The sequence below is a fragment of the Saccostrea cucullata genome, unplaced genomic scaffold (genome assembly GCF_032062105.1).
Source record: "Saccostrea cucullata isolate Sc308-1 unplaced genomic scaffold, CSIRO_AGI_Scuc_v1 ctg326, whole genome shotgun sequence".
Lineage (NCBI taxonomy): Eukaryota > Metazoa > Mollusca > Bivalvia > Ostreida > Ostreidae > Saccostrea > Saccostrea cuccullata.
The window spans coordinates 129,409-190,342 of record NW_026930161.1 but is presented as its reverse complement, the minus strand read 5'-3'; the positions used below and the strand labels follow the sequence as shown (position 1 = coordinate 190,342).

Here is a 60,934-nt window from a genome sequence, read left to right as displayed (position 1 = left end):
ACACCAAATCTGATTAGGCAAACCGTATATTCTAAAACGATTGTTAACTTTGTCGGTAGGAATTTCTAGAGTGAAGAAATTGAATAATTAAAGGTGCCTTTGGAATCTCACAGACTAAAACAGTTCTTTATTTTATTTAATATACTATCTAGAATGTCAAGAAAACCAGTCTTGTAGTCACAATTTGCATCATGTATCCCTATGTAGCCTTTTGCTTTTGAAACCACTGTAGACCTATGATTGACAAGTACGTCGTATTTTTGTTGTCTTTCAAAAGACCCCCCAAAAATTGTTTCATCTTGAGATTTGTATATTAATATTTTGCAACAATAATGTTACAACATTTGTCATATTTGCGTTACAGAATTTTCCATATTTTTACAAATATGTTTTAGCTTTGGATCCTGGAAGATGAGAATTCGAATTGATTTTTGCTTTATTATTCTGTACGGGATTTATTTCAGTGTGCCTTTATAATTTTCTTAAGGATATCCGCTCCTTAGCCAGGAAGGACAACTCTTTGAATTGTTATTTAATTTAAAAAGTATCAACAAGAAGCACGACATTGAAAATTTTCCGAGCAACACTATAGAAAATGCATAGTTGTTGTTTCTATTCGAGTTTCCTGAGTTACAGAATTTTCCATATTTTTACAAATATGTTTTAGCTTTGGATCCTGGAAGATGAGAATTCGAATTGATTTTTGCTTTATTATTCTGTACGGGATTTAGGGATAAGCTTCAGTTATAGTGCCTTTATAATTTTCTTAAGGATATCCGCTCCTTAGCCAGGAAGGACAACTCTTTAAATTGTTATTTAATTTAAAAAGTATCAACAAGAAGCACGACATTGAAAATTTTCCGAGCAACACTATAGAAAATGCATAGTTGATGTTTCTATTCGAGTTTCCTGAGTATATATTAGAGATCTGACAATTTTCCCACTATCATGATTAACTATAATGATTAATTTTGAAGAAATACTGTGGGCAAAAAGCATTACTTCGTGAATTCAGAGATATTTTTGTGAGCATCTACAATCACTTAACTGCTGATTTTATTAAGATGAGGACTGGACTACCTTAGGTCACTTTTACATTATTTAAATTTTATTCCCATTAAGGGTGATTTCTCCGGTCCATTTTTGTTTTCAAAAGCAACGATTTTGAAATGTGTAAATTTTTTTTAGTTTGACTTTCTTGAAAATTCTACAACTAATTGGACAATCACATAAATTATACTCCAGACGCGTGATCAATGCAGGTATATTAAAAACCTGAATGAAACAAAAACGCGAAACAAAGCCTTTTGATGTTTTATATAAAAATAAGTAAACAATTAAAAAACAAATTTTCTCTACAACTAAGGTGCCTTTAAGGCTAACAAAATACAAAAGTATACATCTTAACAATACAAAAGCTAGTTTTGTTTATTAAACAGAAGGACAGGGTAAAACATTTTAGTATTTAGCAGGAAAAGTCTACTGAACTGTGATGATACATATATGTACATGTATTTGAATACTGACCATTTATAAAGGATAAAACTTGCAAAAGAAATATAAAATCATTTAACATATTCACAATAAATAATGTATTTAGTGTTCTATGATAACAACAGGTCATGTCCTTTTCTTTGATTTTCTAAATTTTCTCTGTGATAGTCTCTTTCTATTATGGCGCCTCTTTCTACGTTTTAACTTTTTATCTTTGTTTTTCCTTGCTTTTTTCCTATTTCGTCTCTTCTTTCGTTGTCTTTCTCTCCTTCTCTTCTTCTTTTCGAGTTTTCTGTCCTTCCGCCGACGGCTGCGGATGTCGAATTCTCCGTCGGGATATTTATTTACACCACTGTGTTGCGTGGCGACCATTCCACATGTCCCCCTGTGTTGCACTCGTATGCGTTTACCTAAGGTACATGAGGACACTCTCATATGACACCGGGACTGATACGTGTTCCCATCACTTCCACACACTTGTTTGTTACTTCTTCTACATATGAACAAATTTGGGCAAGTACATAATGGGAGTCCTTGCATATTCTCCATACAGACTTTTAATTTTGGACATTTTACTTGCTCACATGCACCGCCTGTAATATAAAGGAACAGTTAATAGACACATTTGACAGACTGATTAACAAGATCATTTATGTTCTTTTTAAATATCTAAATTGATTTCTAATAACTGTGTGTTTTAAAACAATGGTGCCTTGTCCAGGATTAAAAGTCTTAGGAGTATTATAGGTAACGTTCGATTATAACGGTACGGTATCTATTTCTTTATATAACACAGGTTCCTACTGTGTGATAAGTCATGCAGATGTCAATCGAATTACGATAATCATTCTAATTATCAACATAGCAAATATACGACCTTGAGATAAGATTCATAACTGCACGGAAATGTTGCAAATTGAATCTTAAACAACGCTGCTTAAGGTGCAAATAACATTTGTTGGTTCACATCCGAGATAAATTGGTTTGGGACAAAAACAGATTCTTGTAATCGGTAAATAATTTAATCTGCTAAAAACTGATGGAGAAATTCTCTTCAAATAGTCGACATGTTGTAGCATTGTTTCTGGTTTATCCACAGTGAGACACGAATGTCTGGTTACTCAACAAAAACACCTCGGCTACACTCAGTGGCTATATTGCCAAGTAAAACACGTTAGGTCGGCATAGATCAGCTGTACATCTTCTCCTAATCTAATTTATTTCTTTTTCATCGGGTTGTTGTCTACTCTGATAACTGAACTTTTAACATCGGGAGGAAAAAGCGAATTATTGCACGGCGTGTCTGGTTTCAGTATAGACATATTTACACATGCACATATGGATAAAAGTACATGTTCATATATACGAGTAGTTTATCATTTCATTTAGAGTCAAGTTTCTATACTGAGCACTATAAATAGATTTTAATCATAAACGTGGTATTTTTTCTAAGACCACATAGGTATGACTGGATAAATTACCTCTTCGTGGGAGTTGGGAGTGTAAAATATGCAACATTTGGCAAACAAATATACATTTCTTTAAAGGGCGAATTTTTTGGTGATTTTTCCCGCTAAAATGACAAAGTTCTTGGTCAGGTGAAACAATACGAGTATATATTTTTTCGCCAGGGGATGAACTAATTTCAAAATCTGCAATTTGTTTTAAATATGTTTCAGGTACAAATTTATTACTATACGATCCATTCCCTTGACGGGTATATATTATAAGATGAGTGGTACTGTTACATATAAGTAAATCAAGCTTATCGTGGTTATTAGTAACGTATCACCTATCGTCTAAGCTAAGTAGACTTAAAAAATTCTAGATCAAGATTCGTCTGACTTTGTAGGTTATTCAAACACGCCGACCAGGTGATTATTACAGTTTACTGCTCTTATCAAACGTTACGTAAGAATTTTTTTAATTTTACAACATGGATATGCTAAGAGACCCATACGTGAGACTAATAAACCCTTTCCCATATTTTTCCCATTCAAACTGGTTTAGTTTTAAGGTCGGATTCGCGGTGTTCTCCGTGTTTGGTAGCTTCGAGGCAGGCCTTGCCCCAGGTAAACGCACTAAAAACCTCGTCATCTGGCAATAAAACACTAGTTTTCTGCCAAAATACGCTCAGAAACAGACGGTATTCAATTTATTTGTCTCGTCGTGTCAACAAGGCTTTAAAAATGTAATACTAAATAATAGGTATACACACGAACAACATGCAAATAAACTATCAATTCCATACATGTACCTTGTTTTACTGATGATACTTTAGGATGTTTCCAAGTATCCGAGGAACATTTGGAACAGCATCCGCACTCATCCTTGACTATATCCCCGCCACAGTAACTCAGCTTGTTGCATTTAGAAACATCACATTCTTTTGGACATTGGAAATATGTATTAACGGGAAAGTCCACCGAGTGCACTGTAGTCACTGATACAAACGTCCATAGTAAGAATACGGGTAGAGAATTCTCCATAGTGAAATTTTAATTTGATAACGATTTACAATCTACATTGGAACTTTGAAACTTTTCGTTGGAGAAGAAACTATAACAATTATTATACGGTTCTACATGTTGTGAAACTTCATACTTCTTTCTTGTCAAAAATATGATGAATCCACACCGCCGTCGCACACGTCGGTTTTATAGGTAGACTGCCGATTGGCTGAAAGAAAAGTCTTTCTTCCATTGGTTCAACGGCAGTGCGCAATGTCATTCAGATTTTTTTCCGATTTTCATTCATTAATTAAAATTCATTGCGGTTGAGTTTTTTTTATCACCTCTTCTTCATTAAGCCTTCGATAATTATCGCCTTCTGAGTTTCAAGTCCTTTCAAATTAACACCGAGAGATCGGTAGGTGGTAATACCTTTCAAATCTCGAGCGACAATCTTGCCTTCTAACTATGTTTAAATTTGGTTCAAGTCGTTTAACCCAAGTTAGTTTAAACAGCAGTGGAAAACACGTTAGACAAGAATAAATATTAGTTTATGCAGAAAAATGAGATGGAGGTTTGCGCACCTTGCCAGTGAATGGACGCGCTGTATAGTGTGAGGATTATAGGACAAAACACTGGAATGTCTGATCCACAGGATAAACACACACTGTCTGAAGTGGGGTCACAACTTAATTGTATCTGATATGTTTAAATATACCCAGTTTTCTTAGGTTTTTCCGAGTCATTTTTGTTCAACCCATAAACATAAATTAATTTAGAAAAAAAAAATATATTGTCCAAATCCCTTCATTAATGTTCTAACATCAACAAAATATTGTAGAGTGTGACCACGCCGTCATCTCTATGGGTCATGATTTGTGTGTAAATAAATGATGGGCATTTTGAAATTAAAAAAAAGTACAAATAACAAATTAAATTAGATAAACTTTATGACTGTCGTGCGACAGAAGATGAATTTCTATGTCTGTCTGTTTGACTCTATATAGTGCCTTGTAAACTTTTCAGTTGTTTTCCTTTTCCGAAACCACTCGAAAAAAATCAACCATTACAACCATCATTGGATCTCCAGGAGTCGCGTCCGAGGGGAGATTATGCAAGAAAAACTGAAATTTGTAAAAGCTTCCCAAACAATTGTGAATTCTACATATTGTTCAAATCACCCCGCCCGAGGGAGGGTTTAGCAACAGTGAGACATTACAAGGGGAAATGCGGGATAAAATATACTGTATTTAAAAAAAAAATTCAAGGTCATTCTCCGGTAGTACTGGCTTTATATTGTCTAAATCGTGACTTCTGGGAAGGGAGGGGGCATGGTAAATAGGGAAAAAATGTTCATAGTCTCACGAAGAACAGTTATGTAATGAGTAGTGATGTTTCTGCATGCAGCCTCAAGTTTGTTTAAATTATCTAACGTGGGGTCACAACATAGGGTCGAATTAAAACGTTTAGATAACACTTAATAAGGGGGAGGGGGTAGATCAATTAAATTAATTTTTAAAAGAATCTCAGAACCTGGACCAAACAAAATCTTATTTTTATTTATTTATTTTATTTATATATTAGTTTCACATGCACAACGTAGACTCTTTATTAAGTTATGCACCTTATCATTAGAGTGAGAAAAATAAAATAGAAAATCTCCGAAAACTTGTATCTAGAAAAAAATTTCTCCAAAACAATAAGGATTTTTAAGTTATGTTGATACTGAAGCATCCCCATGTTTATTTTCAAATTCGACAATATCCTGGCCCCTTAATTTGGTCTAAGATGGGGCTGCAACAAGGGATCAAGCTTCTTCATGAGAATGAAGAGAAGGGAAGAGATGAAGACTTCGAAATAGGTGACCTGCTCGTCTGGGATTCAACAAAAGTACAGAGTTCGTCATTCCAGGTTTACATTTACGATAGAGAAGGAAAATGAACAATGATACTTGTCAGAGCTAACTAGGCCTACAGACATTTGTAGAGGGTGACGCCCGTTGCTTGTTCATTCTTTTTTCTGATCGAGAGCAGAAAGTCTGCAGTTCTAACAAAGCAGATTCTTAAAATTTAATGTAATTTTAACAGACCAATTACTTGAACAAATTTGGGTGTGACAAAAATAAGAAATACCAGAGTGAAACATGAAATGCACCAAACGCAATAAAACAGGAAAATGTTTATTGGTGCAAAGGGCCAAAGAAGGAATTGCAAATGCAAACAGAGACAGTGGATTGTGCTTAGCAAGAAAGAAAAAAAAACAGACTCTATTGTTCGATGGAACTAAGATTTAGGCTTCTTCAAAATGTACGTGTACAGGGTCACATTTTCAGGTCACATTAAACAATTCTCGCTCAAAATCTGCATTATCTCTCTTAATGACCATTGCAACACCTCTCAGAAATGAATGTGTGCAAATATCAAATATAATGATCCTCGTAAGGAAGAAAAAATTAGAACAAGAATGAAATAGCAAACAAATAAACACGAAATAAAAAATAATAAATAAATCTACTTTTAATTGCAGTGAATTAAAGAATTGGCTTTAGACACTAGACAGGGTGGTTTGTATTTAAATTCACACAAACACCATATTTGAACATTTTTTGTGCGATAATTTTTTGGAAAGTTCAAAAACCCCATTTTTAACATCTGACTAACTATATACACGCTTTGTATCCTTTTTTTCTTTTTTGTTCCTTCCACCTCGGAACCAATAAATACCGAGAATATGTGAATTTTTATGAACTTTTTTTCTTACACTCATGGAACAAGTCCCCACGTAAGGACTCACTATAAGGGGATTCATTATGTTCATTTTATTCCAACCCTGGAATACCATCTTATCATTTCCACACCTTTCTCTCAAATTTACATGTAGATATAGGAAGCAGGTGCGATATATTGTACACACGTGACTATACAATGACATGTAAACATTTATACCAATAGAATACTGACCCCTAGTTAAATATGACTCAATGCATTATTGAACTTTTAAACATCTATCTACCAAGTACATTATTATGTAACATATATGTTCAATCCATTTTGTGCAATGTGGTAGAAAGCATTAAATAAATTATTTCGGTAGAAATAATCGTCTGACAATGTATGAAGATTCCTGCCAACAAAAATTGTTACAAACTTTAGTACATCATGTAAAATTATTTGGCTCCCGATAATCAGACACAATGCAGCCATAATCCTTTCCAAATCGGGGGGGGGGGGGGGGTGGGGGGGGTTATACTTTTTGTCAATCTGTTTGATTTCTAGTTTTTAATTCATGTCCGACACCAAAAATTATATAAAAGTGTTGCATTATGCATGTACTATGCCTAAATAGTAGGCAGGGTTTGACACATGGTGCACGAGCCGGAGGCGAGTGCACTATGTGTCAAACCCTGCCTACTATTTAGGCATAGTACATGCATAATGCAACACTATTGTTATTATTATGCTGACTGTTGTAATTATTTATGCGGCAATCCATTTGAATTTTTCCTAAAAATATCGGTGCTAACACAGCGCACTTGCAAGAACTCATTCAAAATCTTCATGCTAAAATTGGTTGCATGCTTGGTTATTTTGGTTACTAGTATTTTCTCTAAATAAGTCAGGATTTCCTGGTACACCGGGCTTATTGCTCAAAGAGCAATTGCCGGCTTATGTGATCCTGTTCAAGGCAGGATGTTGACCCCATAGTCGCCATTTTAAAGTTACGTGCAAAAATATAGTTCTTACTCTCAACCGCTTTTGAGATAAAACAAACGCTAAATAACGCAACAAAAATAAAACGAAGTTTTATCTTTATAAAATAAACATTAGTAGTAATGACTTTGAAACTTCATAAGTCAAAGAACATAGTTCATTAGCGTAAGGATTTTTGATAATCAGTGTTACCGTAGTTCTCTACACATACGAGGTAAAGCAGGAGAGGGAACCAGACTGGCCTGTTTGTTTACATTCAGCTGCGGTACCAGATTAATTCTGATTCTGACAAAATCGGACCGTAGTATTAGGATTGAAAAACTCACTGTCAGTGTCTTATCATTTATATTGATAGTTTTAAAATAATTTTTTCATCAGAATATAAACGTGATTAATGTAAGAAATCCATTCTACTCTGTAAATGAGCCCGGCTCTCTGTACTTCTGAGTACTTTGATTTTCTGTTTTGTTAGTAAGACTTATTTGTTTGCAGACGTCGATTCTCATTGATAATATTGTCTTTAACATCCTTCAATCAAGCGTCATATAAAAAAGCGTTTTAATGACCCAACGAAATCAGTTCATCTAACGATCTGTATGTAATTAGTTTGAAACTTTGTTGTACATAATATGTTCTACGGTGCAACCGTTGGGGCGAGCGCAGTTAATTACTATCTAAAACATTTAGGCCTAAACAGCTTTGACTTGCACTGCCTATCCTCAGTTCATTAAAAAAGAAGAAGAAAAAAAATAACTTCCCAGGCATCGGGATCGAGATTCCAAACATTTCGGAAGTTTCCGACAAAATCGGAAATACACGAGCTGTTAAGTGACGAAAGTATGACGTCAAATAAAAAGTCCTGTTGAGTTAGAATGCAAACGATAGTTTTGTGACATGGAGATTGCATTAAATCGTTGTTTGTAATTTTTTTCAAGTAAGTTGTTGCTATGTTTTAGCCACCATGTTGCTATGCACCGCAAAGGATTATTGGGATTGAAGAATGTTTTCACGTGGACTCATAAAATTTTTTTGGAACAATGTGCAGATTTCATTCCGAATTTCCTCCGTTCGTACACGTTAGTCTATTGAGCTCGCTACGCGAGCGGCGCTTCGCGCCGCCTCGCTACGCTCGCTAATATGTTTTACGGTGTGACCGTTGGGGCGAGCGCAGTTTATTTACTATCAAAAACCTACACATGTACTGTCTATCATTCAAGAAAAAGAAAGCAAAAAGAATAAAACAAAACTATAAAAAGAAATCATTTCCCAAGCATCGGGATCGAGATTCCAAACTTCTCGGAAGTTTCCGACAAAATCGGAAATACCCGAACCGTTGAAGTGACGAAAGTATGACGTCAGATGAAAAGTTCTGTTGACTTAAGACGCAAACGCTAGTTTTATGGAAAAGAGATTGCATTTAATCGTTCTTTTCAAGTAAGTTGTTGCTATGCACCGCAACATGTTTTCCGAGTTTCACGGAAGCAACCGACATAACTTCGTCAAAATTCGTAAGTTTCCGGTGACGTCATTTGTATCATTTCCGAAGGGCAAGGTGAAGGCCGGTGTTGTGGCATGGGGGTATTTTTTTGAATAAAGTAAGGCTAAATCATTTCGTTAAGATTTCGGTAAGAAACAATGTTCCTTTAATTTTTTTACTATTTTTGATTTATTCGCGCAAAGGACATTGGGTAGTGCAGGAATTCTGGGAATGTTGCACAGAGAAATTTGGCTGACGTATGTACAGATTTCAATCCGAATTTCCTCTGTTCATACACGTTAGTCTATTGAGCTCGCTTCGCGAGCGTCGCTTCGCGACGCTCGCTGCGCTCGCTATTAATCTAAGGTTCCTTAGAATAATAGCGAGCGCAGCGAGCGTCGCGAAGCGACGCTCGCGAAGCGAGCTCAACACAACGTGTAAGAACAGAGGAAATTCGGATTGAAATCTGTACATACGTCAGCCAAATTTCTCTGTGCAACATTCCCAGAATTCCCGCACTACCCAATGTCCTTTGCGCAAATAAATAAATAAATAAAATAATAACGTAAAACATAAAAGGCTAGATCATTTTGTAGAAATCTTTCAAAGAAACAAAAAATAACTCTACAATGTTTTTCAACCAAAATCGCACTAGGTCTATAGTTTCAAACAGACGCTCGGCTGTCTCCGTAACTCCGACGAGCTCTGTGACGTCGTGTGACGTCACAGCTTGTCGAGATATCTCGTGCGGCTTGATATTTGAAGTGGCTGATCAATTTTTAGAGTGTTTTTGATGGTACAACTGCGCTCGCCCCAACGGTCACACCGTAAAACATATTATAACTGTTTTCAAATAAAATTTGTCTATTTTCTCCTTCTTGTGTCAATTGTATAAATTAAGTTTATATATTTTATAAAATTCTACCAATTAGTGATCGTCTCTGTGGCGTAATCGATAAGGCATCGGACTGACATTCTCATAGTTGTGAGTTCGATTTCCGGCGTGTGCACTAAAGAATTTTATTCAGTAAATAAAGCCGTGCACTATTTCGGCATAGTATGCTTACGCTATATAAATCTTAGACCACTATGCGAGAATAGTAGGGTATGGGTTATATAGAGACAAGCTGACAGGAAGCATAATAATTTGTAATAGATTGTGTTAAATGTGGCCAAGTTAACCAGGTGGAAAGAAATGAAAACATGGGATGACAAGTTGTAATTGTTTTCTAATTTCTGTTATTTACAGGTCATCTGATAAAACGTGTTAGCGGAAATTATATAAAAACAAGAGGCCCATGGGCCACATCGCTCACCTGAGCACTAAGGGTAGGAAAAAGTAAAGAATGGCTTTATTGTAAAGTTTAAATCCAAAAGTAGTCCCATGACCAATCATGGATTTGCTATTTTTTAGAAAATGTATTTTAAAGAATTTTCCTATCTATATCTTTAAAAACTTTGGTCGGCCATTTTGGCCCCGCCCTACCCCTGGGGGTCATGATTTGAACAAATTTGAATCTACACTACCTAAGCATGCTTCCATATAAATATGATGAATTATGGCATTGTCATTCTTGAGAAGAAGATTTTTAAAGAATTTTCCTATATATTTCTATGTAAAACTTTGGTCGGCCATTTTGGCCCTGCCCTACCCCTGGGGGTCATGATTTGAACAAACTTGAATTTACACTACCTGAGCATGCTTCCATATAAATATGATGAATTATGGCGTTGTCATTCTTGAGGAGAAGATTTTTAAAGAATTTTCCTATATATTTCTATGTAAAACTTTGGTCGGCCATTTTGGCCCTGCCCTACCCCTGGGGGTCATGATTTGAACAAACTTGAATCTACACTACCTGAGCATGCTTCCATATAAATATGATGAATTATGGTGTTGTCATTCTTGAGGAGAAGATTTTTAAAGAATTTTCCTATATATTTCTATGTAAAACTTTGGTCGGCCATTTTGGCCCTGCCCTACCCCCGGGGGTCATGATTTGAACAAACTTGAATCTACACTACCTGAGCATGCTTCCATATAAATATGATGAATTATGGCGTTGTCATTCTTGAGAAGAAGATTTTTAAAGAATTTTCCTATATATTTCTATGTAAAACTTTGGTCGGCCATTTTGACCCCCGGGGGTCATGATTTGAACAAACTTGAATCTACACTACCTGAGCATGCTTCCATATAAATATGAAGAATTATGGCATTGTCATTCTTGAGAAGAAGATTTTTAAAGAATTTTCCTATATATTTCTATGTAAATCTTTGGTCGTCCATTTTGGCCCCGCCCTACCCCCGGGGGCCATGATTTGAACAAACTTGAATCTACACTACCTGAGGATGTTTCCCCATAAGTTTCATCTTTCCTGGCACAGTGGTTCTTTAGAAGAAGATTTTTAAAATTTGCCACCAAATTTTCATTAATTCCCAATTATCTCCCCTTGAATAAGGGCGTGGCCCTTCATTTTAATAACTTAAAAAAGGATACTTTGTGGCAAGTTTGGTTGAAATTGGCCCAGCGGTTCTTGAGAAGAAGTCGAAAATGTGAAAAGTTTACAGACAGACGGAGACGTACAGCTAGACAGACGGACGCCGGACAAAATGTGATCAGAAAAGCTCACTTGAGCTTTCAGCTCAGGTGAGCTAACAAGAGGCCCATGGGCCTTATCGGTCACCTGAGCATCATGCAACAACTTTCAAATGGTTGAATTTAGTTCATGTTTTATGCTAGATGCTATGGCATTCACAATTTTGAAAGAGGCACCATTGCTAATCATAACTATACACTTCGCAATTGCTTAGTTTGTTTATTTGATACCAATAGGCAGGGTAGGGGAACAAAAACTGCATTTCGACTAATCAGTAATATTCAGCAATAATCAGTAGTGCCCCTACCACACATGAACCCCTGACCCTTGGGCCTAGATCCACACATTACACAATTTTTGAAAAGGCATCCTTGCTTTTCAAAAATATTTGATTAATACCAAGGAGTAGATTTCAAACAATTCATTCATTTTCAGTTTATAAGTACAGCCCCCCTCCTCTATGGTACTCCTGACCCTAGGGCCTTGAAATTCACAATTCTGGAATATTAGGGCCCTTGCTCATCATAACTATATAGGTAGTTCATCTGCTTAATACGAAGGAGCAGAGAAGAAGATTTTCAAAGAATTCATGTATTTTCACTATATAATCAATAGAGCCCTGCCCTAACACCACAACCCCTGACCCTGGGGCCATAAATTTCACAATTTTGGTAGAGGTACTCTTGCTCATCATAGCTATGTACTTAGTTAGTCTATTTATACCCAGGAGCAGAGAAGAAGATTTTCAAAGAATTAATGCAGTTTCACTATATAATCAATAGAGCCCCGCCCTAACACCACAACCCCTGACCCCAGGGCCATAAAATTCACAATTTTGGTAGAGGCACTCTTGCTCATCATAACTATGTACTTAGTTATACTTATTTAGCCCCACCCTAGTCCTAGAACCCCTGACCCCAGGGCCATAAATTCACAATTATGGTAGAGGACTCAATGCTGATTACAATCATGCAAACAGTTTGAATGCTTGATGTCCAGGAGTAAAGAAGATTTTTAAAGATTGCATTAATTTTAGTTTTTGGCCCCACCCCTCAGGCCCCAGGGGGGCAGGGATCATGAAATTTAATTTTTGTTCCCCTTCAAAATGCTTTGTGCCAAATTTGGTTGAAATTTTCAGTGGTTGCAGAGAAGAAGCCAAAAATGTTCAAATGTTAATGCACAACGACGGACAAAACGGATAGCAATAGGTCACCTGAGTTTACTCAGGTGACCTTAAAAACTGTAAGGAAAATGTACAGTTTGTATATTAAACAAGTCGATGGGTAAAACACTCTACTTGGCCACTATGGGAATGAGAAATTTTATGCTACCACATAAAATAAGGTAAAGGTATCAAAGGTCTTGTAGCTCCTTTTGGAATAGATTTGCGTCAAAAACTTTATCCTATCTACAAATCTAGATCCGAACCACCATCTGAAGTAAGTCTCTACAGACATCTATGGCACGCCAAATTCACAATAAAGTGCCGCGCCACAGCATGATACGCCCGTCAAAAAAATTACAATTTTCTTGAACAGTTTAGGTGCAAGGAAATCACATCAAACTTGCCCGTGATTCTAAGATTTCGATGATTTTTCCATTCCTTAAAATATTTTCCATCCCCTGTGATGTAGGCATCAATTATAATAAATATTACATAACTGATAGATTTCTGTGCTGGTTGTGTTAGACCTTGTCAAATGCCCATCATCAAATTAGTCTTAACAACTTAATTTACCAAATTAATTTTGAAAAAAAAGGCTGGCCATCAATGACATATGTTATAAACTGCCAGCAGTTCTTCTGTCTAATCCCCAAAGGGTACAGATAAGAGACAGCTAGCCTTCCTACATTGAACTCATTAATAAATCTTTAACTGGATGCTTGTCTACTCATTACTACCAAGAGATGAATGGGTCTGCACTATCTACTATAAATTTTGTTTAAAAACATATAAAATACTCAAAGATTTTTTTTTTTGTTGAGATTTAATTTCCAACAGGTTTTAATATGTAATTCATATGGACATGCTGATTCCACCCACCCCATAAAATTAGTTTTTAAATAAATAATATTACATTTTTAGTCTACAATGCAATATCAAATTAGTTTTAATTACTTTTCATCAAATTAAGCTAGTCAACAAGAGCTATAGCCTATTTTTAATCAAACAGGCTTACCCATTTGCCCAATACTCAAGGGACAGATAACACCAATGCTCTGGCAGTTAGCTCCTGGCACTCAAAACCCATTAATTTCTCTCTATCATTTGACATGCAATTTTCTGTTATCAAAATTCTTCTTGACCAGTGCTTGATAATTACACTCAAGGGAAGGTAGGATTTCTCTAACATATATATTTGTTATACAAATGCTGTCAAGTATATGCTTTAATAAAATAAGTATTTTCTTGATTTAACACTTTTATAAGGACAGTGCAATACTCTTACATTATTTGGGATGTGTATATATATAAAAAGACATATTTTTTTTTTAATTTCACTTAAATTAAAGGTCACAGTGACCTTGAAATAGGTCGCGACACACCTCTACCTAAGACGCATAAACTGGCCAAGTTTGATGATTGTAAGTCTTATGGTTTTCAATGTTATGGGCCGGAAAGGATTTTTCCATATTTGGCTATAACTTCTTAATTAAAGGTCAGAGCGACCTACTTTTTGTGCGCGACACACCTTCTCCCCAAGATGCATCAGATGACAAAGTTTGATATTCCTAGGCCGAGTAGTATTAAAGTTATGAGCCGGAAACGAAAAAGCTAACAATTAGACGGACAGACCTGATAACAGACATAGTACACACGAAGCCTATAACATAATACGTCCCGTCTTAAGACGGGCGTATAAAAATAAGCAGAACATAGATTCACAGTCAATAAACTATGTTTATCGGTTGTAAACTATAGTTTACGGATTGTAAACTATAATTAACAACGTTAATCTATATTTTACATCTGTAAACCATAGTTAACGCGATAATCTATGTTTCACAATCGTAAACTATACTTAACACCAAAAATGATCATTTGCGATCGCAAAACATAGATTATCAATAAATACAGTTTCACGATTTGTAAACTATGGTTTACAACTCTTAACTATAGTTAACGATCGTAAATTAAAACGTGTTATGTTCAACAACAAAATCTATTGTTAACATTTTATTACAAACAGATAAACTGTAAGGAAAACTATAGTTAACAACCGTTAAATATATTTTACAGATGAAAACTCTCTCCGAATTGTAAACTATAGCTCACGGTTTGTAAACTATAGTTTACAGTCGATAAACCTAGTTTATCAATTGTGAAACTATGTTTAGCATGCCAAATTCACAAAAATGTGCTAATCATAGTTTCACATTCGATGAACTAGGTTTATTGGTTGTAAACTATAGTTTATGGACTGTAACCTATAATTAACAACGTTAATCTCTATTTTACATCTGTAAACCATAGTTAACGCGATAATCTATGTTTCACAATCGTAAACAGTAACTATACTTAACACCAAAAATGATCATTTGCGATCGCAATACATAGATTATCGATAAGTACAGTTTCACGATTTGTAAACTATGGTTTACAATTCTTAACTATAGTTAATGATCGTAAATTATAGTTTACAGATGTGAATCTATGTTTATTCAACAAAATCTATTGTTAACGTTTTATTACAGACAGATAAACTTAGATTAGCACAAACTATAGTTAACAACCAAATATGTTTTACAGATGAAAACTATACTTAACGAATCGTTAACTATAGTTTACTTTGTAAACTATAGTTTACAATAACATCAATTGTGAGCGGTAGCTCATTTTTTTGAATTTGGCATGCCATAGACATCACCAATGCTCGTTTGGTCCAGGACAAAGGTTAAGTGAATTACTGTAGTTGGCAGACTGCAAACGTATACAACAGATCTTAGGCAATTGGTGATTAAAATACCTGCTCAATTCCATGGCTCAAGTAAACCAGCACTTTAAGAATGTACAGTCAAACCTTGTTAAATACCTGCTTCACATTCCATACCTTAGATAACCAGTACTTTTTTGCAAATGTAATAATATAGGCAGAAAGTCAAACCTCATTACCTCAAACTTGAAACTTCTACATTACTGAGGTCATAAAAAAACAAAAGAAATGTTGGAGGGGCTTCCATCTTAACTAATTCGACACCTCCAAAGTATTTGAGACCTGAGTGTTTGGGAGATCAAAGTTCAATTGTATATCATGCACTAATTTAAAAAAAGTTTCCACAGGAAATCAAAATCTGACATTCAGACACATTTACTGAAATTACTTTCATTTCATTCTGTAAATGAATAAATATTTCATATTATGTATTTTGCTACTCAAAAGAATTGTACCATCTGCCCACTAGTTAGATTTGCTACATTATTTAATTTTCCCCTAGATGTTTGAAGTTTGTAACATTGCATTGGTTATGGAGACTTGGTTGTGTGTTTATTATACAAAGGGAAGCCCCAGAGAAACATCATAAGAAGTTTGTAAATGATGGGATGTATAAATGAGCTCATTTAACAATCTCCAAATCCATAATGGCCTAGAACTAGGATCCCCTTTCACTGGGGCATATCCAGAAGATAGCAAACAAGCTTATTAACTCCTTTGACACTTTTGTGTAGAACATTTTCATCCCTGAACAATGCTAGCTTTTTGAACAGCAAGCATCAGATCACATTGAATGTTATTCATTCTTTATAAAGCTTGATCACAAATGCGTCAGTGATAAATGGAGAACAATTTGGATCATTATCCTAATTTGATCCCCTTTAATGCCCTTTTATTCTTGACTGTCAAAAGAGAAAATTTTTGCAGATAAAGAAATCAACTCTGACATATATGAAAATGGAAACCAAGGAGAAAATGCATAGATAACTCTTAGATAAATAATGGCAATAAGTCATTGACACATGTGGGACGTCATTATTGAAAAATCATAAGTGAAACAACCGCTCAAGGATAAAAATAGGTGTCGTTTAAGACTGTCAGCCCAATATAGCTTAATTATCCATTCAAACTTAATCAGCCAAAGCCCGGGATTTCTCTTTTTCCTATTATTTATAAACACACCTTCATCAATACATCTTGACATCTGATATTGTAAGAGGCATTTTCCTGTAATTTGTTTACAACTTGTTGAAGCAGTAACTCTGACTAATAAAAACAGACTGGGAAAAACTTTTTTTTGTTTCAAACAGACCTGGACTACTTTCACAAAATGCAAATCTCATCTCCAAGTGGGATATAATGAGCTTTTTAGACTTCATGTGGTCTTATAACAGGAAACTTTAGCATCAAATGCTTTTGATAAATTACTGGGACAGTAGTTCACTGTAAAAATTTCAAAAACCACCTGTAATTAACAGCATTCCATCAAAGACTTAGTACCAGGGTATTTCTAACAAATCACATGCTCAAAGAAGTTATGACCACTGGAAAGTGTAAACTATGTAATTTTCTGATTTTATCTTCTATATTTCAAAGAAAAATTCGCTGCAAATTTTCATATCTTCTAGGTTAAGCTTTAATGTTCAGAGGGAAGTATAAAAATGATATATTAATGACAATTCATATGCAGACAGCAATATTTTGAATTGTATATCATGATAAGCATCACTTTTCATTATTGTTCTATATATATAAAAAAAACTTCTCAAAAATTATCAGTTATACTGGTATATTGTTAGGAACTCTACAAATACGACAGAAATTTACAAAATTCAAATTTTATGAAATAAGAATTTGACTTAAATTAAGTGGAATCAACTATTAATTTATTTCCTAATTCTTAACAAATGTATAACCTAGTAAGTACTCTTCATTGCTCTACTAAAACTTTCAGTGAAACGTATCACAATATAGCTGTATATTGTTTAAACTCCAATATCAGAACCAAATTTTATTTATCAAATGACCCTGTAAGATACAAATTTATATTGTGACAACTCCCTAAAAAAGGCTTATACATGTTAAGCATTTATCTGGCATCGATTAAAAACTTCAGCAAAAATAGTTTCTCTTTTATATTAGGCCTAAAGAAAACATGAAAAAAAAAATTCATGAATTTATTTTTTATTTATAATCTGGCATTCATATACCAATCACATCTCATGTTCTCTCTCTCCTTCTGACCTTTGTCTTGGTCAGCACAGTCCATATAGTCATTTCTTTATAGAAAGACATCACAGAGAAATGTATTACACATAATGCATAAAAACATCCCAACACGAAGTGACAATAAGAAGTTCATCCCACTTCCTCTTCCTCCTCTGGGGCAGTTTCCTGAACTTGCTTCCATTTTTTGGCCATGGCCAGCAGTTTGAGGTTTGGTTGAGCTGCCTCCTCGTCCGGGAAAATGTAATCATAGTATTCCTCCCACCCAGCATCCGACTGAAAAAGAAAACACTCATTGTTGGCAATTCTTTGTACAGTGTAAGGTTCAATAACAATCCAAGATAATTATTTCACACATTTTTTGTTTAAAAAAGATATTCATTCCAGAAAATAACAACAACCTGACATCATTGGAAGATTTCAGGAAATATTTAGTACTACTGGTATGTATTCGACATAATACATAACACCCTACTAATAACACAGCAAAGAAAAAATTGTTACCCCTTATTCAACAACATATACAAAATTATAAAATATACCATAGAGCGCTGTGTTTTTCTCTCAACAAAATGTAGGATAAACAAAAAACAAGAGGCCCATGGGCCACATCGCTCACCTGAGCACTGTGGCTAGGAAAAAGTAGAAATTGGTTTATTATTGAAAAGTTTAAATCCAAAAGTAGTCCCATGACCAATCATGGTTTTGCTATTCTTGTTGAAAGATATTTTTAAAGAATTTTCCTATTCTATGTAAAACTTTAATGTCGGCCATTGTGGCCCCGCCCCTACCCCCGGGGGCCTTGATTTGAACAAAATTGAATATACACTACCTGACGATGCTTCCATATAAATATGATCAATTATGGCTTTGCTGTTCTTGAGAAGAAGATTTTTAAAGAATTTTCCTACATATTTCTATGTTAAACTTTGGTCTGCCATTGTGGCCCCGCCCTACCCCCGGGGGTCATGATTTGAACAAACATGAATCTACACTACCTGACGATGCTTCCATATAAATATGATCAATTATGGCTTTGCTATTCTTGAGAAGAAGATTTTTAAAGAATTTTCCTACATATTTCTATGTTAAACTTTGGTCGGCCATTGTGGCCCTGCCCTACCCCCGGGCGTCATGATTTGAACAAACTTGAATCTACACTACCTGACGATGCTTCCATATAAATATGATCAATTATGGCTTTGCTATTCTTGAGAAGAAGATTTTTAAAGAATTTTCCTATATATTTCTATGTAAAACTTTGCTCGGCCATTGTGGCCCCGCCCCTACCCCCGGGGTCATGATTTGAAAAAACATGAATCTACGCTACCCGAGGATGCTTTAATATAAATATGATCAATTATGGCTTTGCTGTTCTTGAGAAGAAGATTTTTAAAGAATTTTCCTATATATTTCTATGTAAAACTTTGCTCGGCCATTTTGGCCCCGCCCTAGCCCTGGGGGTCATGGTTTGAACAAATATGAATCTACACTACCTGAGGATGCTTTAATATAAATATGATCAATTATGGCTTTGCTGTTCTTGAAAAGAAGATTTTTAAAGAATTTTCCTATATATTTCTACGTAAAACTTTGCTCAGCCATTGTGGCCCCGCCCTACCCCTGGGGGTCATGATTTGAACAAACTTGAATCTACACTACCTGAGGATGTTTCCCCATAAGTTTCATCTTTCCTGGCACAGTGGTTCTTTAGAAGAAGATTTTTAAAACATACCATTAAATTTTCATTAATTCCCAATTATCTCCCCTTGAATGAGGGCGTGGCCCTTCATTTGTAGAAACTTGAATCCCCTTCACCCAAGGATACTTTGTGGCAAGTTTGGTTGAAATTGGCCCAGTGGTTCTTGAGAAGAAGTCGAAAATGTGAAAAGTTTACAGACGGACAGACAGCTAGACAGACGGACGGACGACGGACAAAATGTGATCAGAAAAGCTCACCTGAGCCTTTGGCTCAGGTGAGCTAAACAAGAGGCCCATGGGCCTTATAGGTCACCTAAGCATTATGCAACAACTTTCCAGTGACTGAATTTGATTCATGTTTTAAGCCAGATGCTATGGCATTCACAATTTTGAAAGAGGCACCATTGATCATCATAACAATACACTTAGCAGTTGCTTAGTTTGTTTACTTAATACCCATATGCAGGGTAAGGGAACAAAAAATGCATTTCAACTAATCAGTAATATTCAGCAATAATCAGTAGTGCCCCTACCACACATGAACCCCTGACCCTTAGGCCTTGATATTTGATTAATACCAAGGAGCAGATTTCAAACCATTCATTCATTTTCAGTATATAAGTACAGCCCCCCCCCCTTCTAAACTGACCCTGGGGCCTTGAAATTCACAATTCTGGAAGATATGGGCCCTTGTCCAGCATAACTCTATAGGTAGTTCATCTGCTTAATACCCTGGAGCAGAAAAGATGATTTTCAAAGATTTAATGTATTTTCACTATATAATCAATAGAGCCCCGCCCTAACACCAGAACCCCTGACCCTGGGGCCATAAAATTCACAATTTTGGTAGAGGCATTCTTGCTCATTATAACTATGTACTTAGTTAGTTTATTTAATTCCTAGGAGCAGAGAAGAAGATTTTCAAAGAATTCATGTATTTTCACTATATAATCAATACGTCCCACCCTAACACCAGAACCCCTGACCCTGGGGCCATAAAATTCACAATTTTGGTAGAGGCACTCTTGCTCATCATAACTATGCACTTAGTTAGTTTATTTAATACCCAGGAGCAGAGAAGAAGATTTTCAAAGAATTCATGTATTTTCACTATATAATCAATAGAGCCCCACCCTAACACTAGAACCCCTGACCCTGGGGCAATAAAATTCTTAATTTTGGTAGAGGCACTCTTGCTCATTATAACTATGCACTTAGTTAGTTTATTTAATACCCAGGAGCAGAAAAGAAGATTTTCAAAGAATTCATGTATTTTCACTATGTAATCAATAGAGCCCCGCCCTAACACCAGAACCCCTGACCCTGGGGCCATAAAATTCACAATTTTGGTAGAGGCACTCTTGCTCATCATAACTATGCACTTAGTTAGTTTATTTAATACCCAGGAGCAGAGAAGAAGATTTTCAGAGAATTCATGTATTTTCACTATATAATCAATAGAGCCCTGCCCTAACACCAGAACCCCTAACCCTGGGGCCATAAAATTCACAATTTTGGTAGAGGCACTCTTGCTCATCATAACTATGCACTTAGTTAGTTTATTTAATACCCAGGAGCAGAGAAGAAGATTTTCAAAGAATTCATGTATTTTCACTATATAATCAATAGAGCCCCACCCTAACACCAGAACCCCTGACCCTGGGGCCATAAAATTCACAATTTTGGTAGTGGCACTCTTGCTCATCATAACTATGTGCTTAGTTTGTTTATTCAATACCCAGGAGCAGAGAAGAAGATTTTCAAAGAAATAATGCATTTTCACTACCTACTTATTTAGCCCCGCCCTAGCACTAGAACCCCTGACCCCAGGGCCATGAATTTCATAATTTTGGTAGATGACTCACTGCTGATTACAATCATGCAAACAGTTTGACTGCTTGATGTCCAGGAGTAAAGAAGAAGATTTTTAAAAATTGCATTAATTTTAGTGGTTTTGGCCCCACCCCTCAGGCCCCAGGGGGGCAGGGATCATGAAATTCACAATTTTTGTTTCCCTTCACCCATAGATGCTTTGTGCCAAATTTGGTTGAAATTGGTTCAGTGGTTGCAGAGAAGAAGCTGAAAATGTTCAAATGTTAACGCACGACGACGGATGAAAACAGATAGCAATAGGTCACCTGAGTTTACTCAGGTGACCTAAAAATCTATATTCTTGAAATACAGGTCAAAAAGTTAAATCAAAATATTCATGAACAGAATGTAATGGATATGCCGTGAATGTAATTAAGGGCAAAATTTTATTTTAATTGTAATGTCATATTCAATGGATTATATCTCATCTCTAATCAGTTATTCTTTAAATCTATCTGTAGTCATTGTAGAGAGCCTTACCCCATCCTCTGTCTGAATCTTCCTCCTTTTCTTCACTTTCTGTGGCATCAGTTTATCCACCTTACTCTGAGATTCTTCATCACCCTGGTCTCTCTATAACGGGAGATAACCACATTAACAAAAACACATACCTCTACCATGGAGCATTCAATGCATGTTTTTAATAATATATTTTTTTAAATCATTAAGGAAAGTAAAACTTCCAGTTTTGACCCAAAAAGTTGATAATTTTCCCAATCTACTAGTGGAACCCAGACCCTTTATCAAAAGAGACAGTGACAGTACTGTCATTCAAAGAAAATACTATAGTCATGACAAGTTTATGGTACATAATTCTTCCAAACACACCCTATACTGATTCTCATGTTAACTGTGTTAAGTATCACTGACTCTATCCCTCTGTGGGAACCCCTACCTCCATTTCCTGCCAGGACTCCAGTAACATTAACCTCTCCTCCTTCTCGTTATTATTCTTCATAGACTTGTTCCCCTCACTGTAAACTTTCCTGGCATTCTTCACATTGCTACCATCCTCACTCTGGACAGACAGCTCAAAGTGGGCAAAGCTTATCCAAACCTTTTTAATAAAAAACATATCTTCCTTCAATGGCTTGCACTCCAGCAATAATATTAACATATCTATTGCATCCAGGGTGAGGTTGTATAGTATATTTTCACTGCGGTTTAAATTTTGCCAATTGTCAACAGAGTAAAATTATAATTTTCATTAGTGGTGCCAGAAAGCTAAATATTTAATATGAAGTAACGTTAGACCATTAGAAAATGCAGAAAAATCAAGCTTGTTTACAGTGTTTTGTAATGTGAGATGCATATGAATATTCTCCATTACACAACAATGGTATATATATATATATACCTTAACATGCTGGGTGCGTTCCAGTAACCTCCTATACAGTGCTCTAGTTTTGTCATATTCCTCTTGTTCGATCTGGAAGTCAATGTAAGCCTTCCATAGCACCTCTGGCATGTCCAGTTTGGGTTGGTTGATGGCCAGTTCATAAATACTCTCAGCCCTCTCTGTGTCTCCTAATATGGTTTCTAGTTCTGCATACTGTGACAGAAAGACAGGAACAAAGGATTTAGCGTTTTTAGACATCAAACACATAACAACACAGACAGCATTGTTCATCCATTCTTATAGACTGATCTTACCTTCATCCAGGTTGTACAATTTTCTGGTGCAAATTCTAAAAACTTCTCATACAGGATTCTGCATCTCTCAAATTCTCTTAACTGTAACTCCAGCTCAATGTAACCTCTGTATAATTTGTTCTTTGGACATTTACCAACAGCAGTACCCTGCAATAACAGGAAATATTTTACAGGTGTGTATTTTAAAAGTAAAAGTAAAATATATTTAGTTTCATTGATTAATTTACATTTAAAAAAATGGAAGATATACTGCATTCATTCTATTCTAAAATAAAATTGAACAATGCCAATTCAAGGGAAGTAACTCAATACCAATATCCTTCTTGTTCCTTGTAAATTTTTCTGTCGGATTTCAAAGTGGGCAAACAGGAGCCACAGTTTGGCGAATGTGAAGTGTTTATGAGGAATGACATCTAGACAAGCTTTATAGACGTCCCTTGTCCTCTCTATGTCCTCAGCCTCTAGCTCCTCATACAGCGCGTAGTTAATCCACAGGTAAATGTACCGACGCCAGTGTCGCTTCTCCTACAACAGTAAATACACACTGTAAAGTCACACATCACACAGGAAACTGTAAAATATCTTACATCTTACAATTCTTACAAATAAACTGTGCAAACTGTTCTTCTTGATAAGGTCTATTTATCTTATGCAAAACTTTGCACTCTTTCTTTAAATTTTCATAGAATGTGCAAGCAACACTGATAATTGAAATTTACTGTAGTGGTTTCTTTTCCCAAGGATATTTCATAACTTACTCTGAGAGAGAAGTCAGAGCCTTTTACTGTAAGAGGAATATACAATTTTCCTAGTAGTTATCTACCTTAGATGGTGGTATATTTGCTATAGCTCTTTCGTATGTGTCCCTCACTTGTTCTGTGTTAGCATCAGATTCCAGCAATCTTATGTAATCAAACCATGCATCGTAATTCAAAGGATTGGCTTTTACTTCCTGTCAATGAAACAATTTTAAGAAATCTGTACATTTGCTTTGTATAGCAGTGTACTTAAAGATTCTGATTCCTTATTTTTATATTAACTTTGATTCACAGAAAATTTTGGGTGACCATATCCTTTGATCTTCATACCTCTTCATATTGGAACCTCCTTTTGCTCACAATAACATCTTCAATGGCAGCCCGACTTCCAAATTTCTTCTCATGAACTGTGTAGGCTTTGTAAATTTCCTGACACTGGTCTTTAGGCAGGGTGTCCAGAGCATACTTGTAGATTACCCGGGCTCTTTCATGCTGAAAATGAGAGAACATTTAATTTAACATCACAATCTTTGAACAAAAAAAATTAAAGTCAATAAATAGCTGGGGGAACCCTGCATTTCATCAATTGATGATATTCATCTTCAAAATTCAGTCAGGAATATTCTTAACACTGATATTCTGAGACCAAAAGAGAAAACTAAATTAATGTTCGTATTAACCTCTCTTTGTCCCTCCTCAAATCTGGCAAAAGCTGTGATAAGTTTTTCATCCATGTTGTCCTCTCCAAAAAATTCAATAGCTCTCTCATAAATGCTCCTTGCACTGTTGATGTAGCCATGTTTTTCCTCAAAGCGTGCATACTTAATCCAGTTCTTTACCTCCGGATGTATCAGAACAAGTACCCAGTGTTAAGAAAAAATGTCATTTACTATACTGTTACAAATAAAGAAAATCAAAACTTTTACATTGTTCAAAAAATTATTTTTTTCATTATTGATAGGTTAAACGACAATGAACAGAAATGTAATCCATATATTTTTACAAATTTTGACCATAAAATTGAGATGACATGAAAGGATATATCTCTCGTAAATCATTCGAGCTCGGTCTAGTTCTTTGTAACGCAGCTCAAAGTTGATGAAGGAATGCCAAGCTTGTTCCTCCGGCTCCCACTCCATCCAACGCTCAAACACCTGACGAGCTCCTAAATATAAGCATCAAATCAGTCGGTTTTAATCAATAATATCATTTACATATGCGTATTGATAAGATGATATTGTTATTCAACTATCACCAGTTTACCATTTTATACAGCAGTTGAAAACTAAAATTAATAACTTCTAACTAATATTTTGTCCAAGGATAATCATATGATACCAATATTTTTTAGAAGATAGGTCGATTGTTTTGATTATAAGAATTTGTAGTATACTGTACCACTTATCACTTAAAATCACTTATTTTTCATTGGGGTTAATTAGGTTGCTTTTTTGCAAGATAGAGACCCACAAATTCATATGTTCTCTTACAGTACAAACTGTATCATGTTTCTACTTCAACCAAAAAATTGAAACCCTGAAAATCTGTTTATTTTTTCTTCCAACAGGATAAATTGAAAATAACTAGAAAACTGACCAGTCAGCAAGGGCCCCGCTGAGGGGTAGAAATATAAGGGTGCAGCTCACTGAATGAGAGTTTTACTTGATTACATTTTATTTAATATATGAAGATTATAAGTAACAAATGTATTTTTAAAATTTCAAGATAATTCCTGAATGTCCAAAAACCTGTAAATAGTAACCTTGTATTTACATAAAACAGGGAAAACCTCAAGTCTTATTAAAAAAACTAAATTTAATGTTTATTTAAAAAAGATTTAAGCAGGTGTTTTATAAATTCATCTTCAAAATTTAGTCCATGCAAGCCTTCAGTGAATGCAAATATCACCCAGGGTTGACCTCAACTTCAAAACAAACATCAGCTGCAGACAAAGTTGTTCATTAATCTTCATGTGACAGATAAAGATAAGCCTCTAAATTTTCTGCAGCAAGCAAGATAACTAATCCCAGGGGATTAATTGTACTGCTCTCCCATCCTTTTCTTCTATATAAATTTACAATAAGAACTTTTTTTCAGCACTGACAGAATGGGGTTTATATCTGATTACCTGTTATTATTAACAGCAATAAGGCAGCAAAAAAATTAAATTAAATAAATAATTAAAAAAATAAAATGGTAATAATAAAAAAGGATATCTTAATATATATCTTGATTTTAGAATTCAATAAAATTATGTTAAATCGTTGTGTACAGTATTTTAACCAATATAAAGTATGAACATTACTTTAAATCCATATTTCAAAGAATGTACACATCATTCAAAATTGACCTTAACTTCAAAACAAAGTTCATTGCAGACAGAGGCTGGTACAGTAATTAATCTCAATGTGACAGATAAAGATAATGCTTAGGATTTTCTTCATGTGGAAGGTTAATTAATCCCAAAGGACAAATTGCACAGCCTTCCCAGTTTACAATGGTAACATTCTCAGCAGTTATCTCACTTTGCCCATTCATTCTTATGCATAGTTAAGGAATCTACCCCACCACCCCAGCTCCAAACCAGAAGACATAGAGAACCAAACTTAGCATCAAAATATGTATTTCTGCCTACTGAACTACCATACCAAATTTGAACCTGATTGGGCAACCTTAAAAAAAGTTATTAGAAAAAAACAGAAAATTTGTGGACGGAAGAGTGACAGACGGACAGACAGACAGACGGACGGACGGACAGAGTGATTACTATAAGGCACCCGCAAATCCTTGCGGGGCCCTAATTAGGATAAACCTGCAATATTTCCCAACATCTCCTCCATGTAAGTGTACTTATACCAGAACTGATTGGCCCTGGGGAGTATTGTTATAGCTCTGTCCCAGATATTCCTGGCATGGTTTATTTGTCTGGCTCTGGAAAAAATTCACACAACATTGACAACAATGTAAATTCCAATACTAAAATCTGGATTGGATATTTCAAGCAACAAAAAGTAGGGTTTTTGGGAATCATAAACATACCTCATCTCCATTTCTGCATACTTCAACCAAACTGTGATGTTTCGATGGTCCACATCTAGTCCTCTCTCATACACTGAACGGGCTCTTAAAGAAAGATCACCTAACAGTAATATTGATGTATCAGATCACAAATAACTGATATATAGGTATTGTGGAAGTTAAGTCTGACCCAAAATTGTAATATGCACTAATAATAATAAGACTTTTTTTTTTTTAAAGTATAATTTGAATACCTTTGAATTTCTTTCTGAGATTCCTCCCACTGGGCGTATTTGATCCAGTTGGTCATAACACTTCTGTTTTTACGTATATTGTCCTCAAATGTCTGGAAGAGGATAATTTATTTCTAAATAATTTCATGTCTTAAATTAATGAATATCTACAATTCCTAAACAAATAAAAACTTGAGTTTAAATTTCATTGAAAACAACAAAAACAATTAAATACTTTTCTTTTTCTTCTCTGATACTCTCTAAGTTCATCAGGATCTGATATCTTCTGTTTTGGAGGCTAAATAAAAAGGAAAGAAAATGCTCTAATAAATATACAGATGTATATTAAATATTTTATGAAAAGAACATGTTTTCTTATACATGAACCCACTTCTTTAGAATATTAAAGTAAATATGATTTATACATTTTTAAAATTTTTATTTATTTTTTGCTTGTCAATGATTGGAATTTTTAGTAGCATCAAACTAAAAATATTTGGTTATGTCCCCCTCTTCTTTCATAACTATTCCCTCCTTATAAAAGCATCCCCCTTTATATAAAACATAGGTAATCAGAGATTACAGAGCTCACCTCAACGAATGTTGTCTTTAAGTAAGGCAAAGTCACACAATTAACCAACAAAAAGTGTACATTCCAAAAATGAAAATATTTAAGCAATTTTGATCTGATACTTTGAAATAGACCTACATAAAAAATTTAAACTAGTTCTTCTTCATGAAAATGTAATCAAAATCCAGCATCTGAAGCAAATTTGAGAGTTTTCATCTCTTGATGCAACATATGTGCAAGGTTGGTTTATACAATGTTATATAAGCCTTATAGTTTTTTGGTAATAGACCTGCACCCATAACTTTTACCTGGTCTATTAACTGAAAAATGTATGTCGAATTCAGCATCTGAAGCAAGTGCATTAGTGTGCATCCTAAGATGTATCGTCCATGCAAGTTTGGTCAATATAGAGCTTATAGTTACTTGGAAATGAAACCTACACCAAAAACTTTAACCTGTTCACTCAACCAGAAAATGATGGTCAGATTCAGCATCCGAAGCAAGCCTGGTAGTATGCATCCTTAGATGTATCATCCATGCAAGTTTGGTCAACTGCATAGGGCTTATAGTTACTTGGAAATGAATCACTCACGAAAAATTTAACCTATTCACTCAACATTTTCAGAAAATGATGGTCAGATTCAGCATCCGAAGCAAGCCTGGTAGTATGCATCCTTAGATGTATCATCCATGCAAGTTTGGTCAACATAGGCCTTATAGTTACTTGGAAATGAAACCTGCACCAAAAACTTTGACCTGTCCACTCAACCGGAAAATGATGGTCAGATTCAGCATCCGAAGCAAGCCTGGTAGTATGCATCCTTAGATGTATCATCCATGCAAGTTTGGTCAACATAGGGCTTATAGTTACATGGAAATGAAACCTGTGAAACCAAAAACTTTAACCTGTTCACTCAACCAGAAAATGTAGGTCAGATTCAGCATCTGAAGCAAGCCCAGTAGTATGCATCCTTATATGTATCATCCATGCAAGTTTGGTCAATATAGAGCTTATAGTTACTTGGAAATGAAACCTGCACCAAAAACTTTAACCTGTTCACTCAATCGGAAAATGTAGGTCAGATTGCATCCGAAGCAAGCCTGTTAGTATGCATCCTTAGATGTATCATCCATGCAAGTTTGGTCAACATAGGGCTTATAGTTCCTTGGAAATGAGACCTACACCAAAAACTGCACCAAAAAATGTTAACCTGCTCCAAAACATCTGATCATTCCTTCCCTGAAATTGCAGCATCTGACACTTTGACTGGTACAATGAAACTAGAAGCATCTTCCATGCATGTCTAATCAATATAGGACATAGAAGTACTTTAAAAAACTGCTCAAAAAAACTTAACCTTAACATGGGAAGCCGACACCGAGGGTATTACATAAGCTTCCCCAACTTCATTGAGGTGAGCTAAAAAACAAAATTAAGTATTCAATAGATGGTTTTCCATTGACATATTCTGCCTCGAGTTATTCCCCATAGCCGCCATCTTGTAGGGCAAAGCAGTGAATTTTCCTTTTTGAGCAACCAATTTTACAGAAATATATAGGGGAAAATATTTACAATCTCAAGATTATGAATTAATAGAGGCTTTAACAAACCTATTTTCATAAGAAAAATAGTGTAAATTTTACCTCAGTAACCAGTATAGCAGATTGAACTTGGTTGAATAATGAAGGGATCTGGGAATGTAGCCCTACAACATGGTGGCCATGGGGAATAACTCTTGCTTAAATTACCTCAGTGGAAAACCATCTATAGCTAAGGATGCTTTTGGCAATTTCCATTAAAATTTGCCTAACTTGTATGGCAAATAAGGCTAAACTGTAAAAATTAAGCATACAGAAGATGATAATGGTAACAATAGATCATCTCATTGAATGTAACCTAATTTTCTACTCACAGGAGGAACCAACTCTAGCTCCCTCTCCTTAGCCTCTCGTAGGAGCTGCTCAGCTGTTATCTGTACTGGGGCAGGCATTTTGTTCTTGACCTAAAAATAAAAATAAATAATATAAGAATTTCATTTTTGCATGAGATTTTCATTTTCTGTATAACTTTTGCAAGTAATTCAAGATTGTTGCACTGCTTGTAGAACTTTGCAAGCTCTAAAAGCAATGCCTGGGCCAAGAGAAAATTTTGACTTTGCACATTGATCTAAATGAACTTTTTTCTGCAGCTTCTTGTGGTCCTATAATGCTTATTCCAAGTGCATCTTTCAGGTCCATTCTATATATCTACGCACGCCTAAAGTAAACACTTGCTTTAGGGCTGTCACTGTTCCATAATCTTTTGGGTCAGGTCGGTTCCAACTTTTTTAGATTCAATTTCTGATTTCCCGTGACAGCCTTAACTTGCATGGTCAACATATTACAGCTTTCCAATATTTTTTGCAAGGAAAATGAAGTTTATTTGTAGCATTTTCATATAAAATACTCTACTCTAACTCAGCTTTGTATAATAGCGAGTGCAAAGTGCTGCTCGACCATACAAGCTCTTAAAACAATGACTGGGTGAAGAGAAAATTTTGGAAAAAGCACATTGATCCACAAGATGTTTTGCCCAAAATTACCTGTGGTCCTATAATCCATAGCGAAATGGATCTTGTCGAAGACTATGTTTTCGCAGTAAACAAGATGTTTAAAAAAAAAAACTTGCTTTGATTTTAACTGATATATAGCAGTTAAATTGTAGAAAATTGAGTACTAAACATTTTTGATTGAAATGCACACTGTTCAGACTTTGATTTGGTAATGCAACATACATACAATGTCTCATAATATCCAAATAAAAATATATGTAGCAAATTAGAGTTGGGTATTGCGAGTGAAAACCATATTGCGATATATTGCAATATTTTACTTTGAATATTGCAATATATTGCAATATATTGTAGATTTTAATTATCATAAATAAATTCGAGCAGAATGTTTGAAATACTGTCAAATTCAAAGACTATATATTTGAATTTATCTTTAAGTTGTAAAGGGGGAGGAGGGATAATACATTAATTGCACACATAATTATAACACTTTACTTTTAATCAAATACCAGGTAAAATAATAACAAAATGAACCCCCATGGAGAATTTTCAAATTAAAAAAAAAAGTTTATACAGAATATATAAACTTTTGTCTTTTTATTATTATTATAATTTTTTTTTGGGGGGGGGGGGGGAGGGTAATTAAGTAGCATGAAATGCTAAAAAAGATTAAAAAAAAAAATACAATATGGGAAAAAAATTATTGTATTTACAGAATAAAATTAAAGCCAGAAAGAAATTTTGACTTATTTTTTGAGTGTTTTGGTGTTTTAGTCTAACCCGACCTAATTTCACATCAGGAAATGGCCTGTATCTAGTGATTTAATAAATATGCTCCTGGTATGGCATGAAGGTGTTTAAAATGGCCTGAAAGTTATAAAAAAATAATTAGAGCAACACATCTTCAAATGGTCATCCGTGTTTTAACTTGAAGTTCAAGTTAAAACACGGATGACCATTTACTTGTAATATGAACATGTATATTGAACTTGACATTTCATCGCGATGTCATTCATGTAGATTCGATGCTAGATTTTGAGAACCACAATACACTTGGTATACACCCTGTAGAAATGTTTAACATATTATCTTTCTTATTAGTTTTATTTTAAAGTCTTATAATTAATTATAAATCATATTTAAAGTAAGATATTTAAAATTGCAACAGTAAATTAAACGCTCTCTCTCTCTCTTTTCTCTCTATCTTTCTCTTGAACTCTTTCCATCTCTTTCTCTGAAAGCTGACGAAGTATTGTTTTAACGAGATTGAAAAAGCCTGAGGCAGTTACAAGTATTATTTCAGCAGTTTCTACAATGAAGGAGGTTTTTATATATTTTTATATATATCGTGAAATACCGTATATTGATTTTCATATCGCGATATATTATCGTGGTGGAGAATACCGCAATATACCGGTATACCGGTAATATTGCACACCCCTATAGCAAATGGCACATGCGGTTTGACAAGCACAATCTAAATTATACCGAGCGCTGCTCTCTAAGTGAGCTCAATGAGACTTATGTGTAAGAACAGGAAATTCGGAATTAAATCTATACATATGTCAAGCAAATGTTTGTGTGAAACCTTCCTAGAATTCCTTTGCTACTCAATACCCTTAAGGCCTTTGCGCAAATAAATAAATAAATAATAACGTAAACCATAAAAGGCTTTAAGTTTGTAGAAAACTTTGTAAGAAACAAAAAATTTAAGTCTTTCAATGTTTCTGTCAAAAATTGCAAAAGGTAAAAATTTTTCTCTAGAACCGGCTTTTTTACCGTAAAATTTGATAATTGATTTGACAAAAATGCCGCTTGAATTAAATTTTTTTTTATAATGTCCACAGAGATTCTGTTCATAAACCTCAGCCCCTAGCCTGTTACAAATGACCTCTAATGCTTTACTTTGAAATATAGGGAAAACACTGGGTCTATAGTTTCAACTAGACGCTTGGCTGTTTCCGTAAACCCTAACGAGCTCTCGTGTGATGTCATGATCTAGATGTCTCGTGCGACTTGAGGTTAGAAGTGGCGGTCTGTCCGTTAAAGCATATATCGCTTCTTGTTGGAAAGCATTTAATTTTTGTATTCCAAATGTTGTTTCAATGGAGGTAGCCATATTGTGTATGATTTTCTACCGAAACATACATAAAAGCTATCATTTCATTGGCTGTTTGCTTCCACCAGAATTATCGTTCTTTCTGAAGAATTTACAGATGGCGCTATGTATGACCAGCGTTTTACAGTGCGTATCGGTCAAGGGTTTATGGGGAGCGGTGCGGACCGAAAACCCTTGGCTAGCGAAGATGCTTGTCCACACATTAACACACGGTTATGACAAAAGATAAACTGTTTTAAAGATATAGAATAAAACAATGGTTTTTCTTTTCTGTCAGTTGGGAATATTACCATTTTACCGATGGGCAATTGGACATGCATTCGAAAAAAATTGTAATAATATTTGGGAGTTTATACTTTTTGATTTTACTAAGTGTATTCAAACGCAATCAAATGAAAATCACTGAAAATCAAACGCATTTAATACATTGAACAATATTTATTTCATTATCATATGAGTCGTCAGGAATGATATCAGCACAAAAAATGTGAATACCTTTGCCACTTTGGGCATTTTGGGTCTCTTTCCCTCTTCGTCAACCTCCATCTTACAGCTTTTCTTTGAAATTCACTTAGTTTTCGTACACACTCCGAATTTTCACCGGAAGTTAATGTTATCCGGAAGTAAATAGAGAACTATCCCGCATATGCAATGATTTTTTTCAAATCGTTTTCAATTTAATGAAATATTCTGTTGAACAGCAAAATCAAGGTGATTTTATTCAATATAGAAAAATTGTTTACTTTGTACCTCAAACAATTTACAAGATGGACCGAAAAATATTGTTGCTAAGCAACAGTTTCAATATGGCGGCAAATGTTTGCAACTGTTAAGGCCAACAAGTAGTTTTGTGTTGTTTACATATTTTTTTCCAAATAAATGTAAGTAATATTGTTTGATAATCTTAAGTAGTTTTCTGGGTGAAAGCCTTAAAACATCCTTGAGATATTCTGTTGATCTGCATATCAATCATGTCTGTGTGTCATCTTCCAAAATATTTTTGGCTCAGCTCTAATGCAATCAGAAAGTGTCAAACTGGTTCATAGGATCCTTGTCATTTATATGGGAAGACAAAGGTACTCAGTTTAGCAGATTTTCCATCTCTGTTATTGTGTTTGTGAAGTATAATAGGTTAATCTGGTTTCATATTGTCTTGAAAAGTTTTGGAGCATGTGCTCATTAATTGCTTGTAAGTGCTTTTATTTTTGATAAGATTGTGTAAGGCTTACTATTAAAAACACATAAAAAGACATAATATAGTGACAGTGTGACCGTTAGGAGGATACCTATAGTTTTATTTAGATCAGGCTTATTATTAAACTGCACGTGACATTTGATGGGTCTAGACTGACATCGCATGATTTTGTATGTATGATGTATTATCAAAACAAAGTCTTTTCAAAGGTAATTTTAATCAGGAATGTTTAATCAACTTTTTTCTGCCATTAATATTTTTTAAATCTACATGAATTAATTTTTTATTCGAATGTCTTATAATTATTACTGCTAGAACGTTTTTCGCAGCAAGATGGATTTTGCTAAGGATTATGAGACCGCAGGTAACTGTGGTAAAAAATGTCCTGATAATAATGCGAAGTCCAAATTTACTCTTCGTCTAGGCAATTTTATTTTTAGTGACAAGCAGCGCTTTGTGCTGCTCGCTGCACTTGCTGTTAAGCATTTAGGTGACTGTTCCATACATTTCTTGAAAACAAATTCCACATGTAGTTCTACATCGATGCTCAGATATTATTGATTCATCACATATATTTTCACTGTGGTACCTACTGAGACTTTCTGCAATTTACTAACTAAAACCATACTCTAAGCTTACATGTATTCCTCTATGAATATGACTAAATCATCTACTCCTACTTTGTTTCTCATATTTTTTGCAGATGGCAACTATAGCACCGAAGGATGGTCCTCCAGAGGTAGTTAATGCCAGAAGAACGGAGTCTCTTGATGCCCCACACATATTAAGTCTTGTTCAGGACTCTACCAATACCCTTTTTGGTAGAGTGAATATTGTAAATGTAATGTAAGTGTTGGTTTTTGTAAGTGAAAATTAATCTTATCTTTACAACCAAAGTATTAAATTATTTCAACTAATTATTTAACAAATTGTATTTTACAAGTTTCTTGAAAGATTTTATGTGAGCATTTGCATTTATGAGCATAAATTTTATTTTAATGAAACAGAGAGAAGGCAGTCCTTGCTGTCACATTATGCAATGACAGAGAAGAAATCCTTGGACATGCTGCTTTTTTTGATTATCCAAACACAGATGTAGACCCAGCCACATGGGAGACATGGTTTGGAGACACATACGGCAACCAACAAGTCAATGCATTAAATTCCCTTTTTATGCATTATTTTGTGGCTAAACCAGAGTATGCACATGGCTGTGCAAGGGAGATAATTAGAACAGCTTTCAATGCTGTTCCTGATATACACTTTCTCTTTCTGATGGTTCCAATGGGAGCATATCCAGGTAGTACAATGTTTGTAATAAACACTATTAAATCCTCTTAATGAATCTTGAAAAAAAAAATTTAGCCTGCTTCACATCTTTCAGTTAAAAACTCAGAGCCTGAATAAGCCACAGTTGTTTCTGGGGGAAAATGATTTGAAATGTTGACTTATTTTTATGACACAGATTCTGCTTTGGATGAACTTTTCAAACAAATGGACAAGAAGGAAGGATCTCCTGGGGCCGCCAAAGGGGCTGTGTTTGCTTGTCACAGACACAAGCATGTGCCTGTACTACACGTCAGAAAAGCCAGGTCTGTACACCTGTCACATTGATACAGTGTACAAATTCATTGTATCAGTTATATGTCCTAGGGCATTTAAGCTACTTTAGTAATATATAATATGTTTTATGTAATGTATGAATCTGGAAGCAGAAGTAAAAACAGAGATGAAAAATGTCCTACATATATAGTATAAGAAATTTTCAGTATTTAGTTTATCAGTTTATGACTACATATTGTTTTAATTTGTGATTTATTCGGATATATTTTTGCCATGTTTTATAGGGTGGAGGACCATGATGATTTGACTCCAATATTTAATCGTCAGAGTGACATGCTAAAAATGGCCTATGGAGACTATTTCTTGGCAGAGTTAATTGAAGCTCAAGATGACCACATGCACTGCCTAGTAGCGGAGGTATTGTTACAGATGTGTGCATGTACTTTGAACTTAAAATTCTAAAATGTACTTTAAACTTTTAAATGCTAAGATAATATTCATACAATAATGTAAATGTAAGCTGATCTACTTGAAAAAGCCCTGTTGCATTGAGAATTACTTGTATTGGTATATATCAAAGTAAAGCATTTATTTTGAAAATACATGTATTCAACAGCAAATAAATTAATGTCATGTTCCTTATTTACTTTATAAATTCATTTTTGAAAAAAAAGAGATATTTTGTATAATAAATGAAGTGATTTATAAACTTGTGTAATCCAACTCTGAGTAGTTGTTACTATATCTTTTCTTCACTTTTATAGGTTGATGGAACTGCCATTGGTTTTATGAGTATCAGTGATGATGTCAATGTGGACTTACTGAACAACTGTTTTGAGCTGGGGGCACTTCATGGACTGAGGAAGCCCCACCCAGATGATCAAGTGTCTCCACCTGTAACTCCGCCCCCAGAGGCACCTACAGGTAGAGCTCTATTTTCATTTTATCAATTGGAAGTTTTTTTAATCATAACATTTTTGCATATAAATTATTGCTGATTGAACAGTTTTATGCAGAAGTAAGGGTAAACATTTTTATTGATATTATGATTACATGTATTTATTATAGAAGAGGAAAGGCCTGGGTCAAAGATGTCTGAGAAGTCTGCTAGCTCTACACACAGTAAAACAGAACAAACAGATGGACAAAATGAAGAGAAGAAACCGGGTAGTCAACAATCAAGTGGCCAGAACTCCAGAGGTGGGGAATAAGTTTCCTACAATGTACAGACTTGTTATCCTTTTTGTTGAATTTTATTGGGAAAAGAGGGTCCAAGGTCACTGCAAATATATAAAATAGATTATTAGATTACAGATAACTATATCAGAAAGAATTTTCTTTTGTTCTCAATTTATTTGGCATTTAATATGTGAAAATATGTGTCTTATTAGAATCTACATTAAGTACTGCATTAGCCATACTCTCTTGTTTCATGTCTCGTAGCTGGAAGTATGTCGGGTGATCCTCCCAAAGTCCAGAGTAAACTGAGTGATGCCCACCTGACGGGGGCCTCGATACTGAGTGACGGGGAGCAGATGGAGGAGGTGGCCCACGACGCCGAGGATCGGGAGTCTCAGGTGTCCAGCAGGAAGAGCTCCATCAGGGAGGAGGTCAGTACACAGATAAAGGTAACCTCGGTCAAATTATACTGAAGAAATTAACATATCTGTTTAAATGTACAAAACAATTTAATGTTACAGACCGTGCAGTCCAGGCTGGGAACACCACAGCCTATCACACCCATGAGGACACACAAACGCTTTGTTCCAACTTACAAAGGACCTCTCAATGCATTTAGCATACAGCTATTTTGTATTGATGAACGGTTTGAAATGAGGTACTTCTGCAACATTAAAAGATTTAAAACTCCTTAATGAGTGCAGTAAAACTATTTTGTTTACTTCTTTCTTGATAAAATTGACTCTTTCTCATTCACAATTTTTTTAATGACAGAGTTTGATGAATAATGATCAAATTAAAATTCATAACATTTCAGATCATCTGACTTTTTGGCTACCTGCTTTTCACTGTTCCCAGAGCTTAACTTCTGTGTCATCACTGTACCACATCTTGTTCCTGAATTCCCTCTGCTTCAAAGATTTATGGTGAGTCAGCTGTAACATTGAATAATAAGTCTATACCCTATCATCAGTAGTCTATATCACATCATAGGTATCAGTGATCTTCTTTATGGTTTGACCATTGATTACTTTTAACTTACAGAGAGTGACCCCAAGATGTCCCAGCACTTTGTCACAGGAATTGTATGTCTTCTACAAGGCTGGTCTGTTAAAGTAAGTATTAATATTCATAGATCTCACTGTAAAATGTGTTCAGCTGCCTTTCGCATGGACAAACAGTACAAAATGAAGGAAACCTGAAAAATAACTTTTTTTAAATCAGGGATTTCAAAGTGAGACCAGCTGGTACAAAAGATACAGCGGGTGCCGAGAATCTTGTGAAAAGCATCCATCTCAATGACAATATCCTCCGAGATTTACAGCAGTTCAACAAGGCCAGGAGAGACGAGGTCAGTTTTTTTTATATAATACAAGTGTAAAACAGCTATTTTCCATGTGACTTTATTTTTGCGTAGCATGTTTAAAAAGTACCTCTGTCAAATAATATCTGAAAGTTGAATGAGGGTTTTGTTTTTATAACTTTCAATGATTTTAACTGTTTGGCAAACATAAACTCTGAAGCTTGACATGCTCACAATTCCTGCAGATATTTCTAGCATACATATGAAAAGATTTCTCAGATATGCCTAATGTTATGTGATCATTTATTTTCCTCTGCTATATATGTATGTGCTTTTACCTGCACATGTAATGTTTTAGAATATCTACTTGAAGACATTTTAAGTTTACTTTAAAAAGCAATTAAGTGTCTTAAAAATGTTTATGTCTTTTAGGATGGAACTGAAATTCAAGCATTTGTTGCTGAATGCCAAGGTCAAATTGTAGGCCTTTCAGTAATTCGCAGAGAAGAGGCAAGTTTTTACAATTACAATTTATAAAATATCCTGAAATTTTGACTTTTGCCTTTTTGTAAAAAAAAAAGTTACAAAAATATTTTTTTTTATTTCAGAATATTGAGTATATTCGCTCCCATTATAACATTGAAGACTTCATTTATTACAATCATCATAAGAGAGAGGACCACGCTCATCTCCATCATTTTGCTTTGAACCCAATATTTAGTCATTTATCTAAATACTTTATCAAAGTAAGTTTAAAATTATTTTTTTCTAACATCTTTTCATCAAATCACCAAGACAATATTTTTACTTTAACTACTTAAAAAAAAAAAACAAGTACAAAGAATAGAAATTGTCTGTTTATTCTGATTCTGCCATGCATTTGGATGAGACAATGCAATTTAATGTACTTCTTGTTTGTATTTTCATAGGAAATTTTCAGACAAGGACACAAGACCTGTTTATATTATCCATTGTATCCTAGTTATACACCAAAGGAGGTAAGAATAGCCAAATAGCACTTCAGGTGACTTTAAATTTTATATTGATTTTAAGAAAAACACACAGAACAAGATGAATTGCTGTGAAGCAGTTTAAATTTCTGTAAGAATTACCAGCAAGTTTTGCAACCTTTTTTACTTGTGAATATTTCTAACTGCCAACCATTTACCTGTATTTAATTATATGTTTCTGTGGAATGTTTCCTCTGTAACAAAAATTTATAGTCAAGGATAAATTTCAAACTTACAGATAGTGAAAACTAGTTTTTATTTCGTCCATCATTGTTAGATAAGATTATTTCATATTTCATTTAGACAGTAGAGAAACATTCACTGGTGAGTGCCCTTAATGACATGGTACCAGTCAGGGCCCGCAGACAGGTTATGTACCCACTGGACAAACTCGGAATCAATGCCCCCTCTGATCGGGTGCTGAAGGAGAAGGAATGTTACGCCCTCAATCACATCAACAGGAAACTTGTAATGGAGCCAAAGGCAAGCTATTCAATTATATCTACTGTTTGTTTTAGTCATTCTTTAAAGAGAAATTTTGGCATGGTACCTGTAAAAAATTACATAAGTGGTAAAACTGTACATTATCTGAAATGTATTTTCTTTTAAGTATTTTGTACATTTTCTGTAAATTGTAACTGTTGTACTTTACAGGTTACAATAAATGCAAGAATAGTTGTGGTGGGAGCATCTGATGTTGGAATTTCATTTTTGGAGGCACTTGCATATTGGTATACCCTAACTTTTGCTTAAAATATAGTTTGAAATATGGTGAAAAAATATCTGCAACACTGTTTACTGTGATAAGATTTTTATCTACTATTCTTTCATTTCTGATGTTTTAAACAGTCCCCACCTACGGTTCAACAACCTGACTTTGATCTCCCCTCACGGACTGCCAGGGGAGATGCCTCCTGATGAACTAAGGGATCAGATGCTGGGCCGCTCATACTGCTACGATCAGGACAGTTACGCCAAGATCTCCCTACGAAGCTGGGTCAATGTAGTAGTGGGTAAAATGACTGCTTGTGACAGGAAAAAGAAAGTTGTTATAGTGAATGGATCTACCATGGTTCCTTATGATCATTTAGTTATGTGCATGGGACAACAGTACCAAGTCCCTGCCCCCACTGAAGCAGATATTGACACAGGGACCACCAACAGTGAGCTGCCTAACTCTCCAGATAGGCGGTACCTGAAACCACAACCCAAAAATCTGTTCACAGTCAATGATGAGTATGATGCTGCAGTGGCTCTTTACTGGATTGAGAATTATTTCCTGAAATCTAACAGTAAGTGACATAAGATATTCAAGAGAATTAAGAAATTAAAGCAGATATTGGTCATTTACATAGTAAAAATCTAAGGAAATAGCAATTTGTTTATGTCTGTGATTGCTTGTACTGAGCTGGATGAATGCAGTTTCAATTGCAAACATCTAATCTTTTTCTCATAGTTCATTGTTTGTTATTTCTCAGAAAATCTTCTGAATGTACATACAACAGATATGATATACATTTTTAAGTCTTAGTAGTTAGGTATGTACGATTTATAATTCATGTTCCAGAGAAGACTATAGTGTATGGCTGTACCTTGGATGCTTACTGTTGTGTACAGACCCTACTAGCTATGGGGATACCTGGGGAAAGTATACAGCTGGTTGAACCACCTGCAATTTATCAGGTAACTTAACTGAACCATAGAAAGCTCGCATTATTAAATAGAAAATGTATTATACAGGATAGTGTGCAACCTGCATTGTCCATTGCCTGAAATTTTTTTATCATGTTCTATTAAAAAAAAAAAATCATTTAAAAGGATTTACTGTCTTTTGCTCCAGTCTACCTGCTTTAATGACCCCAAGATCGACGATGCAGTGAAGCAGGCTCTAGTGTCCAGCGGCGTCCAGGTGCATTCTGGGTACATCCTAGCCCAGTGGAATGATGGGGAGGATCCAGCAGAGATAACTTCAGCCAGTTTTACATCGGAAAAGACACCACTGAGGCTGGAGTGTGGGGTAAGAAGCTTCAAGTTAAACTTTTGTCCAGGGAATTTTAAATGTGCAAAATTTTCAAAAATTTATATTGCTTGTCCTATTGTGTTATGGCAGACAGCATTACTTTGATATTCGATACAATAAAAAAAAAAAACCAAAATTTTATGACTACCTAAAACAGTTTTAATATTAAACTGAATAAATGATATGATATACAGATCAATTAGTAGATTGTTGTAGCTACATTGATTTCTTTAATTACAGGCATTCTTTACGTACTACAAAAGAGCTGTGGATACCGATGCTTTCAAGGGTAAGTAAACAATTCTACAATATAACGGCGATTAATCCCAATAATGGAGCTCACCTACAGTTACTGTGTGGCTGCATTCTAAAACAACCCATGTCCTGTTACAGCTTGTCAGGTCATCTCTGTGAATACTTTTCATTATGCACCTATTCATTTGGAAATCCAGTCAATTTTCAATAGATATTCCAGTCTTTGATGTACAGTTGTTGTGACATTTTATTAATTTCACTGAAAAAATGTGATATTTTACTGTTATTTGTTTTTTTTATCCCCCGCCATGAATATGGCCAGGGCATATAGTGTTTGTCATGTCTGTCTTCTGTCCTTCCATCTGTCCTTTCATCACACTTTGCGTTTAGCTCTGTTCAAAGCTCAGTTTCAAAGAAACTATCCAATATATTTTCATCAAACTTCATATGCTGATAGATATTGATGTGAGCTATGCAAATGCATCAACATTTTTTACCTTGACCTTTCATTTCACCTTGACCTCATTTTATCAAATTGTGTTTAATTCAGTTTTACAGAAATCATTCAAGATATTTTTATCAAACTTATATGTTGATACAAATTGAAGAGAGATATTTCCCTGCATCAACATTTTTGACCTTGACCTTTCCTTTGACCTTGACCTCATTTTTTTCTAAATTAGTGTCAAACTTCATATGCTAATACATATTGATGTAAGCAATTCAACTGCATCAACATTTGACCTTGACCTTTTCTTTGACCTTTTGATCTTACTTTTCCTAAACCAGTGTCAAATGTCATATGCTAATATATATTGTTGTAAGTAATTCAACTGCATCAACATTTTTTGACCTTGACCTTTCCTTTGACCTTGACCTCACTTTTATCAAATTGTGTTTAAGTCAGTTGTAAGTAAACCATTCATAATATCTTTTTCAACTTCATATGCTGATTCATACTGATGAGAGCTATCCAACTGCATCAACATTTTTTGACCTTGGCATTGTTTTTGACCTTGACCTCCCTTTCCTAAATTAGTGTCAAACTTCATATGCTTCTGCATACTGATGTAAGCAATTCAACTGCATCACTATTCAAGATATTTTGATCAATTTTCATACACTAATACAAATTTTCAGGTTGCATCACTAATATACCCTTGGCAGGGCATTCATGTTCTGTGGACATATTTCTAGCTTTTTAAACAACATACTGGGTTATTTGGTGCATCTAAACAATATCATTGGCCTTTTCTTCACCCATTGTAAATCTGATTTAATTGTCACATTGTCCATTATCCTTGATTATACATTATCAGGGGAGAAGTTTATGGGGACTATTCCAGTTCTATTCCCATGATACTATTTGGGTTTTTTTTTTCATATGAAATATAGATATTAGGCTTATTTCTTATCTAATTGGCTAATTTTATGACATACTATTGTCATTTTTGGTTACCAAAGTTTACATGACTTTTTAAAACTGATCAAAACACAATTAGCACTTAATTCTTCTTTGTAAAGATAGAATGTGTGTACAATGAAGAATTATGTATTGATATGTTTTGCATAAATTTTTGATCAAATATCAACAATACAGTGGTAAGTATTAATGAATATTGATTTTAAGGAGAGCAGAAAAGGATGAAGTTTCTAAAACCAATAATTACAGTGTAGGAGGGATTTGTTTTATTAAAACCAAACTACCCTGTACATAGAAAGATCATGTTTGGATTTGCCTATACTGAGAAGACTGAGGAAGCCGGAATTTGTTTAATATATTGCTATCCATCTGTTATCAGGAAATCAGATGAATTAACTCTTTTGGTTTTGCACTATATTTTTGAATTCAGATTTTAGGATGTTTTTTGCCCTTGACCTGACTTGAATCAAGGTCATTTTGAGGTCACATGATGATGAGAGATGCTGTGTTTACTCTGTAACTTTATAGCTGCCTTTTGTTTTGAATAAAGTCATGATGTTATCAGTATTGACCTGAAGGTGTCTCATGGGCCTGAACTTCTAGGTTAATTTTGCAATCTGCTTGCATGGCGCAAGTTCAATATATACTTTTTCACTGTTATGTAAAAAGAGTGTCATGATATTAATTGAAATGATGTTAAAGAAGTCTAAGGATCTCGGCCCAATCTCGATCATACCACGTAAGAGAATTCAAGAACTTGAAGGAGAGATCTGTCCAACCATGAGTGGAAAGCTATTGTTCAAACGAAATGGCAAATATGATAAATGAGTCAGACAGCATTATTTCCACTTATATATCTTCTTTCGGAGTATTTCCCTCTTTTTGAAACATCAGACAGTGACTGATTTGTTTAGTGGGGGATGGAGAAAAGTGAAGTTTGTTAATAGCAGAATATTATTACTTTGTAACTAAGTGATTTTTTTTAAACATTGGAGGAAATGATCTTTTTGAATAAAATTATGTACAGTGTATTAGTTCTTTTATATTCCCCTCAAAATTGAAGGTATAGGATTAGATTTTGCTTTATCCATAAGCTGTTTGTTGTTTACATATAAATCTGTTTCTCTGAAAAAACTTTAAGCTTGCCCATAACTTTTGATTGAATGAAGCTATGGCTTCCATATTTCACATGTATATTCCTTGTGACAAGACCTTTCTTTATGCATCAACATATTTGACCCCTTGATCTTGGAGTTTGACCAACACTTACGAAAATATTGCAAACTTTAACTTTGGCTATAATTTTTCAGCAGTTCTTAGAAGGCCTTCCTTTGAATACCAACAATTTTGACTTTTTGCCTTGACCTAGGAGGTTAATTGGTCATTTTTCAAAAACTTTAGCCTTAATTGTAAATTTTGAACAGTTGGTGTTAGGGCTTTTATATTTCAGATGTGTATTTCTTGTGATAAGGTCTTTTCCTGGGTACTTAACCTTGACTATGGAGTTTGTACCACTTTCAAAAAAACTTTTAACTTTGGCCTTCAATTTTGAACAGTTGGGCATTTGTATTTTACTGGTATATTCATTAGGACAAGTCTTTTCTTTGGATAACAATATTTTTTTAAATTTTTTTTTTACCTTGACCTTGGAGTTTGACTTGCATTTGAGAAGTATTTAACCTTTGCTAGAAGCTATCATATGTGGACATCAGTGATTTCACAAATACAGTTGAACTTCGGTATCTCATACCCCGATAACTTGAATACCATGGATATGTCAAAGTGATTTGGAGGTCCCAACCACATATTCTTTAAGTATTTTACCCTCGATATCTCGAATCCTCGGATATCTGGAAGTTTTTTCTCAGTCCCATCAGGTTTGAGATAACGAAGTTTGACTGTACATCTTGTTTTCCCTATAATTATTAAGTAGTTGCAGTATTCACTATATTCTACATGTATTTTAATTGTTTGCATCTTCATGTTTTGCATTGTCCAACTTAAATTTGTCAAGAATTTTGAATATTTAGACAGATTATACCTCATATTAAATGATTTGCATATCTAAATTTTACTACCAACAATCAATTTGAATTAAATCCTGGTAAAATCTATAGATTGTACTTAACAGACCTTAATCAAAGGGATGCATTTTAATGGAACTATTCTTTTTAGGAGTCAGCTTTATTTGCAATGATAATTATTATTGATATTCAATAGCACAGTCACTTTCAAGTTGTAATTATGAATAGATTTCACAATATTAAAAGTTGATCAATCCATTCTCAGAAAGAATTGATCCTTATTTAACAGCCTTCCTTGTTTGATCAAAGTGTGATTTTATATTTCAAAATCAATAAAAGTTTGAAAAACACTGCAAAACAGGCATGCTCTCAGGGATTACATTAATTCTAAAATACATTTTAAGCTTTTGTTGTTTTTTCTGCTCTAGGTGATGATCAAACAACAAAAGTATTTGTCAAACACTGCAGAGATATAGGAAAAAGCTTAATGCATACTTTGTCCTTTTTTTCCAAGAAGGAAGAGAATCTTATAGTCATTAGAATCTGTACTTTAACAAAGTGTCTACCCTAAAGCCTTTAAGACTTTCTTTGCTTTGTTTTATGCAGCAGGGGAAATGTTACTTCAATCTGTCTTTGTTAAACCGATAGTGATATTTTCTTTAGTAAAACTCTGACTTTTGGAAGCAAAAAAAAGATGATTATCTGTTGAAGATCTACCAATTTGGAGAAAAAGAACTGAGAACCTTGGGCTTTTTTTCCTATTGCAGTTTTGTTATTTGTAGCATCAGTAAACATTTACGTAAAAAAGTCCTTAAAATAGATAATAATGAGTTATATTTTTTCCAGCCATTAATGATGCCTGTCTGGTTTACGATGGTAAGCTGGTTATTGATGCTGCCTTCCACACCAATGATGTCTCCGTGCGAGGGGCGGGAACCATCACAAAGTACCAGCGTAAATACCACGCTGATCAGTGGAGCCATGCTAATTTTAACTCCAAAGAAGTTGGAGTCCATGTAAGTTTATCAAAGTTGATGTACTTCTTCATTATTTTTTTTCAAAGTATTAAAACAAACTACTAGTAATTTAATGTTTGAAAATTTAATATGAAGAAGACATTTTGTATATTGCTTTTTTGGCAATTAAACAGTTGTACAAAGCAAAAAGAATGCCTCAGCCCCACCCCTAAGTATAATAATACAAGACTTTTTTGAAACATTTATTCATACTCATCTTAATAAAGATATAATATAGTTCAACATATTTTATAACATTTAACAATATAAAAAGTGGACTTTAAAATAAAGTATAAAAATACAACATCAAAGAAATAAGAACATTATTAATCACCGTCATAGCTGGGTTTCATATTTCATGGTTTTCTGTTATCCATACTTATGAATTTAAATTTCTCTGTACACAGTGCTACTGTTCTATCAAAAAATTTCAAGAACAAGTGTTTTGTGATGTCATGTAGCTATATGAAAGACTTGGGCGTTCTGTGAAGACTGTTGTATATTGCTGTTAGATCCGGTAAATCCTTTGTTAACATATTTATCATTGGGCATATGGACTGGAGATGCCTTGTCAACACTTCTTTTCTGACCTTTGCATTTCGCCCTGGAAACTGTTGTAAATTCATCGTCTAGGAAACCTGCAGAGGAATAGCCACAGAACATCCTTTTAAAGGCAACTTGAAATTGGCTGTTTCCAATGGCATACAGGAAAGGATTAACGATGGAGTTGATATGACTCAAAAGTATGGCTGCCAGTAGAAGGTTTATGGGATAGCTACAGGTTTTACATAAATGGGATATGGAGTTCAGAATATGAATAGGGATCCAGCAAAGAGCAAAGACTCCGAAAACAACAGCTAGTGACTTGGCGGCCTTCACTTCTCGCTTAAACCGACTCTTCAGTTTCCGTGTGTCTGGCTTTTGCATGACTTCTAATGCAGAGATTTTGGCCATTTGTTGGCGAACAATGTAAAAAATGTAGGTATAAATCACAAACATGATGATGAGTGGTGTTAAAACAAATCCAAAGAAGTTGAAATACACCATGTAATTGAAGTCTATCACTGCCACAAAAGCACACTTGTTGTCTTTCATTGGTCCCAAATTCCACCCGAAGACAGGTACAAGTCCAATGATGAGAGCAAGCACCCAGGAGATGGTGATCATAATCACTGCAACTCTTTTTGTCATGTGTTCTTGGTAGAAGAAGGGGTTTTTAATGGCAATGAATCTTTCTATGGCTATATCCACCAAATTGAATATGGAAGTTTGTGTCAATACAACAACAATGGAATTGGTGAACACACATCCAAGATAATCTTCCGGTAGACCTAAGTAGCTGAGAGCAGCTAAAGGTGCTACAAAGATACCCACTAACAAGTCTGCTATAGCTAAGCTAGCTATAAAGAAATTGGTAACGTTCTGGAGTTTGGGAAATTTCAATATGGCTATTAAAACCAAAGCATTGCCAATAATTGCCAACACTCCAATGATTGCTTCCAAAGAAATATAGACCTGTGAAGCAATATCCATTGTCATCCTGAATCAGCGCTGAGAATTAGCAATTAATGATGATTATATTCCTTGATTGCACATTTTATGTCTGATGAGCCCTCTTTTTACCTGGAGGAGGGAATCTTGGGGGATTTCAGCTGAGTACAATTCCTCGAGAGTCTGAAAAAGAGGACATAAAGCAATTTTAGAAGGAAACGAAGCCCAATTTTTTACTCTGAGTTACAGTTTTCTTCTTCCTTTTTTTATTCTTTGGCTTCTGTTGATGGTTCTATTGAGTTTCAGGTAACCCTTTGATTTTACAATACTTTAATAGGTAAGCTGAGATTTCAAAGACTTTGTCAGGTTTCTGATGGAAATGTAATCATCTGAGTCATTCAGTTATTTTTCCAGGTATAGGTTCCTGTTTGATTTCTACTAAGCCGTTTTGTTAAGCATTACCGGGGTTTGATAAGCTAGTTTTGAATAAGTTAATTGAAAACAGCAGAAGATTAATGTGTTATAATATCCCACTGTTTATTTCAAATAAATTAAAATACCAAATCATGCATAATCTGACTGAAAAATAACTTAGGTACTACATTGTCCCCCCATTTTAATTCATCTAAAGTTAAGGCTTTAACAGTTAATTGCTAAATTAATGAAGTCAATGGTTTTTTGTTTGATGTTACAGATATAGTTTAACATTTTCAATTGAGTTGATGAAACAAATAAGATTATTCTTCTCAATGAGAACAAATAAACAAAGTTTCATTACCTTAAAAGCACTTGGGTTAGGTTGCTGCAACCACGTATTCAAAACAACAGATATACCTTACCGAGATCCATACATTATATTCTTTGGTATAGAAATTTACTAATGTTACTTACTATTTAAATAAAGTCAAATTAATGAGTTCCTGTCAGCTTCCTTTTGATTGGTCAGAAAAATAGGTGTGTTGAGCTAGAACTTTGGTATTTCAGGGATGCATGAAATGTTGTCATGGTAAAGAAACGTCCCACATTGACCTGATCTATTCTCTTCTGACTTTTCTATAACAAGGGTGTTTCTATTTTATATTTAAGTAAAGGTATTTTCAGTGATTGTTGGGATGTTAAACAGCATTTTTCAGACAGGATAAAAAAGGCAGGAATTCCTTTCATGTGACCATTTGTGATCATTTCAATGCATTGGTTAAATAAGTGATTTAATAAAAATGAAAGAAATACAAACAATTTAAGGAACATTTATATTCTAAATATAAGAAATTAATAAAATTCTCTATAACCTATTTAATAGTTTTGATGTAAAAAGAATTTATTTAAAAAAATATATAGTAAAAACTGAAGATTTCTAATTTAGAGGATTGCTCAAGATCAAACACTTTCCATGTACATTTCAAAATTAAAATCAGCTAGGAGGTTACAGAATTCAATATCTAAAGATTTAATAGTAAATACAAGTTAAAATGCTAAATTCATGAAAATCAAAAGTACATGTGTTAATTCTCTGCTGATTGTTTAATTAAAGGAAGTAATGGTACATCTTTCAGAAGCCTGATTTATAAACACAGATATTAGCACAAGATAATCACAAACTGTAAAAAATAAAGTAATCATTGAAATTACAACTTGTTTAGATTATTGCTGTAGGTGACATGTTACGCATTGTGAGTTTTCTCTGGTCAGCTGTGTACGGGAGGGAAGGAAACATTTGAAGTCCATTTAAGGACGTCCTTATATCTAGTTATTGTTACTGATGCTATTTTGATGTAATCAGATGCTCTGAATGATGATAATTATAAACATAAAAGTGCCGTGTTTCTATTTAATAATCATTACTCTTTATTTATTTACTCCCGTGTTTGTGTAAGGCCCTCAAATCAAAAAAAATCCATGGCCAGTAAAGGAAATATAAAGAAATTGAATAAATATTTTTTTTTACAAGATTTAAAAAAAAAAATGTAAATTTTTCTATTACTTAGAGTCATATAGATAATTATGTTATCTCATAAAACATTTTTACAAAAAAGAGAGAATATTTTTTGCAAATAAGTAATAATTTTCGTGCAACTATTTATAAAGCTAAGAAAAGTAAAAACTTGTGGCAGATCATTAATTGTATGCAACACTAATTGCACGTATATATATTTTGACCCCTTACTGTCATGGATAATCATTAAGAAAAAGAAGTTTTACATGATGTTGATTATCTTACACATAATATTTAGGATATCAATAAGTTTTTAAGTAAAAATCAATCTGTTCAATTTGATAAAAGCATATTGTCTGAAATGAAATATCAGTTACATAAGAGAGAGGTGGGTAGGGGAAAGAAAAGGAATAAAATGTGTAAAGATTAAAAAGTCACTGACCTAAAATCTCCACAAGTTTTCGTCTCAAAATGAATCACTTACCTAAATGAAAAGTAAAGACGGTTGTACAGCCCCATGTTAGAAATTTCCTGGAGGCATTTGGTCATGTAAGTTTCCTGCGCCATTGATGAGCCATGTTTAGCTGTTTGGCTTTGATACTCTAATCCATGTGGGACTGGAAAGCATACAGTTCAATACTATGTTAGAACTACAGCATATCTCTCCTACATCTCCATTATTTGCAACCCGATTTCTGCCTTGAGTGTTTTGTGTAGTGACAACTATCCTGAGAGAAGACCTCCAACATTTAGGACCAATATGTGACACTGTTATTTATCATCAATCAATGACAGGTGCTCTCTTGTTTTTTACACTGAAGATTTCTTTTATTTCACACACACTAAAATTCCTGGTGCTAGCATTCAATTTTAATGGTTTTCTATTCTTGCAACCATTGCAGTTCTAAATGTTATTTTTAAAGAACAGATCCAAGTTTAATTTGCTGAAATTCCAGCAGTAGCAAATGACTTCAAAACTGAAGTTGTGCCCTTGTCAAATTTTTAATTATGTGCTACCGTTGTACATTTCTATCATCCTGCTGAACAATTGATTTATTGTAAAAAAAAATATTTTTTAAAAAGTTAGGGAAGTAAACTATTTTAGTATATTTCCTTTTATCTTAAAATATCAGAGGAAGTTAGTTATTATCGCTATTTAACATGTAGATTACAGGTGTTATTTCTGGAGGTACAAATTTTATTCTTTTAAAAAGGAATTTTGATCTGATTGTTTATAAATTATAATTTTAAAAATATATTTTCAACAATTATTCCAAACAAATGTCAGGCATATTTTGCAGTTATTTTTCAGAGTGATCTGGAATCAAAAGTTTGCAATTCCAAATTCATATTAGGAAAGAAAATGGCATTGAATTTTACCCTTGTTTTAAATCCTAATGTAATAAAGTGTTTTGCAAAACTACATACAAGTTCAGAGCTTTAACCTTAAATATATTATATATTTATAAATCAGAAATAAAAAATTAAGGTAAAAATACTTAAATTTTCATTTTTGTCTGAATTTGACAGTTGGCCACTGAAATGCTGCGTCTCTTTGACCCCACATTGGACCAACAAACGGCACCCCCAGAGGAGGCTTTGAATCTGATTCCTATTTATAGAACTCCCAAAATACAAGGAGGAGTTTTACCAGGTATTTATATTACTTAATTTATATTTACTTAAATCAATGAAAAAAGAAAATTCACATCCACGAAGATGGAGGGGGGGGGTGTGTGTGCAATTTTTTTGCTGCACTTGACTATTCTTTTCCTTAAAATACATTAAAATAAAATTAATACATAAATTACTACATTGTTAATCTAATTCACCCAGGAATGAAGTAAATTTACTTTTTCATCAGGGGGCTAGCTAACTTGATTTGTAAATTGTGTAGGCTTTGTAATTTTTATCAGTCATCTAGCAGGCAAAAGCGGCAAAAAGATGAAAACAGGTCCTCTAATTTTGTTGTGGACACAATCATCATATTGAAGACTAATTAGTAATTACGGAAACACTGACTAAAGAAGTGCTATCACTAAAAGATTCCAAATATTGATCCTCCGATTCAATTATCTCAAGGTGAACTTGGTTTGCTGTAACCCAAACAAGTCTTGCAGGACCTGTCATAATTCTTATTATGGTTACAGAAGGAAAAAAAGTCTGTCTTGCAAAATATTCAAAGGAAGCCAAGTTTTAACTCCATCCATTAGCCATTAAGCAAGTTCTACACAGTACCAAATTTCTCTCATACATATATCAAAAACTTTCTTCAGACTTATATTAAAGAAACAGATTTGCTTTGTTTTTAAAAGCGTCTTTTAGGGTTTCATAACAGTTGTAAGTAAAAAAATGCATTGGTGGTCCCGTCATTTAGTTTTCAAACACCTGATCCCAGGTTTTAAGGAATTCATCCATTAATATATGTGTGTTTTTTTTTAAAGCAGTCTCATTAGCGGAGAGACACTTGACATCAGGCTTAGGGACTATACTTTGTTGATGCCAACAGGATTATTTATCATCCAATATGTTTCGGATTTTCCATGGTTTTCAAATAACAAACCACCGTGTTTAGAAACTGTCGCTCCAGCATTTATATCCCTGGGCTATTTGTAATGAATCTCATTGAGCAGAATCCCATTGTGAAATTTGTATTTAATCATGGTGAATTTTAGATCACAATCTAGAAGAAAATGCTCATCAATACAAGAGAATGGAATTTTAAATTAACACCAACATTGCTAACACATGATTTGATCAATATTATATTAATTGACCAAATCTGCCATGTACTAAGGGAATAGCATATATGATTGCGCCCATGTGAAAAGGGTCCTTATGGCAACTTTTATGCATTTTGAGTTTTTCACGGATTCTGATAGAGTAAGGTTAGAAGTTGTCAAATATGAATTTTTATGGTCCTACGTCTACTCTAAGTAGGATTTTTCTTCATTTTTATCAAAAATACTTTAACAGGTTAATTATGACGTCATGTTTTTCAACAACGTCAAACGTTTTCAGAGTGAACGTTAAATGATTTTCTTCTGTAATTTTACTACGGTGATTAATAGTTGTGTAATATTTGATATTTTTCCATGCCCATTATTTTTGTCTCATTGTCTCTTTTAATTATTAATAATTATTTAATAGTTATATATATTATGGATTAATGATCAGTGGTGTATAGTATTATGAGTGAGTGTTTGTTTTACATTTCACTTTTCTATAACACCAGGGGAAAACCTGAACAACGGGCAACATCCATTCATTTTTTTTTTTTGAAACAATTATTTTCTCAAACAAAATATTAACTGGTAATCCATGCAAGAGTCATTTGATAAGCCTGTAGAATTCATTTGAAAATTATTTTAATTTAAACGTTGCTCTCGATAGGTCAAAATTTCAGCATAAACGATATATCTTTAGTTACCATATACGTGAAAATTATTTTTTTTTAAAATTACAACATTACGCTTCTTAAATGCTACTGCGAAGTGAAATTTTATTTGATTGTTCTTTCTTTCTAAATTTTATATAAAGACAGAAAAATTGTTAAGTGTGGTACATGTAACATGTAATTACGATACACAATAGACAGTAAATAAAAAGGAAATTCGGTTGATTTACTGCATCTATAAGGTTGTCTATCTGCATTGGGTCAATAATGACACTGATTTTTTGAAAATATAAAGGATACACGAAATATTTTTCAGTCTAGCAGTAAGAATATTTTAATATTAACCAATCAAAAGATGATAATTTTACAAACAAATGAATGAGTTATAATCCGCAATCATTTACACAATAGATAAACCCAGAATTAACATTTGTAGGATTATGTGTATGTTGGTGAAGGGGGGGGGGGGTAAAAAATCTAAATGGCAGAAACTTACAATTCTTGTGAACACGAGTTAAAATAAATAAAAAAGAAATATTTTTTTTTTAATTCAGAATTTTTAGGTGCACCCAGTACCATTAACCCTACAACTTGCAGATTCACTTTTTTATTTAGGTTTGAAATAATGCTGCCTATTATTCTTCATTTTATATTTGTACCTTTAATTCTGAGCATTGCCATTTTCAAAATCGCACAGCGATCATAAACACTATGAGCCTGGAACTGAATTGCTATGAATTCAGTATTGTTAATCATGTATATAATGATACCCTAAAATTAAAAAATCTGGTTTTATTTTATGAAATGGGGGGTTTTAGAAGCACACCCATAGAATTAAATTAAAGATGCCATTTACGGTTTATTTGTATAGCTTTTGTTGGGGTAGGGGTGGGTTAAAGATTAATAACATGTAATTGTTTATGCCTAAATATACAGTCAGTTGAATATGACTGTTTTGTATAATATATTTCCTGACAATTGTCTGTGAACTGGCTGAGCTTTGAAATGTCAGATTTTTGTAGGGATGTATTATTTATGACCTAATTTAAAAAAATCCCCTTCATTCTAATGTTGTTTTCTAATTTTATTCTATAATGTGAGTTTTAAAGAGTATGAATTCCATTCTGGTCCTGTGCCCAGGGACGTAGCAACATTACCGCTACATAGTCATCACCGCTACAAAAAACCTTACATTACCGCTACATAAAAAAGTATACATTACCGCTACATTGCGTCTTTCGTTAGCCAGCCACATATTCGTGTACAGTACAACCTATAAATGCATGACCCATTTCCCCTGCTCACCACGGGGAGGTGAAAGTAGGACTTTGAGCAGGATGTTTTTTTTTTTTTATTATTAAAATGAATTTTATATCCAGAAACACAAAGAAAATAAAATCAAGTACTGTTCATAGATAAAATTTTAAGTTTTGTCAAATGTTTTTACACTATCGCTGAAGCCTTGAAAGCCATTTGCTTGACATATTGTGGTCATAATGTTCAGATGACGCTAAATAATTAAATTTCGACTGCAGAGTTATTTATATAAATATACTCATTCTGATTAGTTAGTGAGTGAATTTTGTTGATTAGAACTCATATACCGACCCATACCTGATTATATCGTTATGCAGCGGTAATGAGTTGTTTTGGGCTGATTCAAAATGTAGCGGTAATGAGTTGTTTTTGGCCGGGAAAATGTACCGGTAATGATCGGTCGAAAATCTGAAAAAATGTAGCGGTAATGAGTTGAAATTTCTGGCAATGTAGCGGTAATGTTGACCTCCCCCCCCCACTATTAGTGATGTACGGAAAACGTGGTATAAATATTGGTACTGAAAAAAGTTGGCCTCTAACACACACCCCCCCCCCCCCTCCCCAAGAAATAAGATTTTTGACTTTGTGCAACATTAACCTTTTTTTTTTTTGCTTGTCAACTTTTTAAGGTAAATAAATTTTTTTCTAAGCCTCCCCCCCCCCCTTTCAAAAACAATGCTACGTGCCTAGTGCCAGAAGCTTGGATATGCTAAGCTTGTAAAGCCTACATGTTACGGAAATATATAAGGACATCCCCACCCCCATCCCCTGAACTGCAGCCAAAATAAAACAAAATGCAAGCATATTGTTGCGGTTTTATGTCATGTATTTCAGCATTGAATTTTATTTTCTGTTAGCATTTACATGTAGAAATAAAACCCGACCCAGAACTTATAAAGATTTTTTTATCAACCAAAAAAAATAAATAATTTTTGAGGATATTTAATAATATTTATGCATAATTTGATGGCAGGTTAAACAATATATTATTCCACACTGATAACTGCAATGAGATTATAAGTTCAGTGATGATTGAGTTTTTAGCATGATAATTGATCTGTTAAGAGACATTCAATGCTGATCGAGCTTTTATGAAAGACAAAGTTCGGCATGGCTTAAAGAATTAATTTGCAGATAATGCTTAAAACATTTGAACTCTGTATGAAAAAAAAAAAACAACAACACGTAAGTACCATAGAGTTACATGGATATTAAATTTGGAGATCTTGAAAATAAATAGCCATACATGTATAGTTTAGAGAACCCCCCCCCCCAAAAAAATTCTTTCATTTTACAGCATTTTATTATTTAATTTGTTTTGAAAACTCATCTTTTTCAATAGTGTTTCACATTTCTCAATATTAATTAAATAGATTCAATATAAATATTTTTATCTACCCTACATCCTCTCTCTCTCTCTCTCATCAGATTTGCTTGACCAGCTCTATTAAAGTTAGAACATTAAGAACATTTTTTTTTTCATTCGCATGTTTTTTGCTTGTTTTAATTTCTCTAAATTGGAGTGTCTTTGGGCAACAAGAATATAAGACAAAACAACATTTTTAAATTTTTAATTTATTTAATCATGATTAAAGGGTAGACGCTTTACATGTTTATTATTTTTTTAAAAATGCAATTCGTCATGAAATTATTTCATGCCAAAAAAAAAGCTATAGATAAGAGATTTTTAAAAAAAAATTAAAGTCTGTTTAATTTTGCTGTTTTCTTTTTTCTTTCTTTGTTTTTCCTTTTTCTACATTAACCTTATTCCCAAAGTACAACAACATTTTTTTATTTAAAAATTCATAATTATGATGACGATTAAAAGTTTTTTTTGGTTATTTGGTTATAAAATATGTCTTTTATAATCCGGGAGAAAATTCATGCGAACATGCAGCTGAAATGTGAAAAAGTACGCAATTAAAATAATGAATGTCCCTGTCTGGTACCCCTGTTACATCGATTGTTGACATCTGGGTTATCTCTCCTCTTTATACAAATAATCTTGACTATCGTTCTTACACATTTCTTGCTAGATTTGTAAAAAAAATGTGGAAGATGTATGTTTAGTTTCAACATTTGTACAAACAATTTAACAACAGTTTAAGCAGTATGCACCGATGAATCAATGTTTACAAGTGATCGACGCGATCGCGATGTATATTTGAGAGTGGTGGAGCGGATCTCAAAGAAGTAGGAAGACAATTTTCCTTTGCATTATTTTTTACGATATACCCTGTCTAAGATGTATTCTAAAAATGGTATAAATATGCAAATAAAATTTATCTAGAGTATGAAGGTTCAATATGCTATCAGAAAACACCTTGTCTACAGCTTCTATACATATAATTACGCATGTATAGGAAAACTATTGGTTTTATAGAGACGTATTTAATAATGTTTGTTAAGAAACCAGTTCTAAATGTTTTTATTTAATTTTTATATCTAATAAAATCAGTGGATTAGGAGATTCAGATATTGATTAAATTAATTTATAAATGAAAATAAATTCCACATGTTGAAAACAGCGATAAAAACTCTGGATGCGTCAAACGTCAAAACACGTGGTTAAAAAAAAAACTGCGTCGAAGTTCACCGTCAGTCTGCAACGTCACATCTTTATGACGTTATTTCTCTGTTTTAGCAAAAATGCCATAAGGACCCTTTTGTCATGGGCGCAATCATATGTAATCTCCAATAAATAACAATCAAAGTCATTAAATTATTAACTACCTTTGTGGCAATACAACAACTCTCATACAGTTAGTTTGAAATTGTAACCATTTTTACCCATTGATTGATCAATATACTAGGAAGACATGTACATGTGAACATTTGGTTTGAAATCAATTTTGAATTTTTCAAGAAAATATTTGTGAAAGAAAAGGTAGAAATTTGATTTGAAAAGGATTGTCTTATATGCAGTTGAGTTGCTTCTACATTTCCTAGTAAGGCCCAAGTAACTATAAGCTAGTATACATTACCTTTATATAAAGAATATAATTAAGTCTCAGTGTCTTTTTTTTTGCAAGTCTGTAGAACTCTTAAAAAGTTTTTATGTGATGAATTAGGTATATACATGTACTTATATACAGATAAAATCCTGTGGGATTTGAGAAATGTGAGATATTTGCAATAGAGTTTGCATTCTAGTTAGGCCTCTGATGTAGGAAATGAGGTTTGTCGTCATAACTTTCAACATTAAGTCATTTTACACAATTGTTTGATTTTTTTTTAAAATATCATAGGTGGCTATAATTACCTGCATGTTGCCAAACCAGGTTTAGATATTCCATTAGCCACTCAGAAAGAACAACCAGATTATGTAAGTACTTGAAAATTTGAAAAAAGGGAAAAGTATTTTTACTTATACATGTAATTCAATTTTTTTTACCATATAGTTACAAATTTATATGAGAATATTTTTTAAGAAGAAAAATAAGATATCCTTTCTGTAAAACAGGGCAAGGAATACATGACAGGCAGTCCAGGAGGGGATCCAGAGTACTTCAGGATCCATATCAACCAGTACAATAATGTAGAGACCCTTACATGTTTGTCTAAAAAGGTGAGCTCTGCAGGCCTCCTAACTCATACTATATACACTGTATTGTAATTCATCAGATGGAGATATCTTAAATATCTTGAACATTTAATTTTCATATTGAACACAATATCTTGCAATGCTGATTTGTAGAGGTGAATTGGTGAGGTCCGTACCAGTATTCCTATGCCTTCCACATGATAAATATTTTAACTTATTTGTTTTCTAAGCTTAAAGAACAGTAACACTGGGAAGGAGAGCTAAATATGCTAAAATTATGGTCATAATTGTTTTCATTCTGAAATGAATTTATGAAATTAAGATTTATAAATTTACAAAAATTCTAATCTATTAGATGAAAATACACATGCAGCTTTGTTGGGACAAGAAATTAAATAATCATCAATCAATTAAAAACAATCTACCAGAGTAATCTTTTTCTGCATGACTGAAAAATTCATGACCATATTTGGAGTTGTATCAAGAAATTCATTCAATGTTGCAATGTTCTTGCAATTGCTTGGGAAATTCCCACTTCATTCATGCAGCACTTCAATAATCAAGCAAATTCATGTTTCTTTTTGTTCGTACATGACTTTTTGACTTGAAGAAGGGGAAGGATTTCCAGAGAATCATTTTACCTAACAGGATGTTGTCATGTTGTCAACCTTATCATAAAATCTATTAAATGAGGTGGCTTCATTGTTCAAACATTAAAATGACACAAGGCTTAAAATAAAATAAAAAGTAGAAAATAAATTATAAATGGGCAATTTTTAAATTTTTTAGCTCACCTGAGCCAAAGGATCAAGTGAGATTTTCTGATGGAAATTTGTCCTTTGTCTGTTGTAGTTGTCCTAAATTTTCACATCATCTTCTTTTCAAAAACCACTGGGCCAGTGTCAACAAAACTTACCACAAAGTATCCTTGAGTAAAGGGGATTCAAGTCTGTTCAAATGAAGGATCACACCTTCCTCCAAGGGAAAATAAATAAGATTTCATGAAAAATTAATGGCATCTTTTTGAAAATCTTCTCCAGAACCACTGTGCTTTGAAATGAAACTTTATAAATGGAATCATTGTGAAGTAGTGAAGATTCAAAGTAGATCAAATCATGACCCCAGGGGAGGGGATAAAAGTTTTACATAGGAATACATAGTAAAAACATTCTTCTCAAGAACAGCAAAGCCATGATTGGTCATATTTATATGGAAGCATCCTCAAGTAATGTAAATTCAAATGTGTTCAATTCATGAATGGAGGAATGTGGGGTCACAATGAGCAATCAAAGTTTTATATAGGATTACATAAAAAAAATCTTTGCAAATTTTCTTCCCAAGAACAGCAAAGATAAAATTGGGGATATTTATATTTTTCAAAACTAAACTGATTAATTTTCCACTTTTTCCTAGCCAAAGTGTTCAGGTGAGTGATGTGGCCCCTGGGCCTCTTGCTTCATTTTCTTTCACCCATTTCCAGGATTCATGGTTAAAGATTAAGGCATGTTACTTTAAATACAGATAATTACAAATTTATCCCTCCATGATTCTTAATTAAATTTTATTGATGTAATTTAAAAGTTTGTAAAAGCAGTCAGAGAAAAAAAAGTGTACAATCTCAAGTTTAAAAGCAATTCAGATGATCTATATTTTTCTAGAAACCAGGAAAACCTAACAAAAAAAAAATAAATGACAGAACTAATTCAGGTTGGGCCTATTTTGGTGGGACAACAGAGTGCATCAAATAAGACATCTTCAAATGTTGGCCCTGTATGTTATGATTGATACCACCTTCATTATTGAGTAGACAGTGGTCTACCTGACAATTAGTCACAACATGGAAAGAAAAATTAGCATCAGACAATAAAAGAATGACACCCAACTTCATGACAATGGTCATTAAAAAATCAAATAGTCAAATCTTATAAACTTGAACATGCTGAAATTTGTCAGGGATTTGAGATATCAAGAATAACACTAAAAAAGGTGTAATGGGTTCCCAATCGCTTCAAGAAATTTCATTTGTATTTATGATATCAGTGTTCAAAATACTAATTAAATGTTTATACATGTATATTAATGAAAATGTTTTGATATTAATGGATGATGCCAAATAAAATTTATACCTAATCTTTAATTATTTTGTATTTGTACTACAGGTAATAATAACTTGATCTTCCTGGTTATGCATTACTTTGACTTTTGATGTAAATTATAATGTAAATATATCATGTATTATAATTTTATCAGCTTTTCCCAAGTGAAAACTTTATCTGCTTGTACGGACTGCATGAAAGGTTTTTGAACAACATGGTGTCTCGCTTCAATGAAAAACTCATTCCAGACTTCTATGAGTAAGTTGACAATTAAAAATAATAATATTAATATTTATAAATTTATCTTATGCATTGATGGCAAAATTCCTAAATAGCAAAATTCATTTAATTCAATACAATTGCCATGAAATTGAGATATTAGTTATTAAAGAAAAAAAATTAATGCAGTTAAAACATGTTATCCTCCATTTGAATGTACACTAGCCTTCCAATCAAAGCTTTAACTCTTTAATTTTTTCAGGTTCTTTAAGGAGACCTGGAGCCTTGCCCTGTACCATGACAGATTCTCTGACTTCAGGGATGAGGTTCGAGAACTCCTGGTCACGAGCCCAGTAAGTATGGGAACCAGTTAATTATATCCACAAGTGATTTTAAAATAGATCAATTAATATCTTGAAGTTTGAGTAAATTTCAGTTATTAATCTCTTTTTGTTTATTATAGGGTGTTGGAATTGATTCCATTGAGGATAAAGTCCGAGAGGTAGTGGATGAAGATGTTCCTGTAAGTCTATATATATATATATCAGATATTTTATAGATTTAAAAAGTCAGGACCAGAATATGTCAAGCTTTACGAATTTAATAGAGTGTCAAGTGTACTCATGCAGTAAAAGGTCTATATCAGATATTTTATAAGAAAAAAGCAGAACCAGGTTATGTCTAGCTTCTTAGCTGTAGCAATCTTGGAAAGTCTATATCAGACACTGTACAGCAGTAAAAAAGTGCAGTAGAATTAGATAGTGTCAAGCTTCATAAATTTCAAAGTATGCCACATAGAAAATTAAATTTTTGTACACATGTACATGTCAAAAAATAATGCTGACAAGATTCAAATTCCCAATCTATTTCTATGTAGATGAACGAGTCCCAGAAGAAGCAGTTGTTAGAAATATACGCCTCTAGTGGCTCTAAGCGAGCGGTGGAGACACGCCTCCTGAGTTTCCTGAGCTATAACTACTACCACCTCCCCATGTATGCCAAGCCGGGAATGGTTTAACACGGCACCCTCATAGACTACTTACAGCTCAGAATCACTCCTTGAATTAAAAAAAGCACAGTGTGGAAGTGACTATTTAACTGTGGAGATTAATACTATTCCAGCAAGAATAAATTTGAAAATGCTTTACAAAAGCATAATTTTCTGTATATTGTATTGTTAAAACCGACAAGCCGTCCAGACGTCTGTGATATGATAATTGTGCTAATTAATTTCATATATATTTATTGAAGAGGAATATGTCACATGAACAATTCTAAAACTGTTTAATTGTAATAAAATGTTTACTAAAAACATCTTTTTAAATTGTTATAAAAATAGGTTAAGACTTACTAAAAACATCTTTTTAAATTGTTATAAAAATAGGTTAAGACAATACAAACAAAAATGTGGTCTGTCATTACATATATGAGATAATATACACTTATCCACTGGGGGTGAGTGGGATAGCTCTTTTATCAAACTATTCCCCGAGGGGAATAGATCCTGTCAAGGGTTTGATAAAAGAGCTATCCCACTCACCCCCAGTGGATAAGCGTTTTATTATACTTATGTATAATA

General features: G+C 33.8%; 4 protein-coding genes across 4 annotated transcripts; 1 reads left to right on the top strand and 3 right to left on the bottom strand.

The window, feature by feature from the left end:
* Positions 1-1,300: 1,300 nt before the first annotated feature.
* LOC134283105 (follistatin-like) lies at positions 1,301-4,335 on the bottom strand. Its single transcript, XM_062765541.1, has 2 exons — positions 3,752-4,335; positions 1,301-2,087 (listed from the first exon to the last, which is right to left on the bottom strand). The coding sequence occupies exons 1-2, from the start codon at positions 3,981-3,983 to the stop codon at positions 1,621-1,623; spliced, it is 699 nt and encodes a 232-aa protein (XP_062621525.1). The 5' UTR covers positions 3,984-4,335; the 3' UTR covers positions 1,301-1,620.
* Positions 4,336-17,846: 13,511 nt separating this feature from the next.
* On the bottom strand, positions 17,847-32,983 carry LOC134283104 (crooked neck-like protein 1). The gene is made up of 16 exons (XM_062765540.1): positions 32,866-32,983; positions 29,613-29,702; positions 27,364-27,426; positions 27,150-27,241; positions 26,917-27,000; positions 26,690-26,808; positions 24,920-25,042; positions 24,558-24,736; positions 24,208-24,369; positions 23,943-24,071; positions 23,432-23,644; positions 23,120-23,266; positions 22,824-23,018; positions 22,362-22,523; positions 21,947-22,039; positions 17,847-18,169 (listed from the first exon to the last, which is right to left on the bottom strand). The coding sequence occupies exons 1-16, from the start codon at positions 32,914-32,916 to the stop codon at positions 18,026-18,028; spliced, it is 2,046 nt and encodes a 681-aa protein (XP_062621524.1). The 5' UTR covers positions 32,917-32,983; the 3' UTR covers positions 17,847-18,025.
* A 182-nt stretch (positions 32,984-33,165) lies between these two features.
* On the top strand, positions 33,166-60,674 carry LOC134283103 (cilia- and flagella-associated protein 61-like). Its single transcript, XM_062765539.1, has 29 exons — positions 33,166-33,251; positions 34,269-34,411; positions 34,573-34,865; positions 35,031-35,157; positions 35,413-35,545; positions 35,893-36,052; positions 36,197-36,328; positions 36,572-36,738; positions 36,829-36,965; positions 37,125-37,233; positions 37,352-37,422; positions 37,532-37,658; positions 38,043-38,120; positions 38,219-38,356; positions 38,540-38,608; positions 38,924-39,103; positions 39,275-39,351; positions 39,470-39,912; positions 40,188-40,303; positions 40,461-40,637; positions 40,881-40,929; positions 45,189-45,358; positions 50,313-50,436; positions 56,745-56,821; positions 56,960-57,064; positions 59,291-59,394; positions 59,618-59,708; positions 59,819-59,878; positions 60,233-60,674. Exons 2-29 carry the CDS (start codon positions 34,269-34,271, stop codon positions 60,371-60,373), a joined length of 3,798 nt encoding a protein of 1,265 aa, XP_062621523.1. The 5' UTR covers positions 33,166-33,251; the 3' UTR covers positions 60,374-60,674.
* LOC134283102 (adenosine receptor A2b-like) lies at positions 45,696-49,763 on the bottom strand. Its single transcript, XM_062765537.1, has 2 exons — positions 49,267-49,763; positions 45,696-47,032 (listed from the first exon to the last, which is right to left on the bottom strand). The coding sequence occupies exon 2, from the start codon at positions 46,895-46,897 to the stop codon at positions 45,812-45,814; it is 1,086 nt and encodes a 361-aa protein (XP_062621521.1). The 5' UTR covers positions 46,898-47,032; positions 49,267-49,763; the 3' UTR covers positions 45,696-45,811.
* Positions 60,675-60,934: the final 260 nt, after the last annotated feature.

Bases quoted from the DNA above. Each gene is read 5' to 3' on its own strand.
- LOC134283105 (XM_062765541.1), bottom strand. From the start codon at position 3,983: ATGGAGAATTCTCTACCCGTATTCTTACTATGGACGTTTGTATCAGTG. The intron at 2,088-3,751 runs GTACATGTATGG...TTTATATTACAG, and splicing joins AGTATCATCAGTAAAACAAG to GCGGTGCATGTGAGCAAGTA.
- LOC134283104 (XM_062765540.1), bottom strand. From the start codon at position 32,916: ATGGAGGTTGACGAAGAGGGAAAGAGACCCAAAATGCCCAAAGTGGCA. The intron at 24,737-24,919 runs ATATCCTTTCAT...AACACTGGGTAC, and splicing joins TCGAATGATTTACGAGAGAT to TTGTTCTGATACATCCGGAG. The intron at 23,267-23,431 runs GTATTGAGTTAC...CTGTTATTGCAG, and splicing joins AAGGAACAAGAAGGATATTG to GGTACTGCTGTTGGTAAATG.
- LOC134283103 (XM_062765539.1), top strand. From the start codon at position 34,269: ATGGCAACTATAGCACCGAAGGATGGTCCTCCAGAGGTAGTTAATGCC. The intron at 34,412-34,572 runs GTAAGTGTTGGT...TTAATGAAACAG, and splicing joins GTGAATATTGTAAATGTAAT to AGAGAAGGCAGTCCTTGCTG. The intron at 36,739-36,828 runs GTCAGTACACAG...TTAATGTTACAG, and splicing joins AGAGCTCCATCAGGGAGGAG to ACCGTGCAGTCCAGGCTGGG.
- LOC134283102 (XM_062765537.1), bottom strand. From the start codon at position 46,897: ATGACAATGGATATTGCTTCACAGGTCTATATTTCTTTGGAAGCAATC.